Source organism: Megalobrama amblycephala, unplaced genomic scaffold (genome assembly GCF_018812025.1).
Source record: "Megalobrama amblycephala isolate DHTTF-2021 unplaced genomic scaffold, ASM1881202v1 scaffold383, whole genome shotgun sequence".
In the NCBI taxonomy this organism is placed as follows: Eukaryota; Metazoa; Chordata; class Actinopteri; order Cypriniformes; family Xenocyprididae; genus Megalobrama; species Megalobrama amblycephala.
Window position 1 is genome coordinate 221895 of NW_025953352.1, and position 72089 is coordinate 293983.

General features: G+C 39.9%; 2 protein-coding genes and 2 long non-coding RNA genes across 6 annotated transcripts; 1 reads left to right on the forward strand and 3 right to left on the reverse strand.

The window, feature by feature from the left end:
• The first annotated feature begins 15700 nt into the window (after positions 1-15700).
• On the forward strand, positions 15701-16543 carry LOC125261248 (protein ANTAGONIST OF LIKE HETEROCHROMATIN PROTEIN 1-like). Its single transcript, XM_048179864.1, has one exon. The coding sequence runs from the start codon at positions 15701-15703 to the stop codon at positions 16541-16543; it is 843 nt and encodes a 280-aa protein (XP_048035821.1).
• Positions 16544-18999: 2456 nt separating this feature from the next.
• On the reverse strand, positions 19000-21691 carry LOC125261256. Its single transcript, XM_048179871.1, has 4 exons — positions 21254-21691; positions 20971-21042; positions 20739-20873; positions 19000-19851 (listed from the first exon to the last, which is right to left on the reverse strand). The coding sequence occupies exons 1-4, from the start codon at positions 21567-21569 to the stop codon at positions 19406-19408; spliced, it is 969 nt and encodes a 322-aa protein (XP_048035828.1). The 5' UTR covers positions 21570-21691; the 3' UTR covers positions 19000-19405.
• A 13358-nt stretch (positions 21692-35049) lies between these two features.
• LOC125261253 lies at positions 35050-38012 on the reverse strand. 3 transcript variants are annotated; one of them, XR_007183259.1, is made up of 5 exons: positions 37126-38012; positions 36688-37050; positions 36480-36566; positions 35759-36333; positions 35050-35469 (listed from the first exon to the last, which is right to left on the reverse strand). It is a non-coding gene; the product is annotated as an uncharacterized LOC125261253 (long non-coding RNA). The 3 variants fall into 3 exon arrangements; XR_007183261.1 differs by having other exon boundaries at positions 36688-36786; positions 36874-38012; XR_007183260.1 differs by having other exon boundaries at positions 35759-36060; positions 36141-36333; positions 36688-38012.
• Positions 38013-45989: 7977 nt separating this feature from the next.
• LOC125261254 lies at positions 45990-47306 on the reverse strand. The gene is made up of 3 exons (XR_007183262.1): positions 47170-47306; positions 46445-47075; positions 45990-46299 (listed from the first exon to the last, which is right to left on the reverse strand). It is a non-coding gene; the product is annotated as an uncharacterized LOC125261254 (long non-coding RNA).
• Between the last annotated feature and the right edge of the window lie 24783 nt (positions 47307-72089).

A 72089-nucleotide genomic window follows, 5' to 3' on the forward strand; every position in this document is an offset into this window, starting at 1 on the left:
GATGAAGGTATCTCAGCTCAGCGGCATGTAAACTGTACCAGAATTGATTATTCTGCTTTGGTTGAAGAAATACCAACTGCAGTATTGCTTGACCTGTTTCTGATGAGTAAATCTCAGTACAGTGTTATATAAATGTAGTTTGGGGTGATGCTCCCTTTTCTACAGTGTAACGGCCTCAGAAATTATAGTTAAATGGATGTAATTCATCTAAACTTTGGCTGCATCTACAGACATAGCTACCTGGTGGCAAAACTGTGTTTCACTCACTGAAAGGAATGTCAGTATTCGTGCACAAGGCGGACATAACTATGTATGCTTAAACAAGTTCAAGAAGTTCCCTTTCGAAGGGAACTTAAACTGCGTTTACCGCTTTGGGGAATGTCACTCATGAACCAATGTCCGAAAGCTAAGAATCAAACCACTTCAATAGCATTTGGCCGGTGACGGCCTATGACATTATCGTAGCGCGACCCGGAAGTATATAAGGAGCGCCTAGAGAATCACTAGAGTGTGTTCATCCGTGTCCCAGGGTTTTGACGCTTGATATACACATTTCTGGGCGTTTTCTGTCTGGGAGAGGAGCGCGCATAGACAGTGCTTGAGGGCGCTGGCTGTGTGTTTGTCTGTTATTTACTATGAGCGTCTTCCTATCAGGACGCTCCATTCTCATTTGGCACTCTTCTCGAGGGAAGAGGTGTCCACATCTGCACCTGGTGATTCTGGCCCCGTTTGTGCTGAGACAAAACGGTGGCTGCAATCATGGGGCTTGCAGGTGAGCTCATTGAGAAAATTGAGAGAGTTGTATTCTCTCTCAGCTTCTCCGAGGCTGACGAGGATGAGTTGTTGGATGACGATGACGTCCGTGTTTGATGTCATCACATCCGGCAGCATGCGCTCCTCTGGCTGCTGTGTATGCAGAGCTGCTGGTGTTTTTGGGACACGCTTCTGGGACACTGCGGCTCCCGCGATGGCGCGTTAAGAAAGGGGCCACACGCGGGCAGGCTCAACGAGCGGTTCTTCTCTGTCCATGAACGCTGCAGTTCCCATAATCTTTCCATTCCTTCCTGATCTCCGTATTTGAGATCGGGAGGGCATGGAAAAACCCCTAGCCATTCAGATTTGTATCTGAGCCCAGACAGACAGGAGGGGGAAGAAGCGAGAGTGAGATGGGTGATCGATTGTAAACACCGCTGTGTTTGTAATCAATCCCCCAGCTACAAAAGGGGCGATTTACATCTACCCTCTCCTCTTCTTCTTCCACCCCCTATATATATATATATATATATATATATATATATATATATATATACATATATATATATATATATATACACACATATATACATATACAGTCGGTACGGAAAGTATTCAGACCCCCTTAAATTTTTCACTCTTTGTTATATTGCAGCCATTTGCTAAAATCATTTAAGTAATTTTTTTTCCCTCATTAATGTACACACAGCACCCCATATTGACAGAAAAACACAGAATTGTTGACATTTTTGCAGATTTATTAAAAAAGAAAAACTGAAATATCACATGGTCCTAAGTATTCAGACCCTTTGCTGTGACACTTATATATTTAACTCAGGTGCTGTCCATTTCTTCTGATCATCCTTGAGATGGTTCTACACCTTAATTTGAGTCAGCTGTGTTTGATTATACTGATTGGACTTGATTAGGAAAGCCACACACCTGTCTATATAAGACCTTACAGCTCACAGTGCATGTCAGAGCAAATAAGAATCATGAGGTCAAAGGAACTGCCTGAAGAGCTCAGAGACAGAATTGTGACAAGGCACAGATCTGGCCAAGGATTACAAAAACATTTCTGCTGCACTTAAGGTTCCTAAGAGCACAGTGGCCTCCATAATCTTTGGAAATGGATGACCCTTCCTAGAGCTGGCCATCCAGCCAAACTGAGCTATTGGGGGAGAAGAGCCTTGGTGAGAGAGGTAAAGAAGAACCCAAAGATCACTGTGGCTGAGCTCCAGAGATGCAGTCAGGAGATGGGAGAAAGTTGTAGAAAGTCAACCATCACTGCAGCCCTCCACCAGTCGGGGTTTTATGGCAGAGTGGCCCGACGGAAGCCTCTCCTCAGTGCAAGACACATGAAAGCCCGCATGGAGTTTGCTAAAAAAACACCTGAAGGACTCCAAGATGGTGAGAAATAAGATTCTCTGGTCTGATGAGACCAAGATAGAACTTTTTGACCTTAACTCTAAGCGGTATGTGTGGAGAAAACCAGGCACTGCTCATCACCTGTTCAATACAGTCCCAACAGTGAAGCATGGTGGTGGCAGCATCATGCTGTGTGGGTGTTTTTCAGCTGCAAGAACAGGACGACTGGTTGCAATCGAGGGAAAGATGAATACGGCTGTGGCAAGGGGGGGGCGTGATTCAGCGAGGTCTGCAGCGGGAGAGAGCAGCGGGAGAGAGCATCGGGAGAGGCGCGGTCTGTGAGTGAATTAGGCGCAAATAACAAACACCTGTCTCTTGTTTCAGTAATTGGCATGGAGAGAGTATAAAACACCAGGAGAAACAGGAGCGAGTGAGAGAGAGAAGGACTACTGGCTGCTGTACTCCCCCGATGCTTTTGGAAAGCAGAGATTTATTTGATGATTGTTTTTGTGCTGGTTTGCACCCTTTTTGTTATTTCTTATTTTTGTGTTAATAAAAGCAGCCAGTAGTCAAAGCTGACCCTGTCCTCTTCCTTCCTGAGTAAAAGAACATTGTTACACTGGTGCCGAAACCCGGGAAGGGAGATGGATGACGCCGCTGTGTCAGGGACCTCCACTGCACCATTTGCGGAGCTCATTACATCCCTCGCGGTCATGCAACATGACCAACACCAAGCCCTGCTGGACCTGCGTCACGATCAGGAGAGGCGGTTCCAGGCCGTCCTCCAGGCCCAGCAGGAAGACCGCGAGAGGTTCCGGAGCTGGATGGATTGGGAGGTTCGGCCGGAAGCCACCATCCAGCATGCTGCGCCCGCCCACCATCCACTCAACAAAATGGGGCCTGAGGACGACCCAGAGGTATTCTTGGAACTATTCAAGATGTCCGCCGAGGTCTACGGCTGGCCATGGGACCAGGGGCCAATGGGCCTGGTTCCACTTCTCTCCGGGGAGTCCCAGGTAGCGGCGCAGTAGCTTCCGGTGCAGAACCTCCAGGTCTTTGACGACCTAAAGAGGGCCATTCTCCAGCAGGTCGGCCGGAGCCCCGAGCAACACTTCCGTTGTTGCGGTTCCGTTCCCTGGAGCTGTCTGAGTCCGGCCGACCCTTCGTGATGGCCCAACAGCTCCGGGACTCCTGCCGCAAATGGTTGCTGGCCGACAGAGGTGACATGGACATCATCGATCACGTGGTACTGGAGCAGTTCATCACTCGGCTCCCCAGGAGAACAGCTGAGTGGGTCCAGTGCCACCGCCCCACGTCGCTGGAGTCGGCCATAGATCTCGCGGAGGACCACATGGTCCTGGGGACAGGGCGGGAATAACCAGTCTGTGTATTTGGCACCACGAGTCACCCAGGGGGGCGGGATTGGCACCGGCCGGGTTGGACCCCGCTCCTGCTTCTCTGCGCACTCTACGTCAGCCTACTAATCCACTTCCTGCCACTGGAGCGGCAGGGAGGTCAGGGCCGGCCTGCTGGTGTTGCGGGGACCCGGACCATTTTATTGACAGGTGTCCGGTTATGGAGGTGGGGACAATGATCCGGGTCCCGGATGTCCCGCAGGCTGCCCCCGGTCAAGCTGGGTGGTACCAAATACCCGTGAGTATCAAGGGGGGTACCTATCAGGCTTTGGTGGATTCAGGATGTAACCAAACCTCGATTCATCAAAGTCTGATACAATCCGGGACATTGGATACAAGCCGCATGGGATGTGATGGAATATCCTACTGTGCCAGTCATTATTCAATTTCGGGGTCAAAAGCATAGTGTTGAGGTGGCAGTCAATCCGCACCTCCGGCATCCGTTAATTTTGGGAACCAATTGGCCAGCGTTTACAGAATTATTGGGGGTTTATGTACGGATGCATCTTGGGGTAAAAATGCACTGGAGGGGAACGCGAGTGTGCAGGCGGGAGAGACTGAATCGGGACCACTGGGTTCTGCCTCAGGGGAACCGAGTTAAATTGAGAGACTTATTCTCTCGGAGCGCGATGATTTTCCCCTGGAGCAGTCTCAGGATGAGACGCTGAAACGCGCGTTTGAACAGGTCAGTACCATCGACGGTCAGCCTCTCCATCCTGGACAACTGCTTACTTATCCATATTTTGCAATTATAAAAAATAGGTTGTATCGAGTGACCCAAGACGCTCAAACAAAAGAAGATACAACCCAGTTGTTAGTGCTTAAGAGCCGCAGGGAAATGCTTTTCCAAGTGGCTCATTCTAATCCGATGGCTGGTCATTTAGGACAGGGGACGACACTAAATCGCCTCATGACCCGATTTTTTGGCCGGGCATTCACGAGAATGTGCGCAGGTGGTGCGCGTCTTGTCGTGAATGTCAGTTGGTAAACCCACCGGCCACCCAAAAGCGCCTTTGCGCCCCCTCCCATTAATGCAGTCCCCTTCGAGAGAATTGGCATGGACCTCATCGGGCCATTAAAGCGATCAGCACGAGGACATCGTTTTGCATTAGTCATTGTGGATTATGCAACACGATATCCGGAAGCAGTGGCTCTCCACAACATTTCCGCTAAGAGTGTTGCTGATGCACTGTTTTCTTTAATCTCCCGAGTGGGGATTCCCAAGGAAATCCTCACTGATCAGGGCACGGCGTTTATGTCATGTACGTTACGCGAACTTTACGAGTTATTGGGCATTAAATCGATTCGTACCAGCGTCTTTCACCCACAAACTGACGGGCTGATCGAACGTTTTAATCGCACGCTTAAAACAATGATTCGTAAATTTGTGCAGGAAGACGCCAAAAATTGGGATAGATGGTTGGAACCTCTGTTGTTCGCTGTGCGAGAGGTCCCGCAAGCCTCCACAGGGTTTTCCCCCTTCAAGCTTATCTATGGCCGTCAGCCCAGAGGGGTGTTAGACATCATAAGAGAGGCTTGGGAGGACGGACCGTCTCAATCAAAAAACGAAATTCAGTATGTGCTGGATCTGAGAACAAAACTCAACACTTTGGGGCGGCTGTCTATGGAGAATTTGTTACAGGCCAAGGACAAACAGAGCCGGCTGTATAACAGAGGGACTAATTTGTGTAAATTTGCACCGGGAGATAAAGTGCTTGTATTACTCCCAACGTCAAGTTCAAAATTACTTGCAAAGTGGCAAGGACCGTTTGAGGTCACACGGCAAGTTGGAGAACTCGATTATGAGGTAATACGCTCAGATAGGAGAGGAGCACGTCAAATTTACCACCTCAATCTCCTTAAAAAATGGAATGAGGGAGAATCGGTGATGCTGGCGACGGTGATTAGCGGAGAGGATGGTCTTGGGCCAGAGGCGAATATAAAAAAAGAATCTCTCACACTGGCCCCAGGGGGAGATCATCTCTCGCCCTCCCAGCTCATTGATTTATCCAAATTACAGGCAGAGTTTGCTGACGTGTTTTCTCCCCTACCTGGGTGTACAAATCTCATTCAGCACCATATCGAGACAGAGCCGGGCGTGGTGGTTCGCAGCTGGCCATATTGATTACCTGAACACAAGAAAAAAGTAGTTCAGGAAGAATTAGGGGCAATGCTTGAAATGGGAGTAATAGAAGAATCCAACAGTAACTGGGCGAGCCCGATAGTTTTGGTTCCTTAAACGGACGGCTCAGTGCAGTTCTGTGTGGATTATCGCAAGGTGAATGCTGTGTTGAAATTCGACGTGTATCCAATGCCACGGGTTGACGAATTGCTTGACCGGCTCGGTACGGCTCGTTTTTATTCGACATTGGACTTAACAAAGGGTTATTGGCAGATCCCCTTGTCTCCATTATCCCGAGAAAAAACAGCTTTCACAACGCCGTTTGGATTACACCAATTTGTTACACTTCCGTTCGGGCTGTTTGGGGCACCGGCTACCTTTCAGCGGCTGATGGACAGGGTGCTTCGGCCCCATGCTGCATATGCTGCTGCCTATTTAGATGATATTATTATATTTAGTAATGACTGGCAGCGGCATATGCAGCATTTGAGGGCTGTCTTAAAGTCGCTGAGGGGGCTGGGCTCACGGCCAACCCGAAGAAGTGTGCAATTGGGCACGTGGAAGTAAAGTATCTGGGCTTCCACTTGGGGCATGGACAGGTGCGTCCCCAAATTGATAAGACTGCAGCAGTTACGACCTGTCCGCACCCCAAGACCAAAAAGGAGGTGAGAGTTTTTGGGGCTGGCGGGATATTATAGGAGGTTTGTGCCTAATTATTCGGACCTCACCAGCCCCTTGACTGATCTTACTAAAAAGGAGGCACCAGATACGGTCCAGTGGATGGAGCTGTGCCAGCAGGCTTTTACCCAGGTAAAGGCTGCTCTGTGTGGCGGGCCGTTGCTTCACTCTCCTGATTTTTCTCTCCCTTTTGTGTTGCAGACTGACGCATCTGACAGGGGGCTGGGTGCAGCCCATGATTCAGCAAGGTCTGCAGCGGAAGAGAGCATCGGGAGAGGCGCAGTCTGTGAGTGAATTAGGTGCAAATAACAAACACCTGTCTCTTGTTTCAGTAATTGGCGTGGAGAGAGTATAAAACACCAGGAGAAACAGGAGCGAGCGAGAGAGAAGGACTACTGGCTGCTGTACTCCCCCGACGCTTTTGGAAAGAAGAGATTTATTTGATGATTGTTTTTGTGCTGGTTTGCACCCTTTTTGTTATTTCTTATTTTTGTGTTAATAAAAGCAGCCAGTAGTCAAAGCCGACCACGTCCTCTTCCTTCCTGAGTAAAAGTAACATTGTTACAACGGCCAAGTACAGGGATATCCTGGACGAAAACCTTCTCCAGAGTGCTCAGGACCTCAGACTGGGCCGAAGGTTTACCTTCCAACAAGACAATGACCCTAAGCACACAGCTAAAATAACGAAGGAGTGGCTTCACAACAACTCTGTGACTGTTCTTGAATGGCCCAGCCAGAGCCCTGACTTAAACCCAATTGAGCATCTCTGGAGAGAATTAAAAATGGCTGTCCAACAACGTTTACCATCCAACCTGACAGAACTGGAGAGGATCTGCAAGGAGGAATGGCAGAGGATCCCCAAATCCAGGTGTGAAAAACTTATTACATCTTTCCCAAAAAGACTCATGGCTGTATTATATCAAAAGGGTGCTTCTACTAAATACTGAGCAAAGGGACTGAATACTTAGGACCATGTGATATTTCAGTTTTTCTTTTTTAATAAATCTGCAAAAATGCCAACAATTCTGTGTTTTTCTGTCAATATGGGGTGCTGTGTGTACATTAATGAGGAAAAAAAATGAACTTGAATGATTTTAGCAAATGGCTGCTGTACTGTCCTCAACATGTTTTTAGTGTTTTGACAGTCAGATAAACTCCCTTCCCTCACATGACTCTGAAGACAAGAAGTTCGTTTGCCCACAGGTTTAATGGTCTTGGGTATGGAGTGAAACTACAAATAAACAAATAAACATATTTCAATAATAATGTCCAGGGATTACCAATAACTACAGCATCATATCAACATCCACAATAATGTGTGCAAATAAACATAACATTTTGTAATGTAAATAATGAATACAGCGATATGACACTAAAGCACAATGTGGCTAATGCAATAGCCGGATGGAAAATGATTAATAATTATCTTAAACCTAACAATTCACATTTATATGCAAGTATAATGAACATCCATGTAAATCAAATAAATACTTACAAGCGATACTGTTGCAAGGATAAAGATTACAAAGATATATGGCGATTAAAGAGAGCCATCGTTACCGCTGCCCTCATGGAGCATTCACTACTTCCTGATTCACATGAAAATCGGAAAATCACAGAATTAACCCTCTGGAGTCTGAGGCTGATTTGGGGCCTGGAGAAGTTTTGACATGCCCTGACATTTGTGCTTTTTTCAGTTGTTCATAAACATATAAATGACACAAGTGTCATTACACTGTATTCAGCACAAACTAGGCTACAATAATATGTGAGAAACATGTATGTACATGTTTATATTTTTGAAGGAATAACGTTTATGCGTGGTTATTGAAAAAGTCACTGAAATAAGGCCAAAAAAATTATATTAAATCTGTGTTCACAAGACTTCTGGGTATTGGAGATTGTAGACTAGAATTTTTGCTTCAAAATGATGTAAAAATTATCCTTCCTATTCCTTTATATAAAACAATAGAGAGATTTAAATTTTCTAAAACATCTTTGGTCAAGAAACACAGTATGCATGGAGGCGTGAATCATCATGAATAATGGGTCATTTACACCTGAGAAGACAAAAGAATTGTCATCTGTTGTTAGGGAGTCTGCACCTTGGAGCTTTGAAAGGCAATGGTGCTACCCAGCTGTTGCTTTCGTCTTTCTCCAGCTCTTGTTCCATAATGTAAAGAAACGACAGGTCATGGATAGATGGGCCCACTTTGTTATCATCACAGGTAACCTTAAACACTTCTTGACCAAACTGACCACCTTTGTGATTGTAAACAAGTTGCTCCATAGAACACATTCCATTGTAATTTTTCCAATCATTACTGTTTCTCTCTTTCACATGAAAAACATTTGGACAGGGATCAAAGATGGATGGACGTTGTTCCTTTGTGTTAGTGAAGAATGTACTCACAGTAGTAGACTTGTGAATGCCGTTCAGACAAACATTGTCAACTATCACCCATCCTAGGTCAAGCTTTTGTGCATAAGGAGCGTTGTGAGGACCGTTTACCTGTCTGCGAACCTTATGGACTCTGATAATGTCACGACCCAGAAGAATCATGATAGGAGCATCTGGGTCCAACTCTGGTATGAATGGAGCTATAGGCTTCAGGTGAGAGTGATAGAGAGCAGCACTGGGTGTGGGAATCTCTGCCCTGTTATCAGGAATGCTGTTACACTCTAGCAGACTTGGTAGGGAGAGGATTACCTTTCCATCTGCAGACTCGATTTGGTAGCCAGATGCTTTTCGACCGATGGTCTCTGTCACTCCAGAACAAGTTCTAAGGGTATACGAAGAAGCTGGAGCGTTTTCTTTGAAGCCATCATAGAATTCAGAACGAGCTAACGACCTATTGCTCTGCTCGTCAAGGATCACATAGACTTTCAGTGCTTTCTCAGGATGGTCTTTGGGGTAGACTTTCACCAAGCTGATTTTTGAACATGAAGTCACCTTTGCAAACTTCAGTACAATGAGCTTCCACTTCAGTCGGTGCCGTGGAAACTTCCTCACCGCCATGCTGTGATGAGGAGGCTACTTCTTGACCTTTTAGAGCTGGGTCTGGATGCAGTGCAGAAATGTGTTTCTCACTTCCACACTCTGAACATTTAGTCACAAATCTGCAGTTCTTAGCTGTGTGTGTAGTGGCTAAGCAACACTTGAATCAGATTCTCTTTTCTTTCAAAAATGCAAAACGTTCCTCCAAAGGCTTTTCACGGAAGGAACGACATTTCCTCAGTAAGTGAGGTCTTTTGTGAATAGGGCAAAGTCTCTCAGCATCCTCAGCTTTCCGTTCATTTTTATCTGTGTCAAAATGAACAGGGGAAGATACACTTATCTTGTTAACTGAGACTTCTCTTGATTTGCTTGGCTTCCAACCAGCCTTGTCTGCTTTATGAAGTGAATCTGTTTGAGTAGAAAAGTTGAACCCTGGGTCTTTCCTTATTCTAGCTTGCTGACTTATAAAGTCAACCAAGACCTCGAAGGGGGGAAATGTAACACCATACCTCTCTTTGTAACCAGATCCATGTGACAGCCATTTTTCTTGTAGATTAAATGGCAGCTTTTGAACTATGGGATTGATACCCCTGGCTGTGTCCAGATATGACAGACCTGTAAGGTAACCATCAGCTTTGGCTGACTCTATCTTCCTAAGATCATCACTCAATTCGTGAAGCTTTGAGTAGTCTTTGCTTGAAATTCTTGGAAAAGTCTTTCGATAACCTCTGGAGCACCATAACACTCTTCCAATCTAGTCCATATCATGTCAAGACCCTTCAATGGCTGATTAATGTGTACGGACCTCATGCATTTAGCGTGCTCAGCTGATTCTTTTCCCAACCATTTGACTAACAAGTCAATTTCTTCACTAGGCGTCAAGTTCAAACTACTTACAGCATTTTGAAAGGACCGCTGCCAGGCTCTGAAGCTTTCTGGTTGGTCATTGAACTGTATTAAACCAGTGTTAACAAGTTCACAGCGAGCAAAATATCTGACAAAGTCTGAAATGTCTGTCTTGTCTTGTTGAGAAGGTTGAAGTGTTGGACTTGCCATTTGGAAAGCTTTGGGCTAAACGTGTGTGCCTTCTGCGCTGGTTATCATCTTGAGTGTTACCAGAAGGATGATTCATGGCTGGTGAGAATTGTGATGGTTGAGCAGAATCTTTCCTTGGTTGCATATGATAAAATTCAGCATCGTCTGAGCAACTCCCTGCCTTGAAACGTGTAGCAGGAATGGAATTTCTGACCGGTAACTCTGTGTGAGGCTGTATGGTTTCATCTGGAGGGAGCGGCTCTGCTTTTGATGCTGATTCTGTGACTGCATGTAGATTCATCTGTTCAACGTATTCACATGTCCGCTGCATAACATCAATAGGAGCTGTTACCAGTGGAGGATCATGTTTACTATGGACGCTGGTGTCAACAGCTGCTTCTAGAGCTTCTGCCTCGGCTACGGCTGCAGCGGTTTCTCTCTCTAACACCATTTTATCCATTTTTGCCTCCAATTTGGCTTTCTCCACCTTTATTCTTTCCTCTTCATCTGCATACATTAAACGTGCTTTGGCTGCTTCAGCTTTTGCTCTGGCCATTGCAGCTGCAGCATTTGTAGAGGAGCTGCCTGATCGTGAACATGACAAATATGATCTGGTTTTGAGTGAGGGTGTGGACTCCATTGCGCACACAATACTCGTTCAATTTACTTGAATCTTCTCAAACTGCTGCTGTAACTTTTCCTGCAGCCACTTTTTCACTGTACTGTCCTCAACATGTTTTTAGTGTTTTGACAGTCATATAAACTCCCTTCCCTCACATGACTCTGAAGACAAGAAGTTCATTTGCCCACAGGTTTAATGGTAACTGAGCAAAGGGACTGAATACTTAGGACCATGTGATATTTCAGTTTTTCTTTTTTAATAAATCTGCAAAAATGTCAACAATTCTGTGTTTTTCTGTCAATATGGGGTGCTGTGTGTACATTAATGAGGAAAAAAAAAAATGAACTTGAATGATTTTAGCAAATGGCTGCTGTACTGTCCTCAACATGTTTTTAGTGTTTTGACAGTCAGATAAACTCCCTTCCCTCACATGACTCTGAAGACAAGAAATTCGTTTGCCCACAGGTTTAATGGTCTTGGGTATGGAGTGAAACTACAAATAAACAAATAAACATATTTCAATAATAATGTCCAGGAATTACCAACAACTACAGCATCATATCAACATCCACAATAATGTGTGCAAATACACATAACATGTTGTAATGTAAATAATGAATACAGCGACATGACACTAAAGCACAATGTGGCTAATGCAATAGCCAGATGGAAAATGATTAATAATTATCTTAAACCCAACAATTCACATTTATATGCAAGTATAATGAACATCCACGTAAATCAAATAAATACTTACAAGCGATGCTGTTGCAAGGATAAAGATTACAAAGATATATGGTGATTAAAGAGAGCCATCGTTACCGCTGCCCGCATGGAGCATTAACTACTTCCTGATTCACATGAAAACCGGAAAATCACAGAATTAAAGCAACGTCAAACTTGCCACTAGATGGAGCTCTAAACCATAAATGAAGTCAACAGGAAAATTAGTGCCATGGATAACATTAAAGGTGCTAAAGAGGATGTTTTGTTTTATACATTTTTGCAATATTACTTGAAACTGTGTTTACTAACTGATAAAAGACTATTTATTAGGTGCACTGAAAGGAATAATATTAATATACATCATCTGTGCACGAGGTAGAGCCTTAAAAACATCAGCCAATCGTTTACGCGATGATTGGCCCTCTGGCTTGTCAATCACTGCCGTGACGTTCCTTGTGAGAGACATGCGCGGATTGGCCCTCTGGCTTGTCAATCACTGCCATGACGTTCCTTGTGAGAGACGAAGCGCGGCTGCGCGCTCCAGTAACTTTCCACACTCTACAGGTGCTGCATGCAATGTTTTTGTCAGGAGACAGGAGTAACAACTGCAGATTATGAGTTACCTGCGGTGAGTCCGACATAATGAATCCACTAACACAACACAGCGAATGCCGGTGGTAAACACTTGTGTTCCAATACGAGTGTTTTCGAGTTTTGGTAGGCGTTCCCTCGAAAAGAGGGGGGTTGTTCTTACGCCATGCGCTCATTTCAAAAACTCAGTAACAGTCTTTGGTTTCTCAGTCAACGAAAAGATCCTCTTTATCACCTTTAAGGAATTGCAGACATTAAACTAAATGTGTTTAATCTGTAACATCAAACTTGTTCCAGCACAGCTGCAATATAACAAAGAGTGAAAAATTTAAGGGGGTCTGAATACTTTTATACATATATATGTGACCCGCTCTGGGGAAATGAGTTGGAAGATATGATATTAAGATCATGGGCCAATAATGTGGAAAAACAATGAAAAAATCTATTTTTTTTTTTTTAAAGCTAATTTCAAAGAACAGACTTTCAAAAATAATCTCCCAAAGTTTCATAGTCCAGATAATTGAGTAAAGGTATTTAAATGGCTATTAAATTTGACATGGTTTTACTAAATTCGCTGGAAATGAACTTCCCAACTCCTCTCATCACTTATGAGCATTTCCCGGTATCCCCTGAAACGTCATTATCTCTGCTCTACAAATATGGTGTTACACGTTGTATAGAACCAATCAAACAGCTTAGAAATGTAAACACACTGACCTAAACGCTGATTTTTAACAATGGGAAGCCCCGTTTCGACTGATAGGCACGCGATTGGTCCAGCCATCCTCTTGTCAGACTAGCGCGCCTTATAAAATAAAACTGCGTGTTCATATCAAGCCTCCAACATGCTTCTGTTGCGTTCTTTTCACCCTCTAATGAGTCTGAGTAATATGCGTTTACAACAAAAATAGCACAGCCGCTAACTGAATACAGGTATGTATATTTCACGTGCTCATAACTTCATGAAAAATGCACAGATCATAAAAATGGCACATCAATATTTAAAGCAGATTCTCAAGATTAAAACGAATCCAAAATCAATATAATATATTGCGTTGATCACTGCTACATTTTTAAGAAATATAATTTATTAAGTTTTGAAAGCTTTAGCAATTTATGTTTTCTCAAATTGTTATTTAAGTGCATCAATAATTTGGCTCCTGAACCCCTGAGTACATTTATCCAGAGACCAAACAGCAGTAGAGTGACAAGAGGTTCCTCAAATCAAAACTGTAAAATCCCACAGTGCAGAACATCTTTTGGCAAGTCAGCCTTTTCTTACAGGGCTTGTAAACTGTGGAACTCATTGCCCACAGAGATTAAGATCATTTCTGAGTTTAAAATGTTCACCTCTAGGCTTAAGGCTTGGCTGAAAACAAACCAAAACTGTACCCATTTTGTAGATGTCTGAACGTGAATAAGTGAGTTTTGAATATGTAAAATTGCACTGTGTACTTTTTAGAATGAGTTTTTAGAATGAGTGAGTTCTGAACATGTAAAATGGCATTGTGTATTTTTTCTTAGAACTGAATATTGTGTTTTATAGTAGAAAGGCCCATCCAGGGACGGGAGTTGAAAATTAGCACTTGCTATAAACTCTATGTGCATCACATCGGTTGCAAACTTTGTTCTGTAACTATGTTTGACTGCATTGTCCCTGTCAAATAAACAAATTAAAAAAAAAAAAAAAAAAAAAAAAGATATTACTCACGGAATGATTTAACATACTTGGCTAAAAACATGTCTCTCATGTCTCCGGGATGCAGTGTGTATCCAATGTTCCCGGACCCATCCATGTTCGTTTTCCAACGTGGAATAACACAAAATAGATATCATTTTAAAGCTTAGAATCTCATCTTTTTAATGCAGCTAACCATTTTGAAAAACTCCTAACGAGTGCTGAGAAGCACCTCTAAACCGGAGTTTATCGCCCGTTGGCACCACCTGGCTGCGGAAAAAATGAACAACAATTTTTCAAACTATTCTTTATGCTATCACCACGAAATTTGAACCAGATGCAGCTCACATATAGGAGAGCATCACCAAAAAAGATTTTTTAGCGATCTTATTGTGTTCCTGAGTTATTCCATGTCAAATAAAAAAAAAAAGAAAAATGATTTAAAAAAAGTATATATATTTTTGTCTTTTATCAGCTGTTTCTCAGCAAGAAAATGTCCAAATGTAATGTAATTTATATTTTCTTTAAATTTAAAATGTTTTCTAACAAATGATACCTACCTTTTGACTCTCCTTGCTAGAGTTTTGGAGTTATGAGTCTTTACTTTTGTGTGTGTCGCTCAGAAAAAAACAAAAAAACAAAAAACAAAAACAAAAAAAAACTCTAAAAAAGCCTTCAGGTCTTAAAGGGTTAATTCAAATAAGTATATACTTTCAAATAATTTGAGCTTCAGCCTGGTTTAGCATTTATATATATATATATAAATGTCTTTGGTCAAATTTAGCTGTAAAATAAATAGTTTATCCCTTTAAATGTAATGGATTTTGAAAGATATCAACAAAAAACGGGCAAAAAACTTTAAAAGCGATTTTCTCAGGTTTTAAATTGGAAAAAGAGGTCAGACGACCATAATTCAAATGGGTATATCTTTAAAACTATTCAAGGTGTGACTTTAGCCCTATTCAGACGGGACTAGTTTCACAGGGGGACGTTAGAGAAATTTCTGTTTCACAGACGTACTTTGAGATTTTAATCCCGTCCGAATCTGCCATGTCTGTCTTTTTCTCACACGACCTCTGTAAAAATTCCAGAGCAAATTACCTACTGTTTTTCGTCAAACTCGGCGGTCCTCAGAGAAATCTAATCCCGTCCGAATGCGAATGTCTGTGATTTCCGAAAATGTTTTTTCCAAAATGCTTTTTCTTGTGTGTTTTGGTCAACGTGAACTACCGTACAATCTCTCGCTATCGCGCCGGTATTCAAGTTTCTGTTTTTTGCGCACCGAAAATGGATGCAGATGTGTTTGGTACACTGCGAAGAAATAAAAAAAATAAATCAACAGGAAGAGCCAAATCACGTAAACTGTTGAGACTGGCTACTGTAATGTCAGTTTCAGGTAAGATTACTTTCATTTCTGCACTTAATTACATAACGTGTAAATTATATAAGTTAAAACTTTTTATTCCAGTGGGTTTATTATAAGAACCCAGTTCTATTAAATCATGATGATAAATGTATGTTTATTTTTTTCACACTACAATTTTTATAAAATGTTTACAAAACACTAAATGCGTTAGAACGTTTTACTTTATATTTCAAAGTGCTTAAATTTAAAAGTACTTAATTTCAAAATACATTTGAACAAATTTCATAAATTGTGTTCAATGGAAGTTTTTAAGTTATACCTGAAATGTGCTTTTATATAGTTTGCAGCATGACAACTGCACCAAGTGGTAAGAAGGAGCGCACCAGCACCTTCTGGGAGACAGATGTGCTGCAAAATTTTGGGGAAACTGAGTGGTACCTCAACTTCAGAATGCCAGAGGAGGCCTTCTTAAATCTCTGTGACCTTCTTCATCCTTACATACCAAAGCAAACCATGAAGACCACAGTGAGTTTGGAAAAAAGGGTTGCTCTGACACTTTACAAGTTAGCAAGTAACACTGAATTCCATGATGTTGCAAACCTCTTTGGAATTGGGGTGAGCACTGCCTGTGATGTGTTTTGGGAGGTTTGTAAGGGTCTCTGCCAACTGAAAAGGAAGTTTATTGGAATGCCAAAAAGTGAAGAAGACGTGAAGACCATAATCAAAGGATTTCAAGAGAAGTCAGGGTTTCCCATGTGTGCTGGGGCCCTGGATGGAACACACATTCCCATCCTAGCACCCTCCAGCTTTCACACTGATTACTACAACAGAAAGGGGTGGTACAGCGTGATACTACAGGGCTTGGTTGACCACCAGTACATGTTTCAAGATTTTGATGTTGGCTGGCCAGGGAAGTGCCACGACTCTTTTGTTTTTCAAAACTCAAAACTACATGCAAAGCTGGAAAATGGCACATGCTTTCCACCACTCACCAAGAAAATACAAGGTGTTGACATTCCTGTGCTGATTGTGGCTGACTCTGCTTATAGCCTCTCTCGTAATGTCATGAAACCGTTCCCAGAAGGAGTTGCAAGAGGGCCCCAACTGCAATTCAATGCATGTCTGAGTAGGGCAAGAATTCATGTGGAACATGCTTTTGGTCGTCTAAAGGGCAGATGGCGCTGCCGGTAACACTTTAGAATACTGTATCGTACTTACTGCATAACTAATAAGGAATTACTGCAGAATTAATCGGTAGTTCTTCATTAACACTCAAGTAACTACTATTAACTACTAAGGAATATGTGTTAACTAATCAGTATGTCATAGCGTTTTTTAATTGTGTTAAGTAACTATTAGTTAATCAGTAACTAATCAATTCAGTCATGCCTCCTGAAGAACTACGATTAAGTAACTACTAATTCAGCTTCAGGAGGAATAACTATTAAGTAACTATTAATGAACTGTGAAACTCAGTATCAGGTTATGGCCCTTTCTTCTTTACTACTAATGTTAGTTGATTTACTTAGATTTATGCCTACTGTACTGATATATATATATGTATATATATATATATATATATATATATATATATATATATATATATATATATATATATATATATGCTCTGAAAATATTGTTAAACATTCATTCATTTGCGCCACTGTATGTTTCTGTCGGTGGGTGCTATAATGTTGCACGTCTTGCATCACATGCAGGTCAAAGTTTGAGCGCACACATGTAATATCTGTGAGTTTTGTAATATCTCCCGTTTTGCAAGAGAAAAGGGACTGGGATTCCAACTGTCAGCGGAGAGGTACATCGCTCTCGCATTAAAACAATGCGCTGGCGACACTTAAACTAAACACTGTAGATACCACATTAATGAACTGTAGAATTAGAAGAAAGTTGTTTATTCATTTATGTTTTTTAAACAAATGGTGAATCCTTTTTCATTGTTTTGTTGTATGGAAATAGATTTTTTTTTTTTTTTTTGAAAATGTTATTAACACTGCAATAAATGTAAATGTTCTTAAAATATGTCATCTTTTAAAGTAAAATTACATTTTTATGTTAGTACTACTTTAGGCTTTATTACTTATGCACAAGGATGTTTTCACTTTAGAATACTGTTCCAGGTTCTTAGTAATTCCTTGAGAATGTTGTGGTAATTATTTATTAATTATCAATGGGTTCCCATTGTTTTCACTTTAGAATACTGTTCCAGGTTCTTAGTAATTCTTTGAGAATGATGTGGTAATTCTTCATTAATTATCAATGGGTTCCCATTGTTTTCACTTTAGAATACTGTTCCAGGTTCTTAGTAATTCCTTGAGAATGTTGTGGTAATTATTTATTAATTATCAATGGGTTCCCATTGTTTTCACTTTAGAATACTGTTCCAGGTTCTTAGTAATTCTTTGAGAATGATGTGGTAATTCTTCATTAATTATCAATGGGTTCCCATTGTTTTCACTTTAGAATACTGTTCCAGGTTCTTAGTAATTCCTTGAGAATGTTGTGGTAATTATTTATTAATTATCAATGGGTTCCCATTGTTTTCACTTTAGAATACTGTTCCAGGTTCTTAGTAGTTCCTTGAGAATGATGTGGTAATTCTTCATTAATTATCAATGGGTTCCCATTGTTTTCACTTTAGAATACTGTTCCAGGTTCCTAGTAATTCCTTGAGAATGATGTGGTAATTCTTTATTAATTATCAGTGGGTTTTAAGTAATTCTTTGAGCATGATGTGGTAATGATCATTGCCTTAAATACAGAACTCATTTGGCATCACTTTATAATAGTAATGTGAAATATCTTGAGTAAAAACAGACACAAAATATATATAAGGCCATAAACATACCTGAGGTATTGGCAGGTCACGGATCCATCCTGATTTTCTGGTTGCAGACAACACTTGAATAAAAAAATTAACACTCTCAAGCGCCATCCACGGAAATGGTCGAGCATGAGGAAAAACACAAAGAATTCACCATTCATTTAAAAAACATAAATGAATAAACAACTTTCTTCTAATTCTACAGTTCATTAATGTGGTATCTACAGTGTTTAGTTTAAGTGTCGCCAGCGCATTGTTATAATGTGAGAGCGATGTACCTCTCCGCTGACAGTTGGAATCCCAGTCCGTTTTCTCTTGCAAAACGGGAGATATTACAAAATTCACAGATATTACATGTGTGGACTCAAACTTTGACCTGCATGTGATGCTGTGATGCAAGACGTGCAACATTATAGCACCCACCGACAGAAACATACAGTGGCGCAAATGAACGAATGTTTAACAATATTTGCAGAGCATATATATATATTCTGCAGTAATTCCTTATTATTTATGCAGTAAGTACGATACAGTATTCTAAAGTGTTACCGCGCTGCCTAATGAAGCGCAATGATAGTCAAACTACAAACATTAAGTTTGTTGTTGCAGCTTGCATTGTGCTGCACAACTTTTGTGAGTCTTGGAAGCTGGATTTCCCAGAGGAGCAGAGCACAGCAGAGATGCCTGAGGAGGAAAACACAGAGCAGGAACATGCAGATGATGAAGGCACCCTTATTACACCTGAGCCGCTTGACCTGGCCAGTTCTACTGCAGAGAAAATCTGTGAAGTATTAGTATGGTACATTTCTGAAAATCAGTGATTGTTGATGTGTGCAATGTGATTAAACATACTCGCTTAATATTTTGGTAGTTTTATTTATTTTTTTCATTTCAAGCACCTTTGTAACTGGTTCTTCTGTAAGATCAACACAACTGTTTGTACGAACCAAAAAAAGTTACAATCTATATGTCTAATAAAACTTATGACATGTATTGAACATTTGTCTCTTTACTTTTAACGTAAACTGGATTTTAACATTCAAGTTTCACCATTAGGCATTAAAGTGCAAAAATGTAAATGTAATATAGTGCAAAAAAAATAAAAATTCCTACATTTTCACAACATTTTTGTTCCTCGAACAGTTCTTTAAACTTGTACAAACAAGTGCAACTGCACAATAATGTTTGCAAAAAAACAATGCCCAGAACATCTAGTGGTCATTTCTTTGGTCAGACAGTGAACGTTGATCTTGGACAACTGATATTGACAGATTTTGGTGTGAGGCTTCACCAGGTGGAAAAGCAAATGGATCAGGTGGATAATAGTGCTGAGCTGGATGTTGATATTGTGCAAACGAAGTTGAGGGTCCATACTGTGGCATTGCAGGTCTAAGCACTTGCAGAATTTGAACCATGAATTGATGGGTATCTTGAGCACGCCTGTCTTCAGCTTCCTGACGCTTCATCTCAAATTCAAGACGTGCTCTTTCCAGATCCAGTCTGGCCTGCTGGAACTGTCTCTCCCAGGCCATATGCTCCTTGTCAAGATGCTGTTCAACCTCTGCTGCTGTTGTATCTTTGTCATGTTGTATTAACATGTTTATCCCTCTCTCCATGGCTTCCATGATTTGAGTTTTTTTGCCTTTGCGTTTACGCCCTGATGAGAAAGATCACAAAATTGCATTGCATCATAAGACAAGTAAACGTGCCTTTATATGAAAATACATATATCATGATAATGAACATGCTCAGTATTGTTATTGTGGAGACTTCAAAATGTAATAATTCCTAATGAATTGTTTTGATATTTATAATGAATTTGAAAAATACTTTTTAACCGGTTACTTTGTTTCTGAACAGTATTTAAAACTTTTTCACTATAAATGTACTATAAAAAACATTTTAAACTGTTATGATTCTTTATTATTGTTCAGTAAAACTTTACCAATAGCTTTGGTAATATTAGATAATTTATTAGTTAACATGAACAACAGAAAAATAAATACCAAATCATGTTTTAATCTTGCTTAATGTTAATTTCAACATTTACTAATAAATTATTAAAATCAAATGTAGTAGGCCAATCTGTTAATATATTTAAAGAGCCTGAACTAACAATGAACTGTAGTACTTTAACTAACATTAACAAAGAACAATAACGTGAAACAAATGTAGATGTTGCTCCTTGCTAGTTTATATTATGGACTAACTAATGTTAACTAATGGGGCCTCACTGTAAAGGGTAACATATTTTTCTCTATAGTGTTACATTTTCCAGTGCAACCTGTTTGAAAATGTTAGCTTTATATGTTTTTGGTATTGTTCTTTATTATATGGACAAATGTAGAGCTAAAAATGTTAGGAGAACAACAGTTTTTGGTAAGCTAATTCAATTCCGTGAAATAGCAGTATACCACAATAAAATTTTAGCAATTACCATTATGTGACATGATGAAAATACTGTCACGTCCCTAACAACAAGACAGAAATGACATGCATGACAACTTATGCAGGTTTACTGGAGAGAGAGTGGAAAAAACATACTTGTAATGATGGAATTTTGGCTGGGATTGGAGGTCAGCTCTGACCTTGGACCACTGTCATTATCAGATGCTGTCATTGTAGCTGCTTGGTCTCCTGATGGCTCTGCTATACCAGATGAGTGGTGTGAACTGGTACCTGTAACAAAGCATATCATTTAGAACATTTCAGAGCTGCAAGATATTAATTAAATGGCAACATTGACATTTTGTAAAGGGAAAAATAACAAACTTACCAGAATGTTCACCTTCCTCTGAACTTGACACATCCATATGTCCATTCCCGGGGTTAGTCATAGGACGACAAGCTAACGAAACAGAAATATCTACTCAATATCGACAGTACTGGTTAAATTACTAAATCGAATTCTTGTGTCTCTATTACTAGCTTATTCACTGCATTTTATTATTTGTCTTTTTTTTTTCATATGAATGCTTATTAGCCACAAGTTTAAGTACTTTGTACACTGTTAATTATTTTTCAATAGAAAATGAATACTCTTAAAAGTAGCAACTAACCAAGAACAGAGTCCAGTTCCTCAAAGAATGGGCAGCGTTGTGGATCCGACCCCGTCTTCTTGTTATGCTTCACACATTCGCGGTAACGTCGTTTCAGATATTCTATATGGTCTTTACACTTCACCCAGTCGAAGGTATTTTGAATAGATGGACAAACCTCACAAACTTTTTTAAAAACTGCCTCCCACACCTTGTGGTTATGGATACAATTTTCAAACTGAAACTGAAACTGAAACGTAGGTTCGCTCCAAACAGAAATTAAAGCCAATGTTTCCTCCCTACTCCAGTGTCGCGTCACTTTCTTTTTCGCCGCCATCTTGCCATTGATCGGTCATATGACCATACGCAATCCACGCATTCTGAACACGTGATCTTCTGAAATGCCCACATGTAAAACACAGACACTCCTACCTCAGTAATAAACACGGAGATATTAGTCCCGTCCGAATCCGTACATAAAATCACAGACGTAGGTTGATAAGAATTGTTACTCAAATGTCGTTCGGAAAACTAGTCCCGTCCGAATAGGGCTTTTGACTAGGATATCATTTTAAAGCTTATTGTCTCATCTTTCCATTGATACCAAAATCTCAATTTTGAAATTTGGGTCACTGTGACTCATTTTGCTGGATCTGGTCACATATATATGTATGCATGTATGCTTATATATGTATATATATATATATATGTATGCATGTATGCTTATATATATGCATGTGTATATATATATATATATATATTATAAACGTATATCATGCTGATGGCTGGGCCCATAGTGATTATTTTTCTGTTGGCCCGCTTTTTCGGTTTAATAATGAGAGGATCTTTTAGGCTTAAAAGAACCCTAGATTCCATCCTTTCATGTAAAAAAAAAGGAGTATGAGGAATCTTCGGTCTTTGAGCCGCAGGAAGGTAAGCTGGGTCTATATTTTATGTTTTACAATAAGACCTTGTTTTTCCTGTGTACTTAGTCAGGAGGCTGGTCCATCTCGAGCTGAGGCTCAGAGACAGGGCCAGAGGTCCAGTATGGCCACTTGGGGCGCCTCCTCCTTTTCGGAGCAAGGCGCAGAGACGGCTGGACTTGAGGAGGAAGAAGCAGGTTTTGAAAGAGGTGATCGATCACATACGCCAGTAGCGTCCGTAATCAATTCCCTCTCATTGTGAGGGCAACTTTACATCTGCCCTCGCCCCTTCTTCCTCCGTCTCCTGGGTTTTGGTTTCATTTTACATACTCAGGTGCTTCTTTAACAGTCAGGCTGATGGCTGGACCTTTGATAATATTTTTTCTAAGGGCCCGCCTTCTGGCTTGATAGTGTAAGAGGTTCTTTTAGGCTTTAAAGAGCTCTAGATTCCATTCCTCCTTGTTAACCCTCTGGAGTCTGAGGCTGATTTGGGGCTTGGGGAAGTTTTGGCATGCTTTTGTGCTTTTTTCAGTTGTTCATAAACATATAAATGACAAAAGTGTCATTACACTGTATTCAGCACAAACTAGGCTACAATAATATGTGAGGAACATGTATGTACATGTTTGTATTTTTGAAGGAATAATGTTTATGCATGGTTATTGAAAAGACAAAAAACTTAAGTCACTGAAATAAGGCCAAAAAAAGTATATTAAATCTGTGTTCACAAGACTTTTGGGTATTGGAGGTTGTAGACTAGAGTTTTTGCTTCAGAATTATGTAAAAATGATGCTGCCTACTCCTTCATATAAAACAATATATTGATTTAGTTTTTGTAAAACACTTTTTGTCAAGAAACACAGTATGCATGGAGGTGTCAATGATCATGAATAATGGGCCATTTACACCTGAGAAAAACAAAAGAATCACATAATAATGACCTGAAATGACTTGCATATTAATGAGGCTTTTCAGTCAGGTAGGCTGTGAAAAAAAACCCTCTGTAGAAATGTCTCAGCTCATCATAAACAGCAATACTGTGAAATATTATTACAATTTAAAATAATGGTATTCTATTATATTCTTTAAAATATAATGTATTTCTGTGATGCAAAGTGTCTGAACAATTATGTTACCTCTATGGCATTTCATATAGGCTTTTAGCTTAAAAGCATGCACATTTGGAGAAATATTGATGGATTCTTATATATTTATGTCAATTTTCTATACTGAGAAGTAATATTTATTGTCATCAATATGAGTGCTGGATACTGTGTTTTCAATTCATACTTGCAGCCGGAGGGCGCTCTCTGTGCACATTTAGTCCACAAATTATTCTAAAGAAGAAGAGGACATTTCAGGAATGGTGTTTTTAATTCATACTTGCAGCTGAAGGGCGCTCTCTGTACACCTTTAGGCCACAAATTCATATAAAGAAGAAAAGGAACTAAGAACTAACGGCATGTCTTCTACAGATCGCTAACCATGGCTTTAACATCCAAATAAACACTTTTTAAGACAATAAATACACGATTGAGATGATGTATGCATGTATTGCCTCTGAATTTGCGTCTGAATAGCGCTGGCTCCGTGGGTGTGGCCACATTAGCGGGTAATGAGCTGAATCACAGACTTCTGACATGGCTCTCTTTTCATACAGATTACATAAACACAGAATGTTTGTTTTCAATTTGACTTGCACGATTTAAAACATGACATTTCAACGTTTCTTTAGACATAAGTGTCATTTTTTTTGTCATTAGTATTCATAAGTTACAGTTCATTTTCTGAGAACTATCAGATTGGACTTCGTTCAGAGGGAGAGGAGAGATCACACATCATGTTAGTTTTCTTTATTTTACAAAAAGCACAACATTGTGTTTTTACTCTGAGTGTACACAAAAAAAAGAAGACATTCTATAGTTTCAATTGATATATTACTTATGTCTCTATGATAAGAAATGACTGAGTATTTTAAGTCTGTTTTGCTGCAATGTGAAAAAAATCCTGCAAAACGCGCCGGCGCGTTTTCAGACCTCAGGGAGTTAAAGAAAATGGAAGGAGGAGTCTTTGGTCTTCAAGCCGCAGGAAAGTGAGCTGGGTCTATATTTATATTTCTAAATATGTTGACCTTGTGATCCTGTATAGTTTTTCCTGAGTATGTAATCTGAAAAAGTAAGAGGGGTTCTTGGGCAAACTGAAGTTTGATAGGTTGGCTAGAACGATATATTGTGCAGGCCACAAAATGCCTCCTTAGCCACAGCTTAGGAGCCCGGGCTAGGACTAGGTTTAGGTGTTTATTGTTATAAACCACCTTTTGTATTACTATCCCTTGTTAGGTTGTATAGTTCCTAATGCTGGCCTTCTCCTGAGGGAGTTGTTAGGCCGTATGCCAATTTTCCCCTTGTTTATGTAGGTGCAATGGCTGAGGTTAACAGCTAAGGTAACAGGCTGTTATTAGCCTCCCTGGTGCTGTTTCCCAGGTGGTAGGCCCTAATCTTTGCGTAGATAAGTTTATGCAGTGCATTCTAGGCCCCCTTTCTAGAACTTTAATCATGCTTAATTTTGTTTCCCCTGAGCCCTTTGAATTTCATTCAAGTTTGAGCTATGGTGCTGGCTTTTTAGCTTCCGTCCTCTAGGGCTCAGTACAGATCTATAAGTTCTGTTTGGTGAGAACATTTATCCTTTTTAACGGATGCTTTATAAAGCATTCATTTGCTTTGGGTTCTTAGCTTTACCCTACATGTATGTGAGCTTTACTCTAGTGCTGCCACAGGTTAGCACCTGTTCTGATAATAGTAGGCTGTTGTTAGCCTCTATTTAAGGATGTGGTGTTTTTTGTACTCCCCGGCTAGGGTTTATGTGTTTTCACTGAGTGCATCACCTGTTGGATTGCACACTCAGATTGAGTGTAGAGAGTCGTACTTTCAGTTTGATCTCTGTTAGCTCCCACTATCTGATCATTGCCACAGCAGCTATATTACATATAACTGTAGAAGTTGTTGGCTCTTTGTTGTTTAGCCTCCTTCTTGCTTGTGTTTACGGGTGCTGTTGGTGTATAGTCATGAGTTTTGCTCACGTAAGCCCCAGGTTTATGCTTGTGTCCGTTTGAGGTTGTAGGCCTTGTAGGCCTCCCTTAGACCATGTTAGCATTTCATTGTGCCCTGTAATTATGTGAGTTATGGTACATAACCTGAGCTAAGTCTACACATTCCAGCAGTCAGTGTTAAGCTAGTTACCCACAACTGTTTGTTGGGTCTAGAGCTGGTCCCCTTTGAGCTTGGTTCCCTTTTAACACTCTGAGGTATCGCCGGCGATACCACCGCGTTTTTTTTTTTTTTTTTTTTACCAGTGTGAAAGAGACTCAAAATACTCCGTCAATGTTGCACATACAATTAAGAGTTATACACCATTTTAATCTGTGGAATATCTTCTTTTATTTGTGTACACTCAGAGTAAAAACAAAATGTTGTGCTTTTTGTCAAATAAAGAAAACATGATGCGTGATCTCTCGTCTCACTCTGAAGGAAGTCCAATCTGATAGTTCTCAGAAAATGAACTGTAACTTAGTGAATACTAATCACAAAAAAATTACACTTATGTCTAAAGAAACGTTGAAATGTCAGGTTTTAAATCGTGTAAGTCAAATCGAAAACAAAAATTCTCTGTTTATGTAATCTGTATGAAAAGAGAGCCATGTCAGAAGTCCTGTGATTCAGCTCATTATCCGCTAATGCGGCCACGCCCACGGAACGAGCGCTATTCAGAGGCAAATTCTGAGACAATACATGTATACATCATCTCAAGCAGGGTATTTATTGTCTTCAAAAGTGTTTTGAATAGCCATAGTTAGCGATCTCTGGCCTCTGTTAGTTCCTGGATTGTCACATGGTGTCTGTTCTTCTTTAGGAAGGTATTTGTGAACTAAGGTGCACAGAGCGCCCTCCGGCTGCAAGTATGAATTGAAAACACAGTATCCAGCGCTCACAGTGATGACAATAAATACTGAATAAATATTACTCCTCTGTATAGAAAATTGATATAAACATATGAGAATCCATCAATATTTCTCCAAATGTGCATGCTTTTAAGCATATTAAAAAATTACGGTCAATATAAGATTTTAAGAGTCAAAATGTGAAGCTTGAGTCTTAGATCTTTTTAATGATGTATAGTTTGTCAACTGCACATTAACATTTAGGCTATATAATATAACAAATATAGTAGCCTATATGAAATGCCATAGAGGTAGGAAATGTTCAGACGCTTTGCATCACAGAAATACATTATATTTGAAAGTATATTAAAATAGAAAACCATTATTTGGTTAGAGACTTGAGACTTCTTTTAAAAACATTATAATGGCAATGTGTTCAATATTTTGACTGGTACTGTAAAATTGACTGGTACTTTACTGTAAAACATAGGCCTATACAAAATTTTCTTCACATCATGTGCAATAATACGTGCATGCATGAGATCACAAAAATCTTTTTTTTTTTTTTTTTTGTCCAGAGTGAACATTAATCCTGTGAACATTAATCCTGTTATCAGCATGATCACAGAGGGTTTTTTCACAGCCTACCTGACTGAAAGAGCTCATTATTTATGGTCATTACAACTCATTATGCAATTCTTTTGTCTTCTCAGGTGTAAATCACCCATTATTCATGATGATTCACGCGTCCACGCATACTGTGTTTCTTGACAAAAAGCGTCTTAGAAAATTTAAATCTCTCTATTGTTTTATATGAACGAGTAGCCAGAATAATTTTTCATTCTGAAGCAAAAACTCTAGTCTACAACCTCCAATACCCAGAAGTCTTGTGAACACAGATTTAATATTTTTTTTGGCCTTATTTCAGTGACTTAAGTTTTTCGTTTTTTCAATAACCACGCAAAAACGTTATTCCTTCAAAAACACAAACATGTACATACATGTTCCTCACATATTATGGTAGCCTAGTTTGTGCTGAATACAGTGTAATGACACTTTTGTCATTAATATGTTTATGAACAAACGATCTACTCCTATCATCCGATCGTGGCTGTATTTCTCTATTAGTGTTATTAGATCTCAGTGCTGCTTTTGACACTATTGATCACAACATTCTTTTAAAAAGACTTGAAAACTATATTGGCATTAGTGGAATTGCTTTGGCATGGTTCAAATCGTACTTATCTGACCGTTATCAGTCTGTAGTAGTTAATGAAGAGATGTCGTATCGATCACAGGTTCAATATAGAGTACCACAAGGCTCAGTACTAGGACCGTTGCTTTTCACTTTGTACGTGCTGCCCTTAGGAGAGATAATTAGGAAGCATGGTGTTAGTTTTCACTGCTACGCTGATGATACTCAGCTCTATATTTCCTCACGTCCTGACGAAACCTACAAATTCACAAAACTAACAGAATGCATAGCTGACATTAAAAACTGGATGTGCTCTTCGATACCAATATTTCATTTGAAAGTCATGTTTCTAGTATCTGTAAAACCGCCTTCTTCCATCTAAAAAATATATCTAAATTACGACATATGCTCTCAATGACAAATGCGGAACAGTTGGTTCATGCATTCATGACCTCAAGACTAGATTATTGTAACGCTCTACCGGGTGGTTGTTCTGCTCGGCTTTTAAACAGACTACAGTTGGTCCAAAATGCGGCAGCTAGAGTTCTTACTAGAACCAGAAAGTATGACCATATTAGCCCAGTTCTGTCAACATTACATTGGCTCCCTATTAAACATCGTATAGATTTTAAAATCTTGCTACTTACTTATAAAGCTCTAAATGGTTTAGCTCCCAGTACCTAAGTGAGCTCTTAATGCATTATAGTCCTTCACGTTTATTGCGATCTCAGAATTCAGGCCAGTTGATAATAACCAGAATATCAAAATCAACTGAAGGCGGCAGATCCTTTTCCTATTTAGCACCTAAACTCTGGAACAATCTTCCTAGCATTGTTCGGGAAGCAGACACACTCTGTCAGTTTAAATCTAGACTAAAAACACATCTCTTTGCTCTTGCATACACATAACACATTATCAATACATTAACATTATTCAAATCCTTTAAAGGATTGTTACGCTGCAATAATTAGGTCGGCCGGAACCGAGAACATTACCTATAACACTAGATATACCTGTACATCAGAATAAGAATGGCATCTACGCTAATATCTGTCTCTCTGCTTATCCTGAGGTTTTCCGGGTGCTGGATCCAGGCCGTATCCAGATCAGATGGAGAACCTGTGTCTGGACCTGACTACAACGTAGCCCAGGAGACAATGGGCCTACAGATCCAGTTCTGGCTGCATCTATAATTCAGATTTTTAATCCCCGTATCCGCTTACATATATTTATATATAATCTATTTTTAATCTCTATAATAAAAATGTATAATTCAGATTTTGATCTCCATATCCATTTACATATATTATATATATCTTCCAAGGGGTTTTTTCCCTCCTAGGACTTTTTTCCCAGTGTTAACACGCTAGGTTTTTCTCCTAGGGGTTTTTTTCCACCCCTGGGAGTCAGCCGACATTGGCTTAATGTAGCACCATCTTGTATATGTTACATATTACCACGCTTGTTTGTACAGCTTATTTTTAACAACTTCCCTTTTTTTTCTGTGCTTCTAATATGTAAAGCTGCTTTGAAACAATTACCAATTGTAAAAGCACTATATAAATAAATTTGACTTGACTTGACTATGAACAACTGAAAAAAGCACAAATGTCAGGGCATGTCAAAACTTCTCCAGGGCCCCAAAAATCCTCAGACCCCTGAGGGTTAAGACCACTAGCTGGCGCTACATATTGCTAAAAGTAGTAGGCCCCGCCAGGCCTCTTTTTTCAGATTACATGTTGGCACAGTTTGTGTTGGTCTTGTATGGCTCGTACCGCCATTGGCCCCGCCCACCTCTGTAAGATTAGGCCCTAGGTCAGGCCTCTCGTAGAGTATTGTGGCGGAGTGTGTACTCCTCTTGCTTTAAGAGTAAAAGGTGTTTTACTGAGTACATGGCCTGCTGGTTGGTTTGGTCATGATGTCCACTAGCTGACAGCACATGTTGAAGTTGAAGGCCCCGCTAAGCCCTCCTTTCAAATTACATGTTGGCACAGTTCTGTGTGGTTACCATCACTGCCATCGGCCACGCCCACCTCTGTAAGAGTAGGCCCTAGGTCAGGCCTCTCGTAGGAGTACTGTGGTGGAGTGTGTACTCCTCTTGTTTTAAGAGTAAAGGTGGTTTTACTGAATAATTGGCCTGCTGGCCGGTTCGGTCATGAAACTACCACTGGCTGATGCCATGTGCTATTGGAGTTGAAGGCCTCACCAAGGCCTCCTTTCAGATTGCATGTTGGCTCAGTTTTGTGTTGTTTTTTATGTGACTCATCGCCATGGATGGGTCATGATTGCCACTAGCTGACGCCCCATGTTTACAAGTCGTAGGCCTTGTAGACCTCCTGTGTATTATGTTGGAGTTCGGCTGTGTACTCCTCTCACTTTGGAGAGTAAAAGGTGCTTTCACTGAGTACGTTTCTGAGTGGCTTGCCTCTCAGGGTGAGTTCTTGTGTTAAACCGCTCTGTTGTTCGGTTTTTCTGCATTTGCTTTCTTAAGCATGGTCTCTCCTTTAGCTCTAGTTGAGCTAAGTAGTTACCTCATCAGTAACTTGGTTCTATTCTTGCTCCTAGAACTTTAGTGGCCACTAGCTGGCACTGCGTGTGACAGGTAGGCCCTCTGGGCCTCCTTTAGGAACATGCTGGCATATGTTGTAATATGTTTCTTTGCTAATAGTAGAGGAAATAATATGCTACCTGTTGGCCAGGGCCCCCAAGGTGACTTATTAACCTCCTTGGTAGTTTGGTTATTTGTCCCACCTGGAGCTTGAAAATGGTGCCATGAGCTGATGCCATGTGTCTGACTGAGATTATAGGCCCCGCGGGGCCTTCCTTAGCGTGTGTTGGCGTATGCTGTACTCCTCTTGCTTTAAAGAGTAAAAAGGTTATTTTACCAAGTGCACTGCTCGTTGGATTATATTGGATGGATTGTTATGTGGGCACTCACAGTTACTAAAGTCACGTGGTCATTCTTGCTCCCAGCAAGTTAGATTTCAGGTGTGAAACCATAGTTCCCTTGGAATACCACTATGTGATTGAGCATTCTGGTGTGATATGTAGTTTTTATGCAGAACTTTAGTCATGTTGCAGGCCCCTTTCCTGCCTCCATGATTATGTGCCTACAGTATGGTCTATCTGTTAGGTGAGCTTCGTACTCCCCTTTTGGGTTGTTTGTGTAATTGTGCTTAGCTCCTTGAGCTGATCAATTGGTTGAAGACTTCTATGGAGTCTCCTGTTAAGATCAGCCCCTAGGCTGGTCTGTGCTCCCCTGTATCAGGGTTCCCTAGCGCACAGCCTCTTCTGTGCAAATAATCAGGCGCTGAGTAGATCCTAGGAATGAGTGGATTATACTCCCCTCAATATGAGGGTTTATAGCACTCAGCTGAGTTCTGCTGTCCAGGATGCCCGTCTCTACAAGTGGGTTTGAGTTGCTTACTGCCCTTCTCGCAGTTGCTCTTACCTGCTCTCTTCTCTGAAGAATGCGTTATTGAGATTCTGTATTCAGACAGGGTTGGCCAAGGCTAAGTTTGTCCTTGGTCAGACCAGGTTGGCCTCCCTGGTGGCATTGGGGGTGACTTCGTTCCCCTCTAGTGACTGGCCGGGGTTCCTTTCGGTTCCCTGGCCACATTCCCTTTAAGGAACCACTTTTCCTTGGAAATGTTGGTCCCAGAAGCTCTGAGCAGCCTTGGTAGGCTTTCTGCGGAAGACCTCTTTGAGGCTCAGCTTGGGCTGTCGGCCATAGGGAATGCTGTCACTGACAGCCTTGCGTGTCCCGAGGGTGAGTTTCTTATAACATTTCTTTCGAAACTGCCGGACGTTTGTCTAGCCATCTTTGTCATGCACTCTCCTAGAGCATGGCAGTGTGGGTATATCGTTCCCCAAAGCGGTAAATGGAGAGTTGAAGTTCCCTTCGAAAGGGAATGTCTCAGGTTACGTATGTAACCATCGTTCCCTGAGAACAGGGAACGAGACTCTGCGTTGCCATGCCATGCCTCGGGCTGCCTGCTGAACAGTCCCTCAGGATGATAAGGTACTGAATGATTCTCTAGGCGCTCCTTATATACTTCCGAGTCGCGCTATGATGACGTCATAGGCTGTCGCAGGCCAAATGCTATTGGAGTGGTTTGATTCTTAGTTTTCGGACATCGGTTCACGAGTGACGTTCCCCAAAGCAGTAAACGCAGAGTCTCGTTCACTGTTCTCAGGGAACTATGGTTACATACGTAACCTGAGATGTTTTTTAAAGTAGAGAGAAGGGTTTACATGAGTAAAATTTGCAAATGCCAAACCATATTTGTATTTTACTGAATGTAACATAATTTTTTTTAATGTATAATGGTATGAGTGTCACATTTTAACTCAGTGCATAATTCGTTTGAAATGAGCAGACATTCTTCATGAACTGTTTGAATTGACCCTTCGCTGGGAGTTTGATTGACAAGTGATCTAACCAATCATAACGCCGAATTCACCATTTTGTCTGACAAAGCAGTCAGGAGTTAGAAGATTAACCTCGGTGGACTTGAACTTGGAAAATGGTGTGAACTGATGTCTTTCCGTGTTTGAAACAACATTCTTTCTCATGTTCATTCATGTTTATTTGATTCTATAAATTAACTAGTAGGAAGAGATGATCAGGTTCACGAGCCGCTTGAGCTGAGGTGCTACAGCAATCTGTCACGACACATTAAAGAGCCACAAAACGTTTTTTATTGTTCGAATTTCTTAAAAATTTACAAAGTTTGAAAGCTGGGACTTTGTTTAATATCACAGTTGCTTCAGTTTTATGAGCCAGCTACAAAGTAATCTGAACAATTGCAATGGCATAATTTTGAGCACCACTAATAGACACAATCTAATAGGAAAGCTCTCCTCTTCCTTTTTCTTTCTCTTTTTCATTTGTTCAGAGATCAAGCCTGTTGTGAGCCATCAGTAAGTTCTGAGAAATAATTTGACAATAAGAACCAAGAAGTTATTTATTAAACCTAGCTGTATTCTATACACCTAGCTGCCCACTGTGCCTTCAGTTCCAAATTCTTTTTGATCTTGCATTAGTCTCTTGACCTTACTCTCACCACAAGTGTTCCTAAATGTTGCAGATGCTCAGCATAACTGGCTAGGTGTTGTGAGAAACACACCTTCTAACCAGGGCTGCTGATCATTTGAAGCACCAGAGCCAAAAGCAACAGGAGAACGATGGAAGAGAACTAAAGGCAGATGACTCAAACCCAAGGTATGATCACAAAGATCTGACTGAGGTCATCTTCTTTCTGGCCCATAACCTCACAGGTTTAAAACAGGAGGTGAACAACCTCAAACTCCAGATCACAGAGACTCACAAGTAGCTGACACATGCTAAAAGCCACATAGACCAGCTAGAGATGGAGGTTCAGGACAGACACAAAGGGGGGAGGAGCCAAAGCATCCTGCTTAACACTTCATCAGCCAGTTTCCTGACAAACCCTGAAACAGCACATGAAATGACATTCAAAGACCTCCAGCGAAATAGCCAGGCACATCCCTGCATTTACCCCAGATCTTGGAGGAGACCACGAACGTCCACGCCTTCCTACAAGACATCGATTTTCACTTGCAGTATTTGTGGACTGATTGCTGCCCTAGACACTAAACAAGGGTGGCATGAAACTCCCTATGTTTATTACCACAGACTCAGACGAGCTTACTTCGGAGCTTGCAATGAGCCCGTGATAGGAGGAAGACACCATCTTCAAGAGTCCTTTTCCTCCAAAATCTCTGTCCGATTGTAAGTCACCTTTTCAGGCATTACGGCCTGCCCACACAATGCCTATTTACCAACTATGTGACTTGACATAGAAGGCCTTTAACAAACACAAGGCCTCATCAAAAAGGGTTTGTAACACACAAGCAACTGAGAACTGCAAAGCCCAGTACCCAGAGCTGGCACAAGAAGGCGCACAGCATTGCTACAATGCAAAACCCTTCTCCAAAAGGCTCCTAGCCAGCCAAGGACAGAACTGTCACCATGGCAACAGACTCAAGTACCAGACCTACCACGGGAAGAAGCCATGGATGGGAGCATCCTCATCCTGCAGACACCGCAGGACCTACAATAGCAGGCAGCAACAACCTCCTTCTCCATGCCCTTCACACAGCAGCCATCCAGAGGCTGCACAAGGACGACTTGGACACACCTGCATCGGACCTTCAAGAGCTTCTAATGCTAGTAAGAGAGCTCCTTGAACAATACTTACCTGAGGAGTACTCAGAAGCACAAGCTTCTGACCACTCACACATGTGACGGTGCGGAAGTCCGCAAGTCTTCCAGCATCCGTGCCCATATCTGGAGAGAAACAATTAAGAGTAAACTTATAAAAAGGATGTCAGCTTGTAGAGAGGATGTGAAGTGTTCGAGGGAGGAAATGGAATGGACTTACCTGGTAAAGCAGCTCCAGCTCTTCCGTGACACGCATCGCAGCATCTGCCATGCCTAAACGGGAGTGAGACCAAGTTTATTGCTAATACTGGCTACAGAGCGGGTTCGTGCCGTTTCCCTGCGGAGGAGTGCTGGGGGGTCGGCTCTGGCTCTTCCGTGGCGCCGCAACTCGCATCTGCTGTGGCTAACGAGTCAAATGTAAACAAGCAAAAGCCTTACTCCTAACTCTAGCTGCAGAGCAACACCGTGCCGTCTTCCTGAAGAAGAGAGAGCTCAGGTATTCCATCTACTCCGAAACTCTGAAAACTCTCTCCAAGGCGTCCCCAGAAACAACCCGCACACACACACTCACCACAACAATACGCACACACACATACAATACAAAGTCACGCATTCACGTCTTTACTTTCGTTATTTCGCCTGTTGGCATTTTGTTTTTTTTTTTAACTTGGGAACTGTTGAGTTTATTTAATCAATTATTTGCTTCGCTCCTTTTTTTTTTTTTTTTTTTTCTTCTTAGTTTTTTATTATTTTTGTGGCTCCTTTTGGGGTGATATTGTGGAGCAAAATGGACACCTGAAACAGGTGAAACTGCCGTTATGACTATCAAGGATGGACATTAATATATTGAATTGTTTGTTTGTTTTTTCCATGCTGTTATTATTGTTTTTGGTTGAACGTGTGATCTTTGTGGTATAATTGCATTGCAGTTTCTGATTGATTGACTGAAAAAAATATATTCACTTGAACTGCATTCCTGTTTATGCCTCATGATTTAAAGTGTTTTTTTTTTTTTTTTTATTCCATGTAACTGGTATATTTTATACCTGGCGCCCGAATTTTGGTTAAACAAAAAAAAAAATTTTGAAAGATTTTTGAAAGATTTGGATGGGCCGCCACCATTACAGAGTGGCGCCCGAACAGGGACCTGAACATTACATTTTTGTGAATTGTTGAATTGGTTGTGTTGAATTACAGAAAACCTTATGGTAAATTCTTTGGTGTTAAAAATGTTAAACAATTTTGTTGTGTTTTTGGAGTAGTATATCCTGAGAAAGTTGAAAAAGTTTTTTTTTTTGTATATGTGAATCTGCAACACAATTGAAGAGTTGAAGTGTGATCTAAACACTTGATGTGTTTTTTGTGAACTGAAAAAAAAAAAAAAAAAAAAATTGTGACTGAAAATTTTTTTTGTGAAATTGTACTCTGCACATTCTGTTTTTGCTGAAATTGTGAAATTGGGAAAAATTGTTGAAACTGTGAAAATTGTACTCCTGTACATTGTTTTTTTTTTCTTTTCTTTTTTCTGACCCCCTTGTGCCCACAAAACTGACACACACACACACACATTCCAAATCACTCATCTCATTTATTGATTATTTACACAACATTTTACATGTGTCATTGACACACCCAACACAAACATGGCCACTTCTACGCCTCCTTCAACCCCCTCTCCAACCACTTTTGTGGACATCGATCCACCTCCAGACGTATCAACCCCTGTCTGGCCTCCTGAGCAACAACTGCTGCAGCAGCAACCAAGAGTTTACCCATTACCACATGTCCCCACCTTCTATTCAACACCCACTCAGTCCAGCAGTGCCCTGCCTGGAACCCATGTGCGTTTTGTCTCCCCAACACCAGATGTCAGTCCACCAGTCCAAGTTCCCACCTGGCAAGTAGGATCAGATCCCATGCAATTATGCACCTCTCCTGACACTTCCTCATCATCTTCAGGAGCTCAGCATGATCTGCCTGGTTATCTTCCAACTCCTGGAAAAGACATACAACATCTTACTACACAAGTACAAGGTAATTGGGACAACCTGTTTGACTTCATGAAACAGCAGGAGAAAGCTGTGAGTGAACTCGCCCAACAGCAAAAAACTGCCACTTCCCATAGTGATAGACAACTTGGAGACCTGACTGCCAAAATGGAGGCCAACCAACAAAAAATTCTCACCACATTAACTGCAACTAAAGCTGATTCATCTGATTCAGATCAACTTCTCAAAGCCAAAAAATTGATGATCTCACAGGAGTTTAAAAAAGTGGAGTTTACCTTGATTGCTGAAGTCCGGTTTATGGTGGATCAACTTCAGCTTGAAATTCAGAGAGACCTCAGAGATACCTATAAGAATCTTCAAACAGATCATGAGCAGCTTTCCACTGAATGTAACCAGTGCATCACCCAGGTTGACAAGCTTGCTACCCAATTAAGTGGACTTCAAACAAACATGACGAAAGACAAACAACAAGAAAAGGAAATGTCTGATCACCTAAGTAAAGGGGTACAACCACCACCTATCGCCACACTTACCAGACCATCACCACTAGAAAATGTCCCAGAGTGTCCTCCTATACCTGCTGGGAAAAGTGACCATTTAAAGTTGACCTTTCCCACATTTGGAAGACCGTCTGATGACTGTGATCCTTTGCTGTACCTTACACGGTGTCAAGACTTTTTGGCATTGCACCCACTTGCAGAAACTGACATCCTAGCAACCTTCCGAAGCGTACTCCATGGCACTGCACGTGACTGGTGGGAGGTCGCCCGATCGTCAGTAACGACCTGGAATGACTTCGAGACTGCTTTCCTCTCAGCTTTTCTCTCAGAAGACTACGAAGACGAGCTGGCTGAAAGAGTCCGCACAAGATATCAAGGTGAGAGAGAAACCATCAGAGATTTCGCATTTACATATCGTGCTCTCTGCAGAAGATGGAAACCTGCCTTAACTGAAATTGAAATGGTGAAAATGATTCTGAAAAAAATAAAACCTTACCTCGCCAGCCAGCTATGTAGTCGGGTGAGCACTGTGGAAGAACTGGTAAAACTGGGACATCAGATAGAGAAAGACCATGAGCAGCAACTGCAGTATGAAAGATGCATGACCAGAAAACCACCACAAGAAGCCATTCAAAAACCCCTCACTAATAAAACAACTGTTCAGCCCCAGGTACAATGCTGGAGATGCAAGCGACTTCACTCACCGGGTTGTTGTCCACTTTATTCTAACGCTAACCCATCAAATCAACCTACAAAACAGCAACATCCTTTCACCAGTCAACGGACATTTCATTCCCGTAAGTCTGGAAGTCAAGCAACTAATAATTCGGTGACTGCTACAACAAATAAAATGTTGTCCACTTCCAAGAAACCACCCTCTAAGCCAAAACCTGTTACTCCTCCAGTCATCCCACAACAGCTGGTTGTTCCAGTTCTCATCGGTGGTTGGTCTGGAAAGGCCATCGTGGACACAGGGGCCAGCTACACCATGATCCACGAAAGTCTGTGGCAAAAGTTTTCTCCGCAAGAGAGCCTCCAACCTTGGTCTCTTGGTCCATTGTATTTAGCTAATGGTGAAGCAGAGGTTCCCTTGGGATGGTTTCATTTACCAATTCATATACACAACAAAACTTTCACTTTACCTGTTGCTGTCCTTTCCCCGAAATCTCTTGCCTATGCTGTAGTTCTGGGACTGGATTTCATCTTCTTCAGAGGCCTGCAAATCAATGTAATTGATCAAAAATATTCATTTAAGTCCACACCACAAGAAGATCATCCATTTCAACCAGGAAATGCCAGTGTTCCTGATATAAATCCTCAACGCCAAAAGACAGGACATGTAAAGACTTTTAACCAAAGCCTCACCCTGTTAAGTTCTATCCCTCCACCACAACCTGTGTGCCGATCCTCACCACTTGACAGTACATATGTACAAACTTTAATTGACAGTGCTGTGAGTGAAGCTCACATACCTCTTACTGACAAAAATACATTGAGAGGAATCCTGGAGTCCAACCCTCAAACGTGTTCTCTCCAACCAGATCGTACGGATGTCCTCCACCACACTATTTATACCCAGCACCCAGTGCCCATTAAACAGAGACCTTATCGCATGTCCCCTGTTAAATGAGCAGTGGTACAAGAGCAACTTGTGGAGATGTTGAATGCAGGAATTGTGGAACCCTCACACTCTGGCTGGGCCTCTCCTGTTGTCCTTGTTCCAAAGAAAGATGGCAGCCTTAGATTTTGTGTTGACTACCGTAAGCTCAATGCTATCACCGAGAATGATGCTTATCCACTTCCCAACATCACTGAAATCCTTGAATCTCTTTCTGGAGCAGCCATCTTTTCAACAATTGATCTAAACATCGGCTACTGGCAGGTGGCCATGGACCCCCAGAGTAAGCCAAAGACAGCATTCATCACTCCATCTGGGCTCTTCCACTTTAATGTCATGCCCTTTGGGTTGAAAAATGCACCTGCAACATTCCAACGTTTAACCCTCTGGAGTCTGAGGCTGATTTGGGGCTTGGAGAAGTTTTGACATGCCCTGACATTTGTGCTTTTTCAGTTGTTCATAAACATATAAATGACAAAAGTGTCATTACACTGTATTCAGCACAAACTAGGCTACAATAATATGTGAGGAACATGTATGTACATGTTTGTATTTTTGAAGGAATAATGTTTATGCGTGGTTATTGAAAAAACAAAAAACTTAAGTCACTGAAATAAGGCCAAAAAAAAAGTATATTAAATCTGTGTTCACAAGACTTTTGGGTATTGGAGGTTGTAGACTAGAGTTTTTGCTTCAGAATTATGTAAAAATTATTCTGCCTACTCCTTCATATAAAACAATATATTGATTTAGTTTTTGTAAAACACTTTTTGTCAAGAAACACAGTATGCATGGAGGCGTGAATGATCATGAATAATGGGCCATTTACACCTGAGAAGACAAAAGAATCACATAATAATGACCTGAAATGACTTGCATATTAATGAGGCTTTTCAGTCAGGTAGGCTGTGAAAAAAAACCTCTGTAATAATGTCTCAGCTCATCATAAACAGCAATACTGTGAAATATTATTACAATTTAAAATAATGGTATTCTATTATATTCTTTAAAATATAATGTATTCCTGTGATGCAAAGTGTCTGAACAATTATGTTACCTCTATGGCATTTCATATAGGCTTTTAGCTTAAAAGCATGCACATTTGGAGAAATATTGATGGATTCTTATATGTTTATGTCAATTTTCTATACTGAGAAGTAATATTTATTGTCATTACTATGAGTGCTGGATACTGTGTTTTCAATTCATACTTGCAGCCGGAGGGCGCTCTGTACACCTTTAGGCCACAAATTCATATAAAGAAGAAAAAGAACTAGGAACTAATGGCATGTCTTCTAGAGATCGCTAACCATGGCTTTAACATCCAAATAAACACTTTTCAAGACAATAAATACATGATTGAGACGATGTATACATGTATTGCCTATGAATTTGCCTCTGAATAGCGCTGGCTCCGTGGGCGTGGCCGCATTAGCGGGTAATGAGCTGAATCTCGGACTTCTGACATGGCTCTCTTTTCATACAGATTACATAAACACAGAATGTTTGTTTTCGATTTGACTTGCACGATTTAAAACATGACATTTCAATGTTTCTTTAGACATAAGTGTCATTTTTTTTTGTGATTAGTATTCATAAGTTACAGTTCATTTTCTGACTATCAGATTGGACTTCGTTCAGAGGGAGAGGAGAGGTCACGCATCATGTTAGTTTTCTTTATTTTACAAAAAGCACAACATTGTGTTTTTACTCTGAGTGTACACAAATAAAAGAAGACATTCTATAGTTTCAGTTGATATATTACTTATGTCTCTATGACAAGAAATGACGGAGTATTTTAAATCTGTTTTGCTGCAATGTGAACGTTTTCGGACCTCAGGGAGTTAATGGAGACTGTACTGGGAGAGCTACGTGGAAACATTTGTTTCGTTTACATTGACGATATTATCATATATTCACCCTCTGTAGCTCAGCATTTCAATGACCTCCAAACTGTTCTCCATAGACTGCAGGAAGCAGGTTTGACCATAAACCTTAAAAAGAGCAAGTTCTGCCTTAAAGAACTTACATTCCTGGGACATGTTGTTAGTGTCAATGGTATCACTGCAGATTCATCCAAAGTGGAAGCTATCAGATCTTACCCTGTGCCATGGAACATCAAAGAGGTCCAGCGTTTTCTTGGATTAGCGGGATGGTATCACCGTTTTGTCCCCGACTTCTCCAAAATCGCAGAACCCATCAATGCACTGAAAAAGAAAGGACATTCTTTTCATTGGTCACCTCAATGCCAGGAAGCTTTTGAAAAATTGAAGGCTCATCTCACATCACCTCCTATTCTGGGCCATCCAAATCTCCAACTTCCTTTCATGGTTTATACCGATGCCAGCGATACCGGACTTGGTGCTGTATTAACACAACGGAAAAACCAAGGACTGGAAGAAGTCATTGCATACACAAGCCGCACCCTTAACAAAGCTGAATCCAACTATTCTGCTACTGAGAAAGAGTGCCTAGCAGTCGTATGGGCACTTGAAAAATGGCAGCATTACCTGGAGCACAAGATGTTCACTGTCGTCACCGACCATACTGCACTACAGTGGGTCATGGGTTCCCCAAAAACCACCAGCCGTCTCATTAGATGGGCCCTACGATTGCAAAGGTTTGATTTCATCATTGAATACCAAAAAGGCAAACTGAATGTAGCACCTGACGCTTTGTCCAGGATTTCCAGCTTACCTTGTTGCAGCTTGTACTCCAGCCAGGAAGAGGCTGTTGAATTTCCAGTCTCTGCTGTGTCGATTTGGGAGGAACAACACAAAGATTCTGAAATCATCAAGGTGTTTAAAGCATTGGCAGAGAACAACAACAACAACCACAACTTGGAAGACAAATATGAGGTTAGAGAGTGTACAGAGTGTACCTGCCTCGCAGTCTCATACCAGCTGTCCTTAAACATTTACATTTACATTTACATTTATTCATTTGGCAGACGCTTTTATCCAAAAGCGACTTACAAGTGAGGAATACAACAAGCGAGTCGTCATGACGAGGCAAATAGACAAGAAGTGCTCACAATACAAGTTATAGGCAGTGCTCAGATTATCCTAAGCTACAATAGAGAGGGATTAAAGGAAGTGAAAGGATAGGAATAAGAAGGTTTTTTTTTTTTTTTTTTTTTTTTTTTTAAGATGAGGTTAAGTGCTCACGAAAAAGATGGGTTTTCAGCTGTCTTTTGAATATTGCCAGGGATTCCGCATTCCGGATGGAGGCAGGAAGATCGTTCCACCAGCAAGGAACAGTGAATGAGAATGTTCTGGAAAGTGATTTCGTGCCTCTCTGTGATGGTACCACAAGCCTTCGCTCCTTTAATGAGCGCAGGTTTCTGGTAGGAGTGTAGACTCGTAAGAGTGAGTGGAAGTAGGAGGGTGCTGAGCCTGTGGTAGATCTGTAAGCAAGCGTCAACGCCTTGAATTTGATGCGAGCAGCAAGTGGTAGCCAGTGAAGAGAGATGAAGAGAGGCGTGACGTGGGCTCTTTTGGGCTTGTTGAAGACGAGATGTGCTGCTGCATTCTGAATCATTTGTAGAGGCTTGATTGTGCATGATGGCAGTCCAGCCAGAAGTGCATTGCAGTAATCAAGCCTAGAAATGACCAGGGCCTGGACCAGAAGTTGTGTTGCATGTTCTATTAGAAAGGGCCTGATTTTCCTGATGTTGTATAGTGCAAATCTGCATGACCGAGCTGTCTTTGCAATGTGGTCTTTGAAGGTCAGTTGATCATCAAGGATTACTCCAAGATTTCTGGCCGAATTTGATGGGGTAATTGAGGATGTACCTAGCTGGATGCTGAAATCGTGATTTGGAGTCGGATTGGCAGGGAAGATGAGAAGCTCAGTCTTAGCCAGGTTGAGCTGTAGATGATGTTCTTTCATCCATGCCGAGATGTCCGCCAGACAGCTTGAGATTCGTGCAGCTACTGTGGGATCATCTGGTTGGAATGAAAGGAAGAGTTGTGTGTCATCAGCATAGCAATGGTAGGAGAAACCATTTGCCTGAATGATGGGACCAAGTGATGTAATGTAAATGGAGAAGAGGAGGGGTCCAAGAACTGAACCCTGAGGAACACCCGTGGTCAGTTGATGAGCTTTGGATATCTCCCCTCTCCAGGCAACCCTGAAAGACCTTCCTGTGAGATAGGATTCAAACCAGTGAAGTGGAGTACCTGTGATGCCCAGTGATGAGAGGGTGGACAGGAGGATCTGATGATTCACCGTGTCAAAGGCAGCAGATAGATCGAGCAGAATGAGAACTGATGATTTGGAATCAGCCTTTGCAATCCGCAGGGATTCAGTGACCGACAGCAGTGCAGTCTCGGTTGAGTGGCCACTCTTGAAACCAGATTGATTGACATCCAATTGGTTGCTCTGTGAGAGGAAAGATGACACCTGGTTGAAAACAACTCGTTCATGTGTTTTTCCTATGAATGGTAGGAGAGAAACAGATCTGTAGCTGTCTACAAGAGACGTGTTTAATGTGGGTTTCTTAAGCAGTGGGGTTACCCGAGCCTGCTTGAATGTGTTAGGGAAAGTGCCAGTGTGGAGAGATGTGTTGATGATGTGTGTCAATGCTGGTAAAAGTGTGGGAGCGATGGCTTGTAGAAGGTGTGTGGGGATGGGATCTAGAGGGCAGGTGGTGGGATGGCTGGAGAGGAGAAGTTTGGATACTTCTGTCTCAGTGAGGGGGGAGAATGAAGAGAGGAGGTGTGTGGCTGTGTGTGTGGTTGGTCTGAGTTCCTGTGTGTGTGGAGCGGAGAACCGACTGCTGATGGTAGATGTTTTGCTACCATCCTCTGGGAATGAGGACAGCAGCATGTCCAGTTCCTCTACAAAGGTACCCAGTTGGCCTGGGGGGCGATAAATTACTACGATATGAATTTTGACAGGAATTGAGATTGTAATAGCATGAAACTCAAATGAATTGTAGTTGCAAAGAGAGGAATGAGTCGAGTATTTCCAATTGTCAGAAATGAGAAGACCTGTGCCCCCACCCCTCCCAGATTGGCGAGGGGTATGAAAGAAAGTGAAGTTGTTAGAGAGAGCAGCAGGGGTTGCTGAGTCCTCTGGACGAATTCAGGTCTCAGTCAAGCCCAAGATATTAAGAGAAGAATTAGTAGCAAAGGCTAGAATGAAGTCAGCTTTGTTAACTGCTGACTGACAATTCCATAGACCCACAGAGACAGAGAGAGGAGTGTTAGTGTTAGAAGAGGAGTAAATAGACAGCAGGTTAGAAGCATTGCGCTGCCTTTTACGTGGGTTAGTGGAGCGTTGCCGAGAGACAACAGGAATGAGTTGAAAGCACATGCTGAGGAAGAAGGAAAAGTGTGAAAGGAGGGAAGAAACTTAAGTGCCTACCGGTTTCGTTGCTCGGTGGAGTCGCACAGGTAGAGTCGCAGGTCTTTACCCGAGTCGGTCTTCACACGAGGAGGCTGAATGCTCCCGCTGACGCTTCCGCGACAGCGAGCACACACAATTAATATACTGCTTATTAACACGTGATTGAAACGAGCTAGGCCCGCCTTGCAAATCAGCACTGCAAAAGCCTAAACCCATGAATGGCTGAAAACCGAAACTAACTAAAGCTTAAGTGCAGGCAATAACACCAATAAAGTCTGCAAACGCGTCTGTTATTCTAAACAAGTACAATTAAAATACAATTATAGTTGAGGTAGGAAATAGGACAAACACAGATACGAATTAAATCCTTCCTAGCAGCAAATAATAAACGAAGCAACTGACCCAGAACAGATATTAAGCAAAACACTTACGCGCTCTTGCGTCCGTCACCACTGCCAGCTCGCTAGTCCTGCTCACTTCTGAATTACACGAGTTTAAGTATGCTTACCCTCGCCAGGCCCGCCTTGCAAATCAGCACTGCAAAAGCCTAAACCCATGAATGGCTGAAAACCGAAACTAACTAAAGTCAAGTCAAGTCAAGTCAAATTTATTTATATAGCGCTTTTTACAATTGGTAATTGTTTCAAAGCAGCTTTACATGTTAGAAGCACAGAAAAAAGAGAAGTGGTTATAAATAAGCTGTACAAGCAAGCGTGGTAATATGTAACATATACAAGATGGTGCTACATTAAGCCAATGTCGGCTGACTCCCAGGGGTGGAAAAAACCCCCTAGGAGAAAAACCCAGCGTGCTAACACTGGGAAAAAAGTCCTAGGAGGGAAAAAACCCTGTGGAAGATATATATATAATATATGTAAATGGATATGGAGATCAAAATCTGAATTATACATTTTTATTATAGAGATTAAAAATAGATTATATATAAATATATGTAAGCGGATACGGAGATTAAAAATCTGAATTATAGATGCAGCCAGAACTGGATCTGTAGGCCCATTGTCTCCTGGGCTACGTTGTAGTCAGGTCCAGACACAGGTTCTCCATCTGATCTGGATACGGCCTGGACCCAGCACCCGGCAAACCTCAGGAAAAGCAAAGAGACTGATATTAGCGTAGATGCCATTCTTATTCTGATGTACAGGTATATCTAGTGTTATAGGAAATGTTCTCGGTTCCGGCCGACCTAATTATTGCAGCGTAACAATCCTTTAACGGATTTGAAAAATGTCAATGTATTGATAATGTGTTATGTGTATGCAAGAGCAAAGTGTGTCTGCTTCCCGAACAATGCTAGGAAGATTGTTCCAGAGTTTAGGTGCTAAATAGGAAAATGATCTGCCGCCTTCAGTTGATTTTGATATTCTGGGTATTATCAACTGGCCTGAATTCTGAGATCGCAATAGACGTGAAGGACTATAATGCACCAAGAGCTCGCTTAGATACTGGGGAGCTAAACCATTTAGAGCTTTATAAGTAAGTAGCAAGATTTTAAAATCTATACGATGTTTAATAGGGAGCCAATGTAATGTTGACAGAACTGGGCTAATATGGTCATACTTTCTGGTTCTAGTAAGAACTCTAGCTGCCGCATTTTGTACGAGCTGTAGTTTATTTATCAAGCGAGCAGAACAACCACCCAGTAGAGCGTTACAGTAATCTAGTCTTGAGGTCATGAATGCATGAACCAACTGTTCCGCATTTGTCATTGAGAGCATATGTCGTAATTTAGATATATTTTTTAGATGGAAGAAGGCGGTTTTACAGATACTAGAAACATGACTTTCAAATGAAAGATTGGTATCAAAGAGCACACCCAGGTTCCTAATTGAGGACGAAGATTTAATGGAGCACCCCGTCAAGTGTTAGAGAGTATTCAAGGTTTTTTCGTGAGGAAGTTTTTGGTCCAAAGATTAGGATATCAGTTTTTTCTGAATTTAATAATAAGAAATTTCTTGTCATCCAGTTTTTAATGTCAGCTATGCATTCTGTTAGTTTTGTGAATTTGTAGGTTTCGTCAGGGCGCGAGGAAATATAGAGCTGAGTATCGTCAGCGTAGCAGTGAAAACTTACACCATGCTTCCTAATTATCTCTCCTAAGGGCAGCATGTACAGAGTGAAAAGCAACGGTCCTAGTACTGACCCTTGTGGTACTCCATATTGAACTTGTGATCGATACGACATCTCTTCATTAACTACTACAGACTGATAACAGTCAGATAAGTAAGATTTGAACCATGCCAAAGCAATTCCACTAATGCCAATATAGTTTTCAAGTCTTTTTAAAAGAATGTTGTGATCGATAGCGTCAAAAGCAGCACTGAGATCTAATAACACTAATAGAGAAATACAGCCACGATCGGATGATAAGAGTAGATAGTTTGTAATTCTAACGAGAGCAGTCTCAGTACTATGGTATGGTCTAAGTCCTGACTGGAAATCCTCGCAGATTCCATTTCTTTCTAAAAAGGAGCACAGTTGTGTTGAAACTGCCTTTTCTAGTATCTTTGACAGAAAAGGTAGATTCGAGATTGGCCTGTAATTTACTAAATCTCTCGGATCTAGTTGAGGTTTTTTAATAAGAGGTTTAATAATAGCCTGCTTAAAAGTTTTTGGCACGTATCCTAGTGTTAAAGATGAATTAATTATATCAAGAAGTGGACCTACGACCTCTGGAAGCATTTCTTTCAGTAGTTTAGTCGGCATTGGGTCTAACATACATGTTGTTGATTTTGATGATTTGATAAGTTTAGATAATTCTTCCTCTCCTATAGCGGCGAATGATTCTAGTTTTACCTCAGGGACACTACAGTGCACTGTCTGAAGCGAAACTGTAGACTAAAGCTTAAGTGTGGGCAATAACACCAATAAAGTATTGGTGGTTGAAACACCAACCAAGTATTGAGGTTGAAACACTACCATTCCCATCCTTTAAGCGGCCATGCAGGTATATATAAAACCTACAAACGTCTGCATGATGTTGCCTTCTGGCCAGGGATGTGGACTGACATCAAACATCATGTTAAGTGTTGTACCAAATGTCAAACACTGAAAAGTGAGAACCAAAAGCCGGCTGGCAAACTACAACCCGTTTCTGTGTCACAACCCAACAAGATGGTGGGTGTCGACATCATGGGGCCCTTGCCAAGCAGCACACAACGTTTTTGTTGACTATTTCTCTCGCTGGGTTGAGTTCTTTCCCATGTGCAACGCTAATGCTCCAACCATAGCGAAAATTCTCAGGACTGAAATCCTCACCCGGTGGGGTGTTCCAGACTTCATCTTGTCTGACCGTGGCACCCAATTTGTTTCCTCCATATTCAAAGAGCTGTGTGCAAAATGGAACATCAATCAAAAACTAACAACAGCATATCACCCACAAACAAATATGACTGAGAGAGTTAACCGAACACTGAAATGCATGATTGCCTCATATGTGGATGACAACCACAAGAAGTGGGATCAGTATTTACCTGAACTCCGTTTTGCCATGAACTCAGCAGTACGGGAGAGCATTGGGATTCAGTAAATTACTCCAGGGTAAATGTCTATCACCCTCCACTTCATCCTATGATGTTGTCCACCATCTTGCACAGCTGAGGTTGAAAGCAGATGAGTGCTGTAAAAAAGCCCAAAAAAGACAGCTCAGAAGTTACAATAAAACCCAGAGAGAAGCCTCATTTGAGGAAAAAAGCCGTGTCTGGTTAAGAAATTTTCCCCAGTCCAGCGCTCAACACAACATTACTGCAAAACTAGCCCCAAAGTGGAAAGGACCTTACCGGGTATTAAAGCGGTTAGGCCCACTGAATTACCAGATAGCACTGGAGGAAACCGGAGAGGACGTCCGCACAGCTCATATACGTAACCTCAAACCATGCTATCCAACATCAGAAGAGTTTGAGTCCCAAGAAAGGGAAAAACTTAAGCAGTTATTCCAGCAGGCTCTGATGATCAAGAATTCTTGGGCTTCTAAAAGATAAAAAAAAAAAAAAAAAAAAAAAAAACACCTGTTTGTTTGTTTCATCAACCATGGGTTGTTTCTTCCTGGGGGGGAGAGTGTGACGGTGCGGAAGTCCGCAAGCCTTCCAGCATCCGTGCCCATATCTGGAGAGAAACAATTAAGAGTAAACTTATAAAAAGGACGTCAGCTTGTAGAGAGGATGTGAAGTGTTCGAGGGAGGAAATGGAATGGACTTACCTGGTAAAGCAGCTCCAGCTCTTCCGTGACGCGCATCACAGCATCTGCCATGGCTAAACGGGAGTGAGACCAAGTTTATTGCTAATACTGGCTACAGAGCGGGTTCGTGCCATTTCCCTGCGGAGGAGTGCTGGGGGGGGTCGGCTCTGGCTCTTCCGTGGTGCCGCAACTCGCATCTGCTGTGGCTAATGAGTCAAATGTAAACAAGCAAAAGCCTTACTCCTAACTCTAGCTGCAGAGCAACACCGTGCCGTCTTTCCTGAAGAAGAGAGAGCTCAGGTATTCCATCTACTCCGAAACTCTGAAAACTCTCTCCAAGGCCTCCCCAGAAACAACCCGCACACACACACTCACCACAACAATACGCACACACACATACAATACAAAGTCACGCATTCACATCTTTACTTTCATTATTTCGCCTATTGGCATATTGTTTTTTTTTTTTTGAACTTGCGAACTGTTGAGTTTATTTAATCAATGATTTGCTTCGCTCCTTTGTTTTTTTTCTTCTTCTTCTTAGTTTTTTATTATTTTTGTGGCTCCTTTTGGGGTGATATTGTGGAGCAAAATGGACACCTGAAACGGTGAAACTGCCGTTATGACTATCAAGGATGGACGTGAATATATTGAATTGTTTGTTTGTTTGTTTTTTCCATGCTGTTATTATTGTTTTTGGTTGAACATGTGATCTTTGTGGTATAATTGCATTGCAGTTTCTGATTGATTGACTGAAAAAAATATATTCACTCAACTGCATTCCCATTTATGCCTCGTGATTTAAAGTGTTTTTTTTTTTTCCATGTAACTGGTATATTTTATACCTGGCGCCCGAATTTTGGTTAAACAAAAAAAAAATTTTTTTTAAAGATTGATTTGGATGGGCCGCCACCGTTACACACAACACCACTCAGACCTGCTCAAGTTGGTGCCGCCACAAAAGCAGGGGGACACTGCAAACTTCAGACTCCTTCTGACTGAGAGCAGAGGTAACAAATGCCTGCTGCCTTTCTGCCATCAAGTTGTACGTCTGAAACCCTCTTCACACTACAACTACCATAACCTCTTCCTGCAACCACAAACAACCACCTACCTCACACCAACTGACATCAGGATGACACGTGACTCTGTCAAGGCACCAGCTACCTTGAAACCTGCTGAGCATGCTCAGAGACCTGAACCCTGCTACCAGCTATACCAGCGGCCAGGGAAACCACCACAACCTCCAACCCTGCATGTCAGGTGTGTGTCTGATCTTTCTGCACCTTCAACGTCGCTAGTTATTGTCCATAAGAGGAACAACAACGATCGAAATGGGGAATATATGTAGCATCTGGACCAATCAGACACACAATTATTCATTATATTTAATGAATTATCCAGAAATTCACTCTCTCAAAGTTCTGTGAACCCATCCCCCTAAAACTGCAACTAGCATCCCAAACATGGCTAACACACAGGCAGAACTAGGTGTCCTCTTACAGGACACAGGAAAACTGATTTTTCAGAGAATTTTGCAGTGACTCTGACTTCATTCATTCTGAGAAGGACAAATAAATCCTCTTAATCCTATATAATCTATATATAACCACTTGAGAAATGTATAAACATATATCCAATTTTCCCATCTCATGACTTTCCTTTTATAGGCTTTATTCTATGTATTAATTCTCTTTTTTGAACTATTTTGGTATTAATGTTCCAGAGTTGCAAATTTATAGTTAACTGAATTCACATGGGCAGTATGTACTACGGACTCCAACTTTCGTTTCCTATTTGGTAATTTATGTTACATGTTACTAACTCTGTGACACATTAGTATTCTAAGAATCTAGAAGGTTCTTCTCACATTCATCCAATCCAGTATCTTATGCTAATATCCTGCCAAACGGCACAAAGACTCGTAAAGTTCCCTCCAAGAGAACAACTCCTCACTGGCGCAGACACCTCAAGAGGGTGTGACATCTTCACCCTTTAAAATTACTGATCACAAGATCACACTCTCTTCCCTTTTTTTTTTCCTTTTACTGAAAAACGCTGATGTCATGATGATGCTGTAGGCCTACTAGAAGCTTCTAAGGAACCCCAAGCTTGTGCCAGGCTCTGGCCTAGACCTTCCATTCACCAAAGATCATCTGAATCCAACTGGTTCTCTTTCATCAAGACATTATCAGCAAAGATTCAACGGGAGCCTCCACAAATTGCATCAGGACAGTTTTAATTCAAATGGGTGAGACATGCAAGTATCAAACATAGTCTCATTATATGATACATTAAGTATCCTTACCCCTTTTAAAGAAGGGCCTGTTAAAACTAAACTGATGGTTTGCTCAAGGCTGTTGATCTGCTGAATTTCAAACAATTCTGTAACTTCTTGCCTTCCTGTATTCTGCTTCAGCTCTCTCTTTTGCTTGGTAAACTGTACGCATGTACAGTCAGGTCCATAAATATTGGGACATCAACACAATTCTAATCTTTTTGGCTCTATACTCCACCACAATGGATTTGAAATGAAACGAATAAGATGTGCTTTAACTGCAGACTTTTAGCTTTAATTTAAGGGTATTTATTTTTTTACAACAGTTTGTATATGTGCCTCCCACTTTTTAAGGGACCAAAAGTAATGGGACAGATTAACAATCATAAATCAGACTTTCACTTTTTAATACTTGGTTGCAAATCCTTTGCAGTCAATTACAGCCTGAAGTCTGGAACGCATAGACATCACCAGACGCTGGGTTTCATCCCTGGTGATGCTCTGCCAGGCCTGTACTGCAACTGTCTTCAGTTCCTGCTTGTTCTTGGGGCATTTTCCCTTCAGTTTTGTCTTCAGCAAGTGAAATGCATGCTCAATCGGATTCAGGTCAGGTGATTGACTTGGCCATTGCATAACATTCCACTTCTTTCCCTTAAAAAACTCTTTGGTTGCTTTCGCAGTATGCTTTGGGTCATTGTCCATCTGCACTGTGAAGCGCCGTCCAATGAGTTCTCAAGCATTTGGCTGAATATGAGCAGATAATATTGCCTGAAACACTTCAGAATTCATCCTGCTGCTTTTGTCAGCAGTCATATCATCAATAAATACAAGAGAACCAGTTCCATTGGCAGCCATACATGCCCACACCATGACACTACCACCACCATGCTTCACTGATGAGGTGGTATGGTTTGGATCATGAGCAGTTCCTTTCCTTCTCCATACTCTTCTCTTCCCATCACTCTGGTACAAGTTGATCTTGGTCTCATCTGTCCATAGGATGTTGTTCCAGAACTGTGAAGGCTTTTTTTAGACGTTGTTTGGCAAACTCTAATCTGGCCTTCCTGTTTTTGAGGCTCACCAGTGATTTACATCTTGTGGTGAACCCTCTGTATTCACTCTGGTGAAATCTTCTCTTGATTGTTGACTTTGACACACATACACCTACCTCTTGGAGAGTGTTCTTGATCTGGCCAACTGTTGTGAAGGGTGTTTTCTTCACCAGGGAAATAATTATTTTCCGTGGTCTTCCGGGTCTTTTGGTGTTGCTGAGCTCACCGGTGTGTTCTTTCTTTTTAAGGATGTTCCAAACAGTTGATTTGGCCACACCTAAAGTTTTTGCTATCTCTCTGATGGGTTTGTTTTGTTTTTTCAGCCTAATGATGGCTTGCTTCACTGATAGTGACAGCTCTTTGGATCTCATATTGAGAGTTGACAGCAACAGTTTCCAAATGCAAATAGCACACTTGAAATGAACTCTGAACCTTTTATCAGCTCCTTGTAAATGGGATAATGAGGGAATAACACACACCTCGCCATGGAACAGCTGAGCAGCCAATTGTCCCATTACTTTTGGTCCCTTAAAAAGTGGGAGGCACATATACAAACTATTGTAATTCCTACACCGTTCACCTGATGTTGGATGTAAATACCCTCAAATCAAAGCTGAAAGTCTGCAGTTAAAGCACACCTTGTTAGTTTCATTTCAGATCCATTGTGGTGGTGTATAGAGCCAAAAAGATTAGAATTGTGTCGATGTCCCAATATTTATGGACGTGACTGTATGTGTGTGAATGTTAGAGTAGTTAAGTGTTTAGTCTTAGTTAATAAAGTCTTGTTCATGTCACACGTAAAGTTGTCCGTGTTTCATGCTCATATACTGGAGTCACTAATTATGCCGATCCTGACTACATGCACTGAGTAGTACTGTACAATAAGATTGTTATTTCCCATAACCTGGAAATGAACATTTCTTAGATTTAATAAACAATTAACACTGAGTGTTCATTGGCAAAACAGGTTAATTGATTGTAATATTAATTTTATTAACTGATCCAAATATTTATAATTAATTATAACTAGTTATTGATTAATTATCGTATTTATTTTGAGCTAATTTGCTACATTCCTCAAACCTGTTTCTCCCTCTTCCACAGAACCTGACGAGCTGCCAGTACCACCTCCTCCCAAAGTCATCGAGGAACCTCGAAATCTACAGAGTGCAGAGATCTTGAACTCTCGGTGACGGGGCGGCCATCTGGAATATCTCGTGGACTGGGAGGGGTACAGACCAGAGGAACGGTCCTGGGTTAACTGGGATGATGTGTTGGATCCCACTCTCCTGGCCGAATTCCACCAGAACCACCCTGACCGTCCAGCACCCAGAGGCCGTGGCCGACCCCGTCGCCATAGTAGGGCATCAGGAGCCGCCCCTGCAGGAGGGGGTACTGTCAGGGAGTCACCACAGCCACCACAGTAACCACAGTCACCACCCACTACAGTCACCAGATTCCAGTCACCTAAGTAGTAATCACATTCACCTGTCAGTGATCATCAGCCAGCACTATATACCTGCACTCCTCCCGTTCACTCACTGTCTGGTTGCAACCATACCATGTTGTTTCGCCTGACCCACTTACCTGTTGGTTACTCTCCTGTTGTTCCTTTGCTACGTTCCAGTACTCCCTCGCTGTTGTTCATCACCATCTCCACGCTCCTCAGCTCCCTCCAGGATTCCCTGGGAAACACAAAGACACTATCAGACTCAGATAAGCCACTCAAGACTTTTCCACTCCCCACCTGCTTACCTGGACATTCCTCTTACCTGTGCTATCTCCATCATTGTTCAATAAACCTGCTGTCATTTGTACCACTTACCTCTGTGTCCCTTGTCTATCTGCTGACAGGTAGAACCACATTTTACATAAAAATACATACGTATTCTCATGAAATCACATTGGACAGAAAACAATCTTATATTATTGTGTTCCTCTGTGTAATTCATTAAGATGCACAGAGAATATCTTCATATGTTCTCCTCATGATTCTGTGGTTTAAGCTCTGTGGTTAGTGAAAATCATCAGGGATCTCTTCATTCATATCATATATATATATATATATATATATATATATATATATACACACTGCCCTCCAAAAGTTTGGAAAAACCCCAGGCAAAGTGTGATTTTGGATGATATCAGCATAAATCCTTATCATTTTTTGGTGCAAATACATTAAAGTAACTTGACATTATCATTGAAGACCAGCAATAATAGTTTTCATTTTGATTACATAATAATGGCAATATATATATGTCAAAGTCAGACATGCCCCTTTGCCAGCTGTGATGCCTGGTTACTGGTTTAAACTTGGCCCAGGTTTGTAAAAGATTTTTGGGTCACCTTAATAGCTTCAAAAATTGATTGCTAATTAAGTTTAGAATACAATGAACCAGTCAGAACCCAATTTAGGTAAGATAGTTTACAAATAGCTCTTGCCAATCAAATGACTTGTTTGGCCCATTTTATAGACATGTGTTTCCATGTGTTTCTTGACAACATGGCCAGGTGCAAGCAGCTTTCTCTGGAAACACGTCAGTCTATAATAGTTCTAAAGAATGAAGGCTATTCAATGCGAGATATAGCCAAAAAGTTGAAAATTTCACTGAAAGGTGTCCACTATTGCTTGGAACGAAAGGCAAAGTCTGGGTCCAATAAAGACAGAAAGAGGAGTGGAAGACCAAGAAGTACCTCTTCTAGTGAGGACAAATATGTAAGAGTGTCCAGCCTTCGCAACAGACGCCTAACTTGTCCAGAGCTGACAGCTGATCTCAACAGTGCACGTGATGCACCAGTGTCATGTACTACTGTCCATCGGAGACTCCAACAAGCAAGTCTACATGGCCGAATATCAGCTAAGAAACCACTGCTAAGATCAAACAACAAGAAAAAGAGCATGCAGTGGGCAAAGAAGCACAGAAACTGGACTGGAGATGATTGGATGAAGGTGCTCTGGACGGATTAATCCACATTTGAAGTTTTTGGCTCAAAGCGCCGATTTTACACAAAACGCAGAGTTGGTGAAAAGATGTTAGATGCCTGTATCACACCCACTGTGAAGCATGGAGGTGGACGTGTGATGGTCTGGGGATGTTGTTGGAAATGTTGGTGACCTGTATCATGTCCAAGGAATATTGAACCAGCATGGATACCACAGCATTTTGCAACAACATGCTGTTCCTTCTGGTCAGCGCCTTATTGGTCATGGCTTCACCTTCCAACAAGACAATGACCCCAAGCACATTTCCAAGAGTAATATATCAAGTCAATGTTTGAATAAACTGACAGCATGGATGCCCAGATTATGCAGAGCTGTAATAGCTGCTAATGGTGGATATTTTGATGAATCGAACATTTAAGTTTTTTCTATGTATAAACTGTTTATGTAATAAAATATGTTTTCGTAGTTTGTGTTGTCCCTTATCAGTGCAAAATTATCACAAATTAAAAAGGATTCATGCCAATATTGTCCAAAACCCCACTTTTCTAGGGTGTACTATATTGCCAAAGGTTTTTTTTGGGGACGCCTGCCTTTATGTGCACATGAACTTTAACCCCATGGAGTCTGAGGCTGATTTGGGGCCTGGAGAAGTTTTGACATGCCCTGACATTTGTGCTTTTTTCAGTAGTTCATAAACATATTAATGACAAAAGTGTCATTACATTGTATTCAGCACAAACTAGGCTACCATAATATGTGAGGAACATGTATGTACATGTTTGTGTTTTTGAAGGAATAACGTTTATGCATGGTTATTGAAAAACAAAAAACTTAAGTCACTGAAATAAGGCCAGAAAAATAATATTAAATCTGTGTTCACAAGACTTCTGGGTATTGGAGGTTGTAGACTACAGTTGTTGCTTCAAAATTATGTAAAAATTATGCTGACTACTCTTTCATATAAAACAATAGAGAGATTTAGCTTAAAAGCATGCACATTTGGAGACATATTGATGGATTCTCATATGTTTGTCAATTTTCTATACAGAGGAGTAATATTTATTCAGGATTTATTGTCATTACTATGAGCACTGGATACTGTGTTTTCAATTCATACTTGCAGCCGGAGGGCACTCTGTGCACCTTTAGTCCACAAATGCCTGCTAAAGAAGAATAGGCAATCCAGGAACTAACCGAACTAACAGAGGCCAGAGATCACTAACTATGGCTATTCAAAACACTTTTCAAGACAATAAATACACGATTGAGACGATGTATGCATGTAATGACTGAATTTGCGTCTGAATAGCGCTCGCTCCGTGGGCGTGGCTGCATTAGCGGATAATGAGCTGAATTGCGGACTTCTGACTTCTGACGTCTTTTTGTTTGTAGAAGCAGTCTGCATGCCTAGGTGCTTGATTTTATACACCTGTGACCATAGAAGTGATTGGAACACCTGAATTCAATGATTTGGAGGGGTGTCCAAATACTTTTGGCAATATAGTGTGTGTGTATATAATATAATATAATATAGTGTGTATATATATAATTCATAAAATTAGCAAAAATCTAACCTTTCATTGAAGGAAAAGAATTGAAAGTGGGGGGAAAAAATCACATTATGAAATAAATGTTTTTCTCCAAAACACGCTGGCCACAATTATTGGTACCCTTTTATTCAATACTTTTTGCAACCTCCTTTTGGCAAGATATCAGCTTTGAGTTTTCTCCTATAATGCCTCATGAGTAAAGATTCTGTATGGAGAAATGGTCTCTGATCTCTTGCCAGGTGTTCTCCAAACCTGACAAGAGATCAGAGACCATTTCTCCATACAGAATCTCTCCAGATCTTTCAGATTCCCAGGTCCATGCTGGTGCTTCTTCTCTTCAGTTCACTCCACTCATTTTCTTTAGGGTTCAAGTCAGGGGCTGGGATGGTCATGGCAGAAGCTTCATTTTGTTCTCAGAGACACAATTTTGTGTTGGTTTTGATGTTTGTTTTGGATCATTGTCCTGATGGAAGATCCAACCATGGCCCATTATTGGATTTCTAGCAGAAGCGGTCAGGTTTTGATTTTTTATCTGTTGGTATTTTATTGAATCCATGATGCCATGTATCTGAACAAGATGTCCAGGACCTCCAGCAAAAAAGAAAAGAAAAAAAAAAAGAAAAAAAAAAAAAGAAGAAGGGGCACAAAATCCAGTGATATATTTAACTGTGGGCTGGGGAACTTTTTTTCCCTTTTTCCATCTGGTGGCTTTGCTGCCAAAAAGCTCTTTTTAGTTTTATCTGACCATAGAAGCTGGTTCCGTTTGAAGTTCCAGTCGTGTTTGACAACTGAACATGCTGAAGTTTGTTTCTGGATGAGCGAGGATAATTTTTCTTGAAACCCTCCTGAACAACCTGTGGTGATGTTGATGCTGTTTGATAATTTTTTTAGGCTTTCTGAGATTCAAGACTCAACTAATCTCTGAAATTCTCCAGCTGTGATCCTTGGAGAGTCTTTGGCCACTCAAACTCTCCTCCTCACTGTGCATTAGGATGATTTAGACACACATCCTCTGTTGATTGGAACTTCTTAATTATTGCCCTGATGGTGGAAATGGTGATTTTCAATGCTTTAGCTATTTTCTTACGGCCACTTTCTATTTTGTGAAGCTCAACAATCTTTTGCTCCACATCAGAACTATATTCTTTGGTTTTAATCATTGTGATGAATGATTACAGAATTTAGCCTTTATGTTACCTCAAGTTTATACTCCTGTGGAACAGGAAGTCATGGCTGGACAATATCATGCTCATGATTGTAACGATGGTGATCAAGACGAAAGGGTGGTAAATCCAAAAGCAAGCTTTATTAAAAGAGAGCAAAGTCAAACAGGTAGGATGTCAAACACCAGCAAACAGAATCGGAAGAGGCAAGGCAAGAAGTAGTCAAAAATACAGGCAATGGTCAGAGGCAGGCAGCAAACGAGCAAAAACAAGGAGTGAGTCCAGGGTCAAAAACACAGAATAGGAAAGGCAGAACACGGAAAGACATCTACTAGGAAATAAGCCAACAACAGAGGAAAAGCACAGGATACAAACGAAAGCCAAAACAATACTCAGCAATGTGTGTCTGAGGGAGTGCAGTTTATAAAGGGTTCCTGATGGGAAACAGGTGTGAGTGTGATCAGTGCCTATAGCTGGGGATTGTGGGAAATGTAGTCCAGAGTGAAGTGACTGCGTGTGTGCAATGAAAAAGTCTTAGTGGTGAAACAGAGACCTCTGGTGGGGAGTGGAAGGAAGCAACAGTGGACGGAAACGTGACACTGATCACCCTGGTGTGCTAAAAAATGTAAATATGAATGGGAATATACTTCAGAGATATTTTACTCATAAAAAATTCTAGGGGTGCCAATAATTGTGGCCAACGTGTTTCGGAGAAAAAACATTTATTTATAATGTGATTTTCCCCCACTTTCAATTCTTTTAGTTTAGATTTGTGCTAATTTTATGAAATAAAGATCAAAAAGGATTATTTATTTTTACAGTCATCTTTGATCATATTTACCAAGGGTGCCAATAATTCTGACCACCACTGTATATGTGCTGGTCATTCAATTAGAATATCATCAAAAAGTTGATTTCACTAATTCCATTCAAAAAGTGAAACTTGTATATTATATTCATTCATTACACACAGACTGATATATTTCAAATGTTTATTTCTTTTAATTTTGATGATTATAACTGACAACTAAGGTAAATCTCCAAATTCAGTATCTCAGAAAATTAGAATATTACCTAAGACCAGGGCTGGGGAGTAACGAAATACATGTAACAAAGTATTTAAAATACAAAATTTGAATAACTGTATTTCGTTACAGTTACATTTTAAATGGATGGTAATCAAATTACAGTTACTTTCAAAAAGTATTTTAGATTACCAAAGGGATTACTTTGAATTTTTATGTCATTTGTTTCATTTAATAGACTATTAACATAAGCTGTTTGAGGATTTTTAACCAACGAGCCAATGTTGAGGATTCTCCGATTCTGTCTGTTTAAAAAAACGCGCGCAGCCTGTTCAGATATCAGCAACCTGCAGAGTGCAGACATGAGATCGCATGCATATAATGGATGGGAAAACGGGGCATAACGCATTTCTCTAGTGGAAATTGAAAGACAGTTTTACTTATAAACGTGAAAAAAGGACGTACAAGTAACATCATAGTGCAATGCAAGCTATGTCTACCTGCAACAAAACTTCCATCGGCTTCAAAGGATTCAACATCTAATCTGAAATAAACATCTTGAGGTAGGCCTAAGCTGTTCTTGGTCTTTGAAAATACTATTTTCCTTATTTACTCCTTATTTTCCCAATTACTCATATGTTGAGCTTTGTATGGTTATAGCCTACATTTAATATTTAAAGGTGCCCAAGAATGCTTTTTCACAAGATGTAATATAAGTCTAAGGTGTCTCCTGAATGTGTCTGTGAAGTTTCAGCTCAAAATACCCCATAGATTTTTTTTAATTAAATTTTTTTAACTGCCTATTTTGGGGCATCATTAACTATACACTGATTTTTTCAGCGCGCCGCCCCTTTAAATCGCGTGCTCCCTGCCACACGAGCTCTCGACTATATTACAGCGCATTTACAAAGTTCACACAGCTAATATAACCCTCAAATGGATCTTTACAAGATGTTCGTCATGCATGCTGTGTGCATACATCGAATCATGTGAGTAAAGTATTTATTTTGATGTTTACATTTGATTCTCTATGAGTTTGAGGCTATGCTCTGTGGCTAACGGCTAATGCTACACTGTTGGAGAGATTTATAAAGAATGAAGTTGTGTTTACAGGGTTGCCAACTCTCACGCATCTGGCGTGACACTCACGCTTTCAGCATCAATCTCACGCTCTCACGCACACGCAAGAAATGTCACGCCAAAATCCATTTTTCTCCCCTCTCAATCCGTTACTTTCTGTTGATGACTAGACCACAGCGTATTAATGACAGGAGAGGAGTTTAAGGCCCACAGCTGTTACATCTCCCTACAACGTTCTCACTGCAGTATTCTCTGATCGCTGATTGGCTGAAAACCTTGCACCTGATACGTCAGTTGCGTGTGAGAAGTTCAGAGAGGGTTCGGAGCATAGGTTCGGAGTCGGAGTCGGCACGTGTGAAAGTTTGGAAGACAATCAAGGTAAGCAAATAATAAAATGGTGAGCCTTGTCACTACAGACGTAGCCTTGCCTAATCAGTCTGTGTGCCGAGACTAAGTTACAGACTTCAACTATAGTTGCAAATGTTGTCTGACTTGCGTTATGATGTGGGCTAGCTAAATTGCTCAATAAAAATAGTATCATGTAGGGTCCGAAATTAACACCAGCCAAACGCCAAATGCGGGTAGATTTTCCGTTTGGCGAGCAAATCTCAAAAGGCTATCCGCCACACTGGCGGGTTAGTATACCAAAATATGAAATTTTCAGCGCGCACGAGCAGAGAGAGAGAGAGAGAGAGAGAGAGAGAGAGAGAGAGAGAGAGAGAGAGAGAGAGAGAGCGCGCCCCGGCCGCGCGCGCGCACTCAATATACACAGCGGCCAAAGCGTCAAGCTTCCCCGTACTTTTTGACAAGCGTCTTTGACAAAGCGGCCAGAGCTTCTTTGTAGCTCAAGTCGGCGGCGGTGTGTACGTACAGTTAACGCTCTATTTGTTGAGGGCGCTGAGGAAAAAGGATATGTGAAGCTCCTGCCACTGGAAGAAGCGGTCGCCGCCCATTTGTGGCCGCGCACCCATCAAAGCCGCGCAGAATGTCTTCAGCACTCCCGGATCGTGCACACTCCGCCGCTGGCCAGGCTGCTTCTGCTTTACACACCATGGCCGTTATTTTCTCGAGAAAAGGAGTTTTCTCATAGCAATACTCGTTCCCTTATCTCTCAGGGAACCGAGGTTACGTAAGTAACCGAGTACGTTATATATGTTTTGTTATATAACAACCGATATGACAACTTTAGCACATTTATCAGCTATACATTCATTCAGTGTTTTCCATTAATGACCCTCTGCTGCCGCCACCGTTTCATAATGAACTGAAAATTTAAAACATAATTTGCCAACGAACTAAAATCGAAACTGTGATATGGCTTTGTGCCTTTATAAAACAGCAAAAGACAGTGATTAAGTATATATACAGTCTGTCTGTGCTGTGTGTTTTAAAGAGAAGTGAGCGCATTTGCGCACGCGATCAGCTGGTGATCAAAATAAAAGTAAAAAGAAATGAGTACAAAAGTATTGTAAAAAAGTCAATGCTGTTTCTTTGTTCAATTTGCACACTGTACATGGGTTGAAGCTCTTAATTTTGAGTTTCCAGAGTGCACCAGATTGATGCATTTAACCTTAAAATGTACAAAATTTTCTTACGGGGGGCATGCCCCCCGGACCCCCCTAGCGGAGGTACATCCAACAAAGTTTTACAAATAATAAAATAATGTACATTTTCTGAACAAGAATACGACAACAAAAGCTCCTTTCATGTCAGTAAAGCTATTAATAGAAAAATTGAAATGTCTTTGGACAAATATAGATTTGGGCTAAGCCCCGAATGTTGGGCTCCGCCCCTGTCAGGTAACAAAACTGACAAAAAATAAAATAAATTATTTCACCCCAATGATACTAAGTAAACATGGACTGACATTGATTTTTAAAATTAGGGTTACCAAACATTTTCTCTAAGCACACGCACAAACTTAAATTTTTACAAAGTCTCATTCCAGCCAAAGTCCCAAAGTTGGCAACCCTGGTGTTTATGAATTATACAGACTGCAAGTGTTTAAAAATGAAAATAGCGATGGCTCTTTTCTCCGTGAATACAGTAAGAAATGATGGTAACTTTAACCTCATTTAACAGTACATTAGCAACATGCTAACGAAACATTTAGAAAGACAATTTACAAATATCACTAAAAATATCATGCTATCATGGATCATGTCAGTTATTATTGCTCCATCTGCCATTTTTCGCTGTTGTTCTTGCTTGTTTACCTTGTCTGTGCACAGATCCAGACGTTAATACAGCCTTTCCTTGTCTAATCCCAGGTAAAAAAGTAGTATACTTTAGTGTATTTGAAATATGAATGAAGTACATGAATTATAAAACAAGTATACTTCTACTTGTTGTACTTTATTTAAAGAGTATTTGATTTGTACTTTTTAAAAGTATACTTCAAAAAAGATGTAATTAAGTTCAACTTAATAGTCCAAACAGTAAGTATACTAATTTATCAGTAATCAAATTATTTTTTAAATGTACTTTTTGAAAGTGTACTTTGTTGTTAATGTATTTTAAATTGTATTGAAGTTTTTTTTTTTTAAGTGTATTAAATTTGACATACTTAGAGTGGCAATTCAGTGTACTTATGGGAAGTATATATTTTTTGGAAATTAATTGTTAGTATACTTTTTTTTAAAGTGTACTATGTTCTCACTTCATTAGAAGTGTGACTTCTGTACACTTTATAAAGTACACTCTAAAATAAGTGTATTTTTAGTGGCATATCAGAGTACTCATAAAATGTTAAAATACAAAAATGTATAGTGGTAATTTAGTGTACTTTTAGTAAGTACGCTTATTTGTAATACAAAGTATAATTTATTAAAGTGTACACTGATTTCACTTCTGTAGTGTAATCTTATTAGAGTCAGTCTGTTGTTCGTTATCAGGCTCAGCTCGGTGTTCATCTTCAGTTCTCTCTTCACAGCAGTTCAGTCAGTGTACTGTTTGAGTACATGAATTACTTGGGGATATTGGTTTGTTTGAATTCAGAGGGAGTGTCAGCCACATTAAAAAAGTTAACAGCTTTTAAAGTCATTTGTGGATTAATGCGTATTGGAGACGCGAACCGTTTAAAACGATTCAGTTCGATTTGGTGAACTGGTTCAAAAAGATCCGGTTACATCGAATGATTCGTTCGCGAACCGGATATCACAAACTGCTTTGTTTTGAACTCTCTCTCACAACAGACACGGAAAAGAAGACAATGCTGAATAAAGTCGTAGTTTTTGCTATTTTTGGACCAAAATGTATTTTCGATGCTTCAAAAAATTCTAACTGACCCTCTGATGTCACATGGACTACTTTGATGATGTTTTTCTTACCTTTCTGGACACACAGAGAGCTCTTGGACTAAATCTAAAATATCTTAAACTTTGTTCCAAAGATAAACGGAGGTCTTACGGGTTTGGAACAACATGAGGGTAAATTATTAATGACATAATTTTGCTATTTGGGTGAACTAACCCTTTAATTTGAAGAACATGCATGTTCACGTTATGTCTCTGCCATTTTTGCCGTCATTGACTACTGTTAATACTTCTTGTTTGAATTTCACTGATTAAGCAATATGGTAAAAGTGACAGTGGGTTGGTACGGATTAGGGCTGGGATAAACGATCAATTTTTTTTTTTTTTTTTTTTACGATTAATTTAGCGATTATTTTTCGGTGCATCGATTAATCTAAGGACTCTTTTTTTTGTTTTGTTTTTTCAGTCCGATTCTATTTCGGTTTGATTCGATTATCGATAATCTCCCCATTAATTGACTAATACCAATTTATAAAAAGTCCAAAATAAAAGACTATACAAGTGCAAAGTAATGCATTCTTAGTCAGAGGTAGCGTTCGATAAAACCTTGAAGCCTTAAACACATAGGCCTAGCTTACTAAAAAAAAAAGTGCATCTTGTAATTCTTCTTTCAGATGAAAATAACAACAAATTGATGTCTAGCATTCAATTAAAAAAAAAAAAAAAAGGTCACCCAAAATACTTGTTTAGAGCAATTGAAAGAATACAGTAACCAATGTAAACTTGAGGGCTTTAAGCTAACACGGAGAGTGCTTTTCCAACAAAAAATAAATAAAAATTAACAGCGACAGTGGGAGCCAGCAGCCTGTCATGGTGTCCTTCCTGAACCAACAGAATTTAACATTTGTTGAAAACGCATAGCTTACTGATAAAAGTGCATCTTTTAATTCTTCATTCACATAAAAATAACAACAACGTATAGTAGTAATACACTCTGCCACTCACTCACAAAATACTAATGTAGGTAACTAGAATTTAATAAATGGAACATTATTGTAAAGTGTACCAATTTGTTATACACCGATTCAGACGTCTCATGAGTTTCAGTGTTGGACAGATCAGTTGTTTTAACCATTCATTTAAGTGAATCAGTTCAAATGAGTCATTAGTTCGCGAATCGGACATGTCATTATTGGACGTGTAGCCTACGGCAAGCGCTGTGTGATTATCCCGGCAGTTTATTTTTAGCATAACTTACACTCCGCGGTAATTCAGCAAAAAAAAAATATCTCAGAATGCTCCACGTGAAACTTTGTTCATCCCAGCCCTGGTACGGATATAACTACAAGGCCTCTGGCAAATTGCCGCAGGTACCAATACTGTGACCACAAGTGACATATTGCGTTTATAGTCAACCCTCACAGGGAAAGGAAAAAAAGGCGAGCTGAAGGAGCAGCTTGAGCCAGAAAAAACCAACGCAATTTTAGGTACAGTAATGTCATAGTTATGAATCCAAATCCATTGTCATGATTGATTGACAAATCCATTATAATCAATGATTGTATTTCAATGTTATACATTGTCTATCCTGTTTTAATTCATCCCCATGTCTCTTTCCTGTTTTCACAGATGCAGTGAGGGAGCGATTCCCCAACACCGAGGTGGCAGAGATCCGGGCCCTTCTACGGAGGAAGTGCAACAATGAGAGCTAAAAGGCCACTAGTAACTCAAGTCAGAGCTACAGGTGCTGGTCATATAATTAGAATATCGTGAAAAAGTTCATTTTTTTTATTGTAAATTATTTTTAAAAATGAAACTTTCATATATTCTAGATTCCCTACATGTAAAGTAAAACATTTCAAAAGTTTTTTTTTTTTTGTTTTTTTTTAATTTGTTGATTACAGTGTACAGCTCATGAAAGTTCAAAAATCCTGTATCTCAAAATATTAGAATATTTCTAAGATCAATCAAAAATGGATTTTCAAAACAGAAAAGTTCAAGTTCTTTAAAGTATGTTCATTTGTACACTCAATACTTGGTCGGCAGCACATATTACAGCAAATGACTTGCTCCTAGCACAAATTACAGCATCAGTGAAGTGTGGCATGGAAGTGATCAGCCTGTGGCACTGCTGAGGCACTATTGAGCCTTCAGATCATCTGTATATTGTTGGATCGACTGTTTCTCATCTTTCTCTTGAAAATATCCCATAGATTCAGGTCAGCCATGTTGGCTGGCCAATAAAGCACAGTAATATCATGGTCAGCAAACCACTTGGAAGTGGTTTTTGCACTGTAGGCAGGTGCTAAAGTCCTGCTGGAAAAGGAAATCAGCATCTCCATAAAGCTTGTCAGCAGATGGAAGCATAAAGTGCTCCAAAATCTCCTGGAAGATGGCTGCATTGACTTTGCACTTGATAAAACACAATGGACCAACACCAGCAGACGTCACGGCCCCCAAATCATTACTAACTTCAGAAAATTCCCACTAGACTTCAAGCAGCTTGGATTCTGTGCCTCTCCAGTCTTCCTTCAGACTCTGGGACCATGATTTCAACATGAAATGCAAAATTTACTTTTATCTGAAAAGAGGACTTTCGACCACTGTTCACTGTCCAGTTCTTTTTCTCCTTAGCCCAGGTAAGATGCTTCTGACGTTGTTTCTGTTTCAGAAGTGGCTTGGTAGTCCTTTTCCTGAAGATGTCTGAATGTGGTGACTCTTGATGCGCTGACTCCGGCTTCATTCGACTCATTGTGAAGCTCTCCCAAGTGTTTGAATCGGCTTTACTTGACAGTATTCTCAAGCTTGTGGTCATCCTTGTTGCTTGTGCACCTTTGCCTACCCAATTTCTTCCTTCTAGTCAACTTTGCATTTAATATGCTTTGATACATCACTCTGTAAACAGCCACCCCATTCAGTAATGGCCTTCTGTGACTTACTCTCTTTGTGGAGGGTGTCAATGATTGTCTCCTGGACCATTGCCAAGTCAGCAGTCTTCCCCATTAGTGTGGTTTCAAAGAACAAGAGATACCCGGAATTTATACTGTAGGGATGGTCATTTAATGAAACTCAAAAGTAAATATTCTAATATTTTGAGATACTGGATTTTGGACTTTCATGAGCTGTACGCTCTAATCAACAAATTAAAAAAAAAAAAAAAAAAAAAAAAAAAAAAACACTTTTGAAATGTTTTACTTTACATGTAGGGAATCTAGTATAAATTAAAGTTTAATTTTTTAAAATAATTTACAATGAAAAAATGAACTTTTTCACGATATTCTAATTATATGACCAGCACCTGTAGATATGCATGTGTAGTAAGTTGTTTGCCATTGTTCTGTTCCCGGCACTTCAGAGAAAGTCGACTGTTCAAGGTTCCTCCTTTTGCCAATATCTGCTTTTGTGTGTTACTTTTGTGTTAATAATAAAGATCCTTTTCTGAAATGCAATCTGTTTGTAATTTGTAATCTGTTGATTTAATGTACTTGAACTGAATTGTAATGTAATACACTTGTAGTGTAATAACAACATTCATGCTTAAGTATAACAAAATGGGGATAAAATTACAAATGAAATGTACTTTCAATTTGTTTCTACCTTACACTATAATAACATTGCACTGAAAGTACGTGTCTATGATGTTTAGGTTGTAATTGAACTTCACTTCAAAAACATTATTATTGTCATAGTGGGACACTTTAAAAGCACTAAATATAGTTAGGAAGTGCATTTGTAGATCACTTGAAATGTTACAGAGGCATACTAAATTAACTGTTTATAGTAATTATAAGTATGATAGCAGTATGCACAAAATGTACTTAAACAACTATAATTTTCACTTCAATGCCTTTTTAAGTGTATTTCCATTAGAATGGCAATACAATGCAATTGTACTGTAAGTGTGCTTAATTGCTCATGTATCTTGATTTTCATTAGTGTATTTTAGTGCACTTGAAGTTTAAAAAAAGTTGTTCCATTTTAGTATACTATTTACACTAGAAGTGTAGTTAAATAGATGTTAAGTTGAAGTTAATACATAATTGAATACACTTAACTATACTTGGATTTGACGAAAATAGTACAAAATGTAGAAAATATACTTTATTAAAGTATATTTTTAATAGAATTCTTTTTCACCTGAGATGCTCGAACATGGGCTGGCATATATGCAAATATTGGGGGCATACATATTAATGATCCCGACTGTTACGTAACAGTCGGTGTTATGTTGAGATCCGCGTGTTTTACGGAAGTCTTTTAAACAAATGAGATTTATATAAGAAGGAGGAAGCACTGGAGTTTGAAACTCAATGTATGTCTTTTCCATGTACTGAACTCTTGTTATTCAACTATGCCAAGATAAATTCAATTTTTCATTCAAGGGCACCTTTAAGAATTTATTAGGTCTTTGAAAAATAACACAATCCTCAATTAACTTCCACATGCGTTAAATAATGTTTTATAAAGCCAATTTCTTGGTGTATTTTACAGACAAACTTTAAATCTTAATCATTCTTTCCAAATGTTTAGGTATATGGCGCGTAGCCTACACGAGTTCATGATCAAAAATTGAGATGCAGTAGTCCACTGGTCATTAATCCAAAGGATTAATCTTTAAGGATCTTTATTCCGGGCTTGCAAACAAACTGCTTTGTAATAATTTCCCAAAATTTCAGGAAATATTTACTAAGCCTGTCAACAGGACGTTAACACAGGCACACGCTGAATACGGACACAATGAGAACAGACGCGCCAGCAGAGGAAATACTGCACCATGCACAAGCTCACTGTTCGCCAAATAGGAAGAATAATATAAATATTGAATTGGGGTTAATATGAATGTATCTCTGAAGGGAACTGTCTTCAGAAAAGTGTTGGTGGCTTTTCCTCTCATCTCCAGCGCAGCGTTGCATTGTGTATAGCTGTAACCATGGAAACGCAATATCACTGCTGTTCCATAAGCGCCACCTACTGTCAGAGAGTGACTTTACATTTCATTCAGTCTGTCTGCTGATTGTGTTTTGTTATGTAGCATCATTTCACAAAGCTAAAGCCAGACCATGCTGTTTTTGCTGTTAATCTGGAAATTATACAATAATTTAAATGAAAAACAACTGATCATGCTCATTTCATAACATCTTTGTTGGGACTGTGATAAAAATCCAGTGTTTGCCTCTAATATCAAAGAGCTACAGTAGCCTACACATATTTTTTGAACAAATAAACAACAAATAAATTTGCAACCAGTATCAGAATCGGCCAATTTGCTTCTATTAGCCATGAAAAATCAAAATAGGTGCATCACTAATAATAATTAAAATAAATAAATAAATAAATAAATAAAGGATTATTTAAAAAAACTATTTTTTTTTCTTTGCTGTTTGTTGCTTATATGGTTAATATTAATGCAGCTATCAGCGCACTAAGGTTAAATATTAGTATAAACATATTTATTCTAGGGATAGTTCACACAAAGTGATCATATGTTTTTTCCAAACCTGTAAAATGTGGTGGTGGAGAGATGCAAAAAACTGTGGGAGACAGCTTTGAATATAGGCCTTCTCTCAAGATTATTGGGTAGATCATTTCATTTCATTTTCTTTATATACATTCTAAATGTTACAAACGTTGTTAATAAAACAATTTAAACCACTGTGTCAGTTCGACTATATTCACCTATAAAACAACCTGTATTATTAACAATATTTTATTGTTGTTATTTAATATTTTGTTATCCCTCTGATGCACATCTTTACAAATATAAAAATATAATTTAGGAATGATATATATCACTAGTAATTATATAGATCTGATGTTAAAAGAAGTTACTAAACTTGAGTAATGTAACGAAATACGTTACTGATTACTTTTTAAAGCATGTATTTTGTAATCTGTAAATACATTCTAAAAGTAACCTTCCCAACCCTGCCTAAGACCAATACAAAGAAAGGATTTTTCGAAATCTTGGCCAACTGAAAAGTATGAACATGAAAAGTATGAGCATGTACAGCACTCAATACTTAGTTGGGGCTCCTTTTGCCTGAATTACTGCAGCAATGTGGCGTGGCATGGAGTCGATCAGTCTGTGGCACTGCTCAGGTGTTATGAGAGCCCAGGTTGCTCTGATAGTGGCCTTCAGCTCTTCTGCATTGTTGGGTCTGGCATATCACATCTTCCTCTTCACAATACCCCATAGATTTTCTATGGGGTTAAGGTCAGGCGAGTTTGCTGGCCAATTAACCCTCAGGGGTCTGAGGCTGATTTGGGGCCTGGAGAAGTTTTGACATGCCCTGACATTTGTGCTTTTTTCAGTTGTTCATAAACATATTAATGGAAAAAGTGTCATTACACTGTATTCAGCACAAACTAGGCTACAATAATATGTAAGGAACATGTATGTACATGTTTGTATTTTTGAAGGAATAACGTTTATGCGTGGTTATTGAAAAAACAAAAAACTTAAGTCACTGAAATAAAGCCAAAAAATATATATTAAATCTGTGTTCACAAGACTTCTGGGTATTGGATGTTGTAGACTAGAGTTTTTGCTTCAAAATTATGTAAAAATTATCATTCCTACTCCTTCATATAAAACAATAGAGAGATTTAAATTTTCTAAAACATCTTTGGTCAAGAAACACAGTATGCGTGGAGGCGTGAATAATCATGAATAATGGGTGATTCTGACCTGAGAAGACAAAAGAATCGCATAAAAGAGCTCTAATGACCTGCATAAATAATGAGGCCTTTCAGTCAGATAGGCTGTGAAAAAAACCCTCTGTTGATCATGTCTCAAGCTCATCATAATGTAAATCAAACATACAGAAAAAACAGCAATACTGTGAAATATTATTACAATTTAAAATAATGGTATTCTATTATTAAAATATAATGCATTTCTATGATACAAAGTGTCTGAACAGTTATGTTACCTCTATGGCATTTCATATAGGCTTTTAGCTTAAAAGCATGCACATTTGGAGAACTATTGATGGATTCTCATGTTTATGTCAATTTTCTATACAGAGGAGTATTTATTCATTATTTATTGTCATCACTGTGAACGCTGGATACTGTGTTTACAATTCATACTTGCAGCCGGAGGGCGCTCTGTGCACTTTTAGTCCACAAATGCCAATGCTAAAGAAGAATAGGCAATCCAGGAAATAACTGAACTAACAGAGGCCATGGCACTCTTTTCATACAGATTACATAAACACAGAAGGTTTGTTTTCGATTTGACTTACACGATTTAAAACCTGACATTTCAACGTTTCTTTAGACACAAGTATAATTTTTTTGTGATTAGTATTCACTAAGTTACAGTTCATTTTCTGAGAACTATCAGATTGGACTTCGTTCAGAGGGAGACGAGAGATCACGCATCATGTTAGTTTTCTTTATTTTACAAAAAGCACAACATTTTGTTTTTACTCTGAGTGTACACAAATAAAAGAAAATATTCCACAGATTAAAATGGTGTATAACTCTTAATTGTATGTGCAACACTGACATAGTATTTTGAGTCTCTTTCACACTGGTTAGAAAACAAACGCGGTGATCACGCCAGCGTGTCCGCCGACCCCAGAGTGTTAAGAACAGGGATACCATGGTCCATAAACCAGGTACTGGTAGCTTTGGCACTGTGTGCAGGTGCCAAGTCCTGTTGGAAAATGAAATCTGCATCTCCATAAAGTTGGTCAGCAGCAGGAAGCATGAAGTGCTCTAAAACTTCCTGGTATACGGCCTCTCCTCTCTTCCTCCAGACTCTGGGACCCTGATTTCCAAAGGAAATGCAAAATTTACTTTCATCAGAGAACATAACTTTGGACCACTCAGCAGCAGTCCAGTCCTTTTTGTCTTTAGCCTAGGCAAGACGCTTCTGATGCTGTCTGTTGTTCAAGAGTGGCTTGACACAAGGAAAGCGACAGCTGAAACCCATGTCTTGCATACGTCTGTGCGTAGTGGTTCTTGAAGCACTGACTCCAGCTGCAGTCCACTCTTTGTGAATCTTCCCCACATTTTTGAATGGGTTTTGTTTCACAATCCTCTCCAGGGTGTGGTTATCCCAATTGCTTATACACTTTTTTCTACCACATCTTTTCCTTCCCTTCACCTCTCTATTAATGTGCTTGGACACAGAGCTCTTTGAACAGCCAGCCTCTTTTGCAATGACCTTTTGTGTCTTGCCCTTCTTGTGCAAGGTGTCAGTGGTTGTCTTTTGGACAACTGTCAAGTCAGCAGTACCATGATTGTGTAGCCTACAGAACTAGACTGAGAGACCATTTAAAGGCCTTTTCAGGTGTTTTGAGTTAATTAGCTGATTAGAGTGTGGCACCCGGTGTCTTCAATATTGAACCTTTTCACAATATTCTAATTTTCTTAGATACTGAATTTGGGATTTTCCTTGTTGTCAGTTATAATCATCAAAATTAAAAGAAATAAACATTTGAAATATATCAGTCTGTGTGTAATGAATGAATATAATATACAAGTTTCACTTTTTGAATGGAATTAGTGAAATAAATAAACTTTTTTTTATTCTGCATATGTCATGTGCAATGCAAAGGGCATTTGCTTATGCATGAGTTTGTTTGGGCTAGAATAGAAACATGAAATGTGCAGAGAGCTTCTAATGTCAAAAGATAATTTACTGCAGTACCACGTATCATTTACATTTGTAATCATTTGTCAAAAGCCTAAAAGCCAGTTTTTGATGAGCTGTTTGGCATCAATGACACAGATAAAGTTTAGAGATCCTTCTGTTTTCTGTTGTCTTGCACACACGTAGCTTTATTTATTTATTTATTTATTCTTTTTATTTATTTATTCTGTCTTTAGATCAATTTAAAACAGTTATCCAGCAAATGGAAGATGATGCAGTGAAATGTAATTGTTTTTAACTCTGTGTTTTTAATTCTGTATGTATGATGTAAATTTGTGATGAAACTATTTGTATTGCTGCCATTTTGGCCAGGTTACTCCTGTGAAAGAGATTTTTGATCTCAGTGAGTCTTTTCCTGGTTAAATAAGGGTTAAATAAAATAAAAAATAAACTCTCATTTATATAGTTAACTATATTCTAAATAAACTAAAAACAAAAAAATGATATATTTCTTTTGTCATTGTATTCTTTTTTTTTAGTTCACTCAGTCACATTCCTGACTGAATGGCTCATTATGCAGCTCATTAGGGGCAGGGTCTTAATCTCCTCAGGTGTGAATCACAGCATTATTCATGGAGATTCATGCCTCCCCACATATAGCCTGTCTAAACAAAAAGTGTTTTAGAAATTTAAAATCAATACATTGTTTTATGTGTCCGAGTTGGCAGAATGATTTTTACATCATTGTGAAGCAAAAACTCTAGATTAAAATATGCGACCCGCTCTGGCGAAAGGAGTCGGAAGTCGCAACGTTCTATTTTAAGATATGGGCCAATAATGTGGAAAAACAATAAAAAAAAATTATTTTTTTTAAATCTAATTTCAAAGAACAGACTTTCAAAAATAATCTCCCAAAGTTTCGTAGTCCAGATAATTGAGTAAAGGCATTTAAATGGCTATTAAATTTGACATGGTTTTACTAAATTTGCTGGAAATGAACTTCTCAACTCCTCTTGTCGGCGCTCCCATTTGCGTGTCTCTCTTTAAAAGCCAATAAAAATTGAATCCATATAGGTAGCACAAAAATTCTTTTTGCATACAAAACTAGAGACTTTAAACTTTCATATAAAGCCTCCAACATGCTTCTGTTGCGTTGTTTTCACCCTCTAAATGAATCCAAAATCAATATAATATATTGCGTTGATCACAAGATATTACTCACAGAATGATTTAACATACTTGGCTAAAAACATGTCTCTCATCTCTTCGGGATGCAGTGTGTATCCAATGGTCCCGGACCCATCCATGTTCGTTTTCCAACGTGGAATAACATAAAATAGATATCATTTTTAAAGCTTAGAATCTCATCTTTTTAATGCATCTAACCATTTTCAAAAACTCCTAACGAGTGCTGAGAAGCACCTCTAAACCGGAGTTTACCGCCCGTTGGCGCCACCTGGCTGTGGAAAAAATGAACAATAATTTTTCAAACTATTCTTTATGCTATCACCATGAAATTTGAAATAGATGCAGCTTACATATAGGAGAGTATCATCAAAAAATAATTTTTTAGCGATCTTATTGTGTTCCTGAATTATTCCATGTCAAATAAAAAAAAAAAATTATTTAAAAAAAATATATATTTTTTTGTATTTATCAGCTGTTTCTCAGCAAGAAAATGTCCAAATGTAATGTAATTTATATTTTCTTAAAATATAAATTTTTTTCTATCAAATGATACCTACCTTTTGACTCTCCTTGCTAGAGTTTTGGAGTTATGAGTCTTTACTTTTGTGTGTGTCGCTCAGAAAAAAGGGAAAAAAAAAACTCCTTCAGGTCTTAAAGGGTTAATTCAAATAAATACTTTAAAATAATTTGAGCTTCAGCCTGGTTTAATAGCATTTATATATAAAAAATGTCTTTGGTCAAATTAAGCTGTAAAATAAATATTTATCCCTTTAAATGCAATGGATTTTGAAAGATATCA

Bases quoted from the DNA above. Each gene is read 5' to 3' on its own strand.
- LOC125261248 (XM_048179864.1), top strand. From the start codon at position 15,701: ATGACAACTGCACCAAGTGGTAAGAAGGAGCGCACCAGCACCTTCTGG.
- LOC125261256 (XM_048179871.1), bottom strand. From the start codon at position 21,569: ATGGCGGCGAAAAAGAAAGTGACGCGACACTGGAGTAGGGAGGAAACA. The intron at 20,874-20,970 runs GTAAGTTTGTTA...GCTTTGTTACAG, and splicing joins AGAGGAAGGTGAACATTCTG to GTACCAGTTCACACCACTCA. The intron at 19,852-20,738 runs GTATGTTTTTTC...CTTTCTCATCAG, and splicing joins CCAAAATTCCATCATTACAA to GGCGTAAACGCAAAGGCAAA.